This window comes from Carassius carassius, chromosome 34 (assembly GCF_963082965.1).
Source record: "Carassius carassius chromosome 34, fCarCar2.1, whole genome shotgun sequence".
NCBI lineage: Eukaryota > Metazoa > Chordata > Actinopteri > Cypriniformes > Cyprinidae > Carassius > Carassius carassius.
The window spans coordinates 19,871,388-19,929,703 of record NC_081788.1 but is presented as its reverse complement, the minus strand read 5'-3'; the positions used below and the strand labels follow the sequence as shown (position 1 = coordinate 19,929,703).

General features: G+C 36.2%; 8 protein-coding genes across 13 annotated transcripts; 4 read left to right on the top strand and 4 right to left on the bottom strand.

Annotated features, from left to right (window-relative positions):
• Window positions 1-1,044: 1,044 nt before the first annotated feature.
• LOC132114671 (4-trimethylaminobutyraldehyde dehydrogenase A) lies at window positions 1,045-5,887 on the bottom strand. 2 transcript variants are annotated; one of them, XM_059522920.1, is made up of 12 exons: window positions 5,736-5,887; window positions 5,299-5,459; window positions 4,521-4,666; window positions 4,090-4,219; window positions 3,856-3,990; window positions 3,537-3,733; window positions 3,118-3,258; window positions 2,602-2,790; window positions 2,022-2,109; window positions 1,739-1,880; window positions 1,382-1,494; window positions 1,045-1,225 (listed from the first exon to the last, which is right to left on the bottom strand). In XM_059522920.1, the coding sequence occupies exons 2-12, from the start codon at window positions 5,447-5,449 to the stop codon at window positions 1,131-1,133; spliced, it is 1,527 nt and encodes a 508-aa protein (XP_059378903.1). In that variant the 5' UTR covers window positions 5,450-5,459; window positions 5,736-5,887; the 3' UTR covers window positions 1,045-1,130. The 2 variants fall into 2 exon arrangements, with proteins under 2 accessions (XP_059378903.1, XP_059378902.1); XM_059522919.1 differs by lacking the exon at window positions 5,736-5,887 and having other exon boundaries at window positions 5,299-5,479.
• A 1,733-nt stretch (window positions 5,888-7,620) lies between these two features.
• On the bottom strand, window positions 7,621-17,808 carry LOC132115202 (calcium load-activated calcium channel). Its single transcript, XM_059523597.1, has 7 exons — window positions 17,590-17,808; window positions 17,363-17,440; window positions 17,217-17,276; window positions 16,970-17,016; window positions 16,779-16,846; window positions 16,482-16,626; window positions 7,621-8,094 (listed from the first exon to the last, which is right to left on the bottom strand). The coding sequence occupies exons 1-7, from the start codon at window positions 17,657-17,659 to the stop codon at window positions 7,996-7,998; spliced, it is 567 nt and encodes a 188-aa protein (XP_059379580.1). The 5' UTR covers window positions 17,660-17,808; the 3' UTR covers window positions 7,621-7,995.
• Window positions 17,809-18,639: 831 nt separating this feature from the next.
• LOC132114672 (uridine-cytidine kinase 2-A-like) lies at window positions 18,640-27,339 on the top strand. 2 transcript variants are annotated; one of them, XM_059522921.1, is made up of 7 exons: window positions 18,640-18,796; window positions 24,204-24,363; window positions 24,766-24,862; window positions 25,377-25,519; window positions 25,626-25,723; window positions 26,553-26,601; window positions 26,859-27,339. In XM_059522921.1, the coding sequence occupies exons 1-7, from the start codon at window positions 18,692-18,694 to the stop codon at window positions 26,993-26,995; spliced, it is 789 nt and encodes a 262-aa protein (XP_059378904.1). In that variant the 5' UTR covers window positions 18,640-18,691; the 3' UTR covers window positions 26,996-27,339. The 2 variants fall into 2 exon arrangements, with proteins under 2 accessions (XP_059378904.1, XP_059378905.1); XM_059522922.1 differs by lacking the exon at window positions 18,640-18,796 and adding an exon at window positions 20,722-21,008.
• Window positions 27,340-29,914: 2,575 nt separating this feature from the next.
• Window positions 29,915-31,600, top strand: LOC132115201 (protein mago nashi homolog). The gene is made up of 5 exons (XM_059523596.1): window positions 29,915-30,188; window positions 30,539-30,597; window positions 30,694-30,804; window positions 30,911-30,993; window positions 31,370-31,600. The coding sequence occupies exons 1-5, from the start codon at window positions 30,098-30,100 to the stop codon at window positions 31,467-31,469; spliced, it is 444 nt and encodes a 147-aa protein (XP_059379579.1). The 5' UTR covers window positions 29,915-30,097; the 3' UTR covers window positions 31,470-31,600.
• Window positions 31,601-32,147: 547 nt separating this feature from the next.
• LOC132114670 (carnitine O-palmitoyltransferase 2, mitochondrial) lies at window positions 32,148-36,145 on the bottom strand. Its single transcript, XM_059522918.1, has 5 exons — window positions 35,937-36,145; window positions 34,958-35,038; window positions 34,748-34,854; window positions 33,355-34,659; window positions 32,148-32,915 (listed from the first exon to the last, which is right to left on the bottom strand). The coding sequence occupies exons 1-5, from the start codon at window positions 36,122-36,124 to the stop codon at window positions 32,587-32,589; spliced, it is 2,010 nt and encodes a 669-aa protein (XP_059378901.1). The 5' UTR covers window positions 36,125-36,145; the 3' UTR covers window positions 32,148-32,586.
• A 949-nt stretch (window positions 36,146-37,094) lies between these two features.
• LOC132114669 (protein-serine O-palmitoleoyltransferase porcupine-like) lies at window positions 37,095-41,591 on the top strand. 4 transcript variants are annotated; one of them, XM_059522913.1, is made up of 13 exons: window positions 37,095-37,307; window positions 37,479-37,522; window positions 37,646-37,827; window positions 37,922-38,052; window positions 38,234-38,251; window positions 38,614-38,628; window positions 38,723-38,848; window positions 39,044-39,144; window positions 39,447-39,523; window positions 39,608-39,671; window positions 39,885-39,970; window positions 40,176-40,286; window positions 40,387-41,591. In XM_059522913.1, exons 1-13 carry the CDS (start codon window positions 37,192-37,194, stop codon window positions 40,486-40,488), a joined length of 1,173 nt encoding a protein of 390 aa, XP_059378896.1. In that variant the 5' UTR covers window positions 37,095-37,191; the 3' UTR covers window positions 40,489-41,591. The 4 variants fall into 4 exon arrangements, with proteins under 4 accessions (XP_059378896.1, XP_059378897.1, XP_059378900.1 ...); XM_059522917.1 differs by having other exon boundaries at window positions 37,212-37,307; window positions 37,654-37,827; XM_059522915.1 differs by having other exon boundaries at window positions 37,221-37,307; window positions 37,629-37,827.
• A 99-nt stretch (window positions 41,592-41,690) lies between these two features.
• LOC132114668 (SPRY domain-containing protein 4-like) lies at window positions 41,691-45,792 on the top strand. The gene is made up of 2 exons (XM_059522912.1): window positions 41,691-41,931; window positions 44,971-45,792. The coding sequence occupies exons 1-2, from the start codon at window positions 41,802-41,804 to the stop codon at window positions 45,507-45,509; spliced, it is 669 nt and encodes a 222-aa protein (XP_059378895.1). The 5' UTR covers window positions 41,691-41,801; the 3' UTR covers window positions 45,510-45,792.
• A 1,635-nt stretch (window positions 45,793-47,427) lies between these two features.
• LOC132114667 (glutaminase kidney isoform, mitochondrial-like) lies at window positions 47,428-56,207 on the bottom strand. Its single transcript, XM_059522911.1, has 18 exons — window positions 55,813-56,207; window positions 55,616-55,703; window positions 54,449-54,570; window positions 53,790-53,919; window positions 53,619-53,698; window positions 52,424-52,587; window positions 51,927-51,985; window positions 49,919-49,951; window positions 49,767-49,825; window positions 49,592-49,658; window positions 49,462-49,512; window positions 49,173-49,349; window positions 48,846-48,977; window positions 48,666-48,758; window positions 48,475-48,536; window positions 48,321-48,397; window positions 47,875-47,938; window positions 47,428-47,802 (listed from the first exon to the last, which is right to left on the bottom strand). Exons 1-18 carry the CDS (start codon window positions 56,004-56,006, stop codon window positions 47,613-47,615), a joined length of 1,842 nt encoding a protein of 613 aa, XP_059378894.1. The 5' UTR covers window positions 56,007-56,207; the 3' UTR covers window positions 47,428-47,612.
• Window positions 56,208-58,316: the final 2,109 nt, after the last annotated feature.

Sequence of the window (58,316 nt, the reverse complement as noted above, 5' to 3'; positions counted from 1 at the left end):
ACAAAAAACGATTAAACTTAAAACATATCTGGAACCAACTAGGTCTATATAAATGTACGTTAATTAGTCTTATGTAAAAATAATTATTCTATGTAAATATTCAATTTACAGTACAGTTTACAATCTCATTTTCTCAATTACCCATGATGAGCACTCTCAGCGAAAGTTATAATTTACTCCATATAATCCAATCCAAAAGGATGTTTTATAAATTTTAATTATATTTAAGTCTTTTTTTTTTTTTTACCTTTGAGGAGATAATATCCCTTTGAAAAACATCATCTGTGTCAAAAATAAACTTGGTAGAGACAGACATTTTCTGGGACTAATCAAATTTGTTTAAAAAAAAAAAGGATTTAACATTTAAAGTAGTAATATTCCCACTGATGTTCTTCATTTCAAGCGCATGTATTATGCATACATGTTGCAGCAATTTGATTCAAGTGACATTGTTTTCATCTTATCTTAATTTAGCTGAGGAATAAACAGAATTTAATAAATTATAGAAAACACTTCCAGATATTATTACACATCTTAAGTATTCAGGTTTTCATTCACAATAGCTCCTATCATTGTCTGCAAGGACAAATGTGTGGAAGTTCTCACACCACAGACAAAAGCTACAAAAAAGTGTGAAGACAATTTTTTGCATTTGAAATCCAGGTGTTTTTATTTGAAATACTACAAAATTGTCAACCACCAGACTAATACAAATTCATAGCATTGAGTGGTAGAGATATAGTGATGAAAAAAACAATTCTAACACCAGACGACTACAATAATTTGTGAAATATAACTGCAGTAGAAAACATAAGGCACATGGCTTTTAATGAGCATTTTCAACAATTAGCATTTTGAAAATTGTGAATTCTGTTTGTCAAACATGTCACAGAACTGAAACCGTTAAACCTGTTCTAGTGTTCTTAAATGCTGGTAATATCATACCATCACAATCTGGAATTCTGAGACTGACATTGACTATTAAAGTAACAGTGTAGCTCTTGGCTGCACTGAAGTAAAGGACTGTTAGTTATAAAATGAATTTTAAACGTCGTATAGCTATAGATCTGAGAAGTATACAGAAAAATCACATTAATGTCAGGAATGTGTATGTATAACTTCACAATAGCCTAAAAGAGGCTTTCCACATCTCCCATTTCCACCACAACGGTCTTGAGCTGAGAGTAGTACTCCATGGTCACTTGTCCATTCTCCCTTCCAAACCCTAAAAGAAATGGAGGATATGAATATGTTAGATCTCTATAGCTTTTACTAAATATACTTATGTGTACTCAAACTCTTGGCTGAACAGATTTAGGTTTAGTTTTTCCTGTATATGACACCATCAATAATCAGCCATGAAACGATAAGTTTGGAGTACCTGACATCTTGTAGCCCCCAAAAGGAACTTCCACAGGGCCAACATTGTAGTTGTTGATGTAGCACGTTCCTGCCTGAAGGTTTGCAGCAACTCTGTGGGCACGTGCTATATCCCTACAAAAACAGAGCACAGGAGGATGTTAAATCTAATATTAAGATAGCTAGTTTACTTTGTCGATAACTGATTTGGTTACAAGAAAACTAAATGATAGTGATTCCTACAAAACAACTGAATAATCATACTAAACAAATTTTAAATGCAAATGCTAAAATATCAGCTTAGTATAAAAACAACAGGCATCACCAGGAAGTATATTATATTATATTATATTATGGTAATGCTGGATGGTGGAGTCACCTGGTAAAGACTCCAGATGCCAATCCAAAGGTTGTGTTGTTGGCTCTTTGAAGAACTTCGTCCTCTGTGTCAAAAGGCAGAACAGACATCACAGGGCCAAAGATCTCCTCCTTCACACAGGTCATATCATCCCTGCAGTTGTCTGTGTGTGTATTGTAATAAAGTCCAAGTAAGTACAGATTAAGAAAACGTGGCTCAAAATTAAGCTGGTTTTTAGATAAAGTTAAAGCATTTGTTATATAACATACAAATTAATATGAAGTTAATAATATGGCTTTCTCACCCAGCACACATGGGGACACAAAGTAACCATCTTTCAGTTTGGGATCACTGGGAACAAATCGTTCTCCCCCACATAAAACCTTTGCACCCTAAAGCAAAAACAATAAAAGTTTTTTTTTACCTACATGAACAATATTTGAACAAACATTGGAATACAGTAGTGATAGTTGTGATAAAACGGAAGAAGTGAAAGACCTTGTCTTTCATACCGTGAGGTATATTTGAGTCAGACTTTCAGAAAAGAAAAAGAAAATAGGACAGGGACTTGGTTCAATGCATCAGTTGTAGATTGGACTTTGAGATATGGGTGTTGTAAAAAAAAAAGAAGAAAAGAAAAAAGATGCAAGCTTGCAGTAAATTGTGGAGGGATGGGGTTTATGCGGAGGAGATGACTGGATATGTCTGGAGAGAAATTTTTAATTTTCAGCGGAAGATTGAGTTGACTTTTAAATTAAACATACACTGAGGTAAAAAAAAAAGGTTTAAAAACATATTCAGACAAATAATTCACAAAATCTATAACATGCATTTGCTAAATAAATTAATTTTATGTCGACTTTAAAATCACTGTAGTGCAGTACCTGTTCTTTTGCTTGCTTGATGAAGCCCAGCACTTTTTCCATGTGGGGTTTACTGATGAGGGCACCCATGCGTGTCTCTTCACACAGGGGATCCCCAACAGGGATGGCCTTGGTCCTCTTCACCACTTCCTCCAAGAACTGTGGCATGATCTCCCTCTGCACAAACACCCGTGTTCCATTGCAGCACACCTGGAAAAAAATAAAATACAATCAGCAGTGACCATACTGTAATCCTTTGCAGGTTTGGTTTATTTATTAGGGATCTCTGTCTTCTAGAAGTGTGTTCAAATTTACATACATTAAAGTCCTACATTAGTGCATCAGGACACTAAAGAAGCTGTAAATGTTGTAGCTAATGAAGCTGTAAAAAGCTGAGGATTTGGTGTTTGAGCCCCATCTGGGCCATCTAAAAGCATCTAGGAAAATCAGTGATATGCAATGCACTTGCCTTCATTGACACAAAACAACAAATTATAAAATTGTCTTTCTGTCTATAAAAAATGTGTTTCAACACACCTCTCCCTGGGTGAGGAAGTTGGCCATGAGTGCTCCTTTGATCGCATTCTCCAGTTCACAGTCCTTAAAGATAATCAGTGGTGACTTTCCTCCAAGCTCCAGAGTCACCTGCTTCACACCTTTGGCTGCCATTTCCATAACCTTTATAGGGTAAATTACATTAAAAATGCATTTTAAACACATTTGCATATGTCCCCAATATATAGTAGGAGAAAACCAGTATGTGAATCTAACCATCTAAACTAAATGCTAAAAAAAAAAAAAAAAAAAACATACAATTTTAATAACTAGAATTATATAATATATTTGTTGAGGCTTTGAAAACTGATGAGGGTTCGAAATGTTTCTATTTACAGCTTACATTACCTTGCATTAATGCTAATAATTTTCTTAGGGTTTATTTTGTTTTCATGCTATACCTTCTTTCCAGTGGGAACACTGCCAGTGAAGGACACTTTGGCCACCATGGGATGGTGACACAGCAGTGCTCCAGTCTCGGCTCCTCCTTGTACCACATTAAAGAGTCCATCTGGGACACCTGCCTCTTTGTAGATCTCTGCCAACATGACCGCGGTCACTGGGGTCATGGGAGATGGTTTAAACACCATGGCATTGCCTAAGAGGAGAATATGTTTCCATAAGAGAGAGAGAATATGACATAGGGTGGGGGGACATGAAAAGTATAGAGCACCTAAATCCGGCCACAAATTACAGATACATAGAGCTATCTTCTCATACCACAGGCCATAGCTGGGGCTGACTTCCAGGCAGCTATCTGGAATGGGTAGTTCCAAGCTCCAATGCCAACACACACTCCCAGTGGCTCTCTTCTGGTATAGGCAAAAGAACCTCCTGGAAGCTGTATGTGCTGGCCTGAGTATATAAAGACCATTGTTAGATATGATGTATACATATTTACATTTTTTGAGACCAGCCACCTTGTTGAGTTGATTAATCAGTATCCAAGCATACCTGACAAAGTGGGGGCAATGCCAGCAAAGTATTCAATACACTGCCAAGCAACGTCAATATCCACCTGAGCCTCAGTGATGGACTTGCCATTATTGGCCACTTCTGCTCTCGCAATTTCATCTCTGCGCTCCTGCATGTAAGAAGAGAAGTTTTTTAATTGGTAGAATCATACAACTAATAATCAACATCAAAACATAATTTCCCTGCAGAATCATATGTTCGTTTTCACCTGCAATTTTGCTGTTGAACTTTTAAATACAAGATCAGCATATACCATCGTTCCACAAGCTTGGTTTGTACAGTACGACAATTTATCATTAAAAAGCCATTCCCCTATGAAATAAACAAATAGGATTTGTCATTCCGGACTGTTGCACTCTATTGACTACCATGTTCACGGGATCATCTTTAGAAGCATTACATGCACTTACTCTAATAATTCTGGCAGCCTCCAGCATGATCCGGGCCCTCTCCATTCCTGATAATTTGCTCCATTTTAAGAATGCAGAATGAGCACTTTTAATGGCCTCATCTACCTCCTCCTCTCCACAGGGAATCATATTACACAGCACACGACCTGGGAATAGAAGTACATGCATTGAGCATGTTACAGGAGGGAAGGGCTGTTTGTGAGCACATATTTTTTGTTATGCTCCTACATTAAATTCAAATAGTTAGATTTTCAGATTTAGACTTCACATACTGGTTTCAAAGTATTGTTCCTATAATTGACTACTGAGATCTAAGGGCAACAGACTGCAGGGTAATTATAGTAAATCAATAACTCACACATGCACAGCCTGTATATATATATATATATATATATATATATATATACACACACACACATACATATATTTTTTTATAAACTCAAACATGACGGTTCAGTATCGAAGCCTGAAATAAAATAATTATTTATTGTTCTCATTATATACTTTATCTGCAACAAAATTGTGAACTTTTATAAAAATGCAACAGCAACAAATATAGTAATTAAATGGCCTTCGACTGGCCAATCAATGTGCTCCTTTTCTGTACACTAGGACTAATTGAGTACTGTATGCGGAGTGTACGTTAGTTGAGGACTGTGATCATGATTGACGGACAGTTTACAGTGACATGCACGTAAATATACAACAGAACTGTAATCTAGAAAATATAATGGACGGAACCTAAAACTAAAATTTACTACGGTTTAAAAAATCATACCAGTTGCAGGTTCGTATACTGGTTCAGAGTTCTTTGTGTCCTTCGGCTTCACTCTTGCTCCTCCCCAGAAATTCAGCTGCTCCTTCACCACCAAAGCACCGGTGGAAACGTTGTGAAACTCGGGCCGCGACAGAAGCGGTTGCTGAGCCATTCTGGTCTGTCTGGGAACCATGTAAAAAATGCTCGTTTTAATCGACAACATGCAATGGTTATGCAGAGAGTGCAACGTTAAAGTTTTAAGCATGCACAGATTTCGATTCGAATAATAACTAGTCTATAGTGCATTTTTGTTCATCCTCATCACTGCCACAACAGAGAATAACAATTACAGGTCCCATTACAGGTCACTGAAACAAGAACGCTTCCGACTGATTCCGACAACAGAATGTTAACAGAAATGCATGCGATGCACTAAACAGTTATTCAAATCATCTTGCCTTTTTAACACAAGCTGTTTACTACACAAAAGCAGATCGTTCGCCTTCTATGGTCGTGGAGCAAAAGTCGGACGTCCCCACAATTTTTTTTCGACTTTAAAGCATGTGATTGCTCAAGATCGGTGTTGCCAGATTGGATGGACGATTTCCAGCCCAACAGCTCACAAAAACCCGCCCTCTCCAACAAAACCGCCCAAAACTTGTAACTGTCAAAATAATACGATAGAGTCAGTCAGGATTGTTAAAAGACATTTTAACTCCTTAAAACAAAATAATGAAGACAAAATATAATAACGTATAGATTTCTCATAGATCAAATCGGGGCAAACATACCAAATATGATTAAAATATGCAAGCGGTCACCATTAAAACTTCAATCAAGTAATTTACTGATACCCTCGAAAAACACATGCATAATTTTCACTGTCAACAGTCTTGAAATGCAAAAAAAAAAAAAGCAACGTAATTAGGTATTGCACAAACTGTCTCGTCATTAATTTTTTTATCAGTTTGATCAATGAGGTGATATGTAGGCCTTCGTTTATTTTTACAGAGGTCCCCATAAGAAACAATTACCGTCCGAATCGGGCTTATGTATTTCGTGAAGTTCATTTTGTGAAACATTTCTTTGCACAGTCAAAACTAAGAAGTCCAGCTGCTTTCAATGATATATTAATCTGTACTGTTTGAAAGATAGGATCGTATATGTATATAGTTTAGATATAAATAGATTTTGATTAAATAATTCCACTGTGCTCTAATTTCGGAGTTGCAGTGATATTAGAGCCTTTCGTGTCATCTCTCCCTAAACAGCTGTAAAATTAGATCCGTTATCGTGATAAAAACCAGTCACTCATGAATCATCAGGTCTGTCTGCAGATCCCTGGTGATTGGCTAAAAGTAGTCCACGGCCGCGACGTTCACATCAGCACCTGTGTTTATAACGTTGTAATGATTGTTTGGGTGCAGAATTGGGCTTGTTTGTTAGCCAGTTATCCTAAACAATTTGCAGGTTTGTAAACCGCCAAACTGACCCCAAACCAGCTCAAATTTTGTCCACTCGCCCTAGCCAATTTTTACCCGCACAATCAAATTCAAAACCGCCCAATCTGGCAACACTGTCAAGATAAGGTGACCCTGGATTCCATGAATTGATTACACAAAGGCTGGGTGTAAATTATATATCAATGTTACCTTAAGCACTGCCTTTAGACCACATTTTTGTGCCAAGTTTCAAAAGGCAATAATTGCGCAAAACATCCAGATATTCGTCTTTCGCTTGATGTGCACGATTGTAGAGTTGTTGTATTGCCATGAACCTAAAACAATACAAACAATACACAAAAGTGTATTCCAACAAAGTCAACTCTTTCCAGCTTGAAATAGAATTTAACGGGGACATAAAAACTTTATAACATGGAGGACGTCTTCACAGCTTCATATGACTTTTTGTTCATGTAGCACACAACTGTTTTCTGTCCCTCCCTCTCACTAGTTATGTACTCGTCAGCACATATATTTTAGTCTTCTGCACTACTAAATTTGGCAATGAAATGTTGAACGTCAATTCTATAGCATATGTAAAATGTAAGCTCTTTGCATATTTACCTAAACAAGCAACTATCCAGACATTATTACTGGTAGGTATTGTATTGGTAGGGGACAATTGCAGAAGGCTAAAACTTTACTCTGAATTGCAAAACAATGACTCTGGTCTATGCCTTATTATGCATACCATTTTACTATTATTTATTTATTTTTAAATTAGAACTTTAAAACTCCTTTCTTATTCGTTTTTAAAAAAATCCAGTGCAAGTGCAATTTGAATATGAAATAGTGAAATAATAATCATAATAAAAACTACAGAGGAACAAATGCACAAAGGTTTAATGTCTAAACAAAATCCTTTATTTAACTTAAATAAAACCTTTTATACAGACAATAAAAACAAGAGAGATAAATGTTCTTATAATCTACGGGTCAAACTATTCTCTCAAACTCTAAATATGAACGTTATATTAATTAATATTGCTTGTAGGTAATCATAAAATTATAGAAATGTGACTACACAAATTATAAATTTACCAGATTAAAAAAACAACAAACAAAAAAAGACACCATGCACATGACTTCTGTGGTCACCATAAGGTATCGGTATCTGCACAACCTGACTATTAATCTTTCACATTGAGTGCTGTTTAAACAATGTACAGCTGAGTGTCTGATCTTTTTATGTAGGTATCTCACTGTCTACAAATGTTCATGAAAACTTGGCAGCTTGTGGAGGAGGTCCTAAAAACCCTCCGGCCTGTTTGGTGGCAGCACGGGAGGGGGCGAGACCCAACATCTTCTGGATATTCTGAAAGAACACAAGTATTCAGTGGAAAAGGTTAGGGCATGCATTACACGAATGAACAGTGTCAAAGCCATGTTGACATATTGACTAATTTTAACAGAAGTCATGTAACAGAGGCGTTGGAAGCTAAAGTGTTACCTAATACCTTTATGTAAGCATTGATAACACTAATGCCTAAAAAGGATAGGTATTAAAGGGGTCATATGATGCGATTTCAATTGTTCCTTTCTCTTTGGAGTTTTACAAGCTCTTGGTGCATGAAGAAGATCTGTAAAGTTGCAAAGACCAAAGTCTCAAATCCAAAGAGATATTTTTTATCAAAGTTAAGATTTCGCCATGCCCCCCTAAAATAGCTCATTCAAACACGCCCCCACATGTTTACGTCATTACGTGGAAATATTTGCGTAATGCCGCCCAAATGTTCACGCAAAGAAAGACACACATTTTTTTCAAATCATCAGCACATTAGTAGAGACTGCAAGACCTGATTTGGGTGTGTCTAATAAGGGAGACATACAAATGAGCAGCGCAGGGGTGCTTCCAGGACAGGTTTGAAAACCACTGATCTAGGTGAAAGCAAAAGCACTTTGTTTGGCCCCCTGAAAGTAGATGCATTTAGGAGTGTTTAAGATTACTTACAACAGAACAGCAACACATTTTATGGATGACCATTTCATGAACCTAAGACAGGAGGTATTTCTGACTTTGCTACTACAATCTGGCGCTCTGAATCAGCTACTGGAAGTATGTTTTGTTATCAGTTTAAGTATTTGCTACTGAATGTTCAAATGCGGAGTTTATCTGCGATAGTATCTGAGCGTCGTGTGTGTGTGAGAAAGAGAGAGAGTGAGAGAGATAGAGAGAGAGAGAGAGAGATGGTCAAACAGTGGAGTCAGCGGTCTTAACCATCTGTGGCTTGTGTACTGCAAACACATAGGAGCTTCATCACTGTGTCTGTCACGCAACTCTGTTCCCCTTTTGGGCTTGAACTGATGGTAAAACTAAGGACATTATTACACGTCTTTACATTTATTTTGAAAGAAGCTCGCAATTATGGAAAGGGGAGTTACATTTCCAACGAGTGCTTGCGGTGATCAGCCAATCACTTAGATCACGTAGAAAACGACGTGTTTGAGAGAGGCAGGGGATAGAGGACCAACAATAATATACAGTATTTGAAAAAGAAGGTGTTTTTTTTTTTACATTAAAGCATGTCAACATATTCTGTTACACAAAATAATGATCTTTAAAAAAAGCATCATATGACCCCTTTAACTGATCCTGCTCATTTTAGACCATTAAACCTTACTGATGTGGAATGTAAGGTGTTGGCAAAAATTTTGGCTTCACGGTTGGAGAAGGTTCTACTAAGTAGGCTATAATTCATATGGACCAAGTGGGCTGCTTCTGTGTTACAAATTAATGCCAAGTGTAACTTGCAATACTTGAAATAACCTGAAAACAATATGGCAGAAGGATTTAGGGATTCATATTCATGATAATGACTGGCTGGATATCCTATTTAATGTGGGTAAGAACATAAGGGAAGCAAGAGGGAAATGAATTCATTACAAAATATTAGAGATCGACCGAAATTGGATTTTGACTATACCGATAGCAAGGTTGGACCACACTGGCCGATAGCAATTAATTAACCGAAAGCAATTAATTAACTTTCTAAAAAAAGAAAAGAAAAAAGAAAAAGTGCTTTATTTACAAAAAAAATAAAATAAAATAAAACCGTACTGAACCAAACCTATAGTAGTAGTAGTAGTAGTAATAATAATAATACTAATAATAATAACAGTAATAGTAAATGTTGAAATCACCACACTCTAATAGGGCCCTATCGGTTAAATTTTTTCGTAAATTCCATTTTATTTCAAATTTCTGTTATTTAATTTTCCTGGATTCATTTTTTTCCATTTTAAATTTTACTCCACTCCTTTTTAATAGTTAAATTAAAGTTTATTAATCATAAAATAAGTCTAATTAAAAAAAATCATGAAACTTGTACATTTTCAAATCAATTTAATAAGTTTAAAAGGGTGGTTCGGGATTTTTGACATCGGACCTCATTTTTAGGTCAGCCTGGTTGTTATTCATCAGTGGAGACATTTTTTTTTTTTTTTAATTATCCAGTCCTTATATTTGGATAGTTGGCCGATGCTAGGCTAGCGCGAGTCAATGGGTATATGTTAGCCAGCCATTAAAAACCGTTTTACCCACTCCACAGTGCACCAAACGCAAATCAATTATAACACTAGACTATCGATGCAAATGTCCGTTGATAGAATAATGTTAGAAATCAAACTTAACTTTCATCTCAATGATCCTAAAGGAACTAGTTTCTCAGCCGCTGCGGAAATTTACTTTGCTCGCCATAGTCTTTATAGATAACGTTACTCTGCTTATGTGATGTTAGTGATAATCAGTGTGCCAGCGGCAGGTAAATGCACTTGCGTCATGTGTGGACCGGCTCACTCGGTTGCCTAGGTAATCAATATCACTCCGCTGCTGCTGTCGACAAGGCTTAGGATTACAGGGAACAAATTATAACTAATGCAATGTGATGAAAGGTAAGTTTGATTTCTAACATTATTCTATTAACGGACATTTGCATCGATAGTCTAGTGTTATAATTGATTTGCGTTTGGTGCACTGTGGAGCGGGTAAAACGGTTTTTAATGGCTGGCTAACATATACCCATTGACTCGCGCTAGCCTAGCATCGGCTATCTATCCAAATATAAAGACTGGATAATTAAAAAAAAAAAAAAAAAAGTCTCCACTGATGAATAACAACCAGGCTGACTTAAAAATGAGGTCCGATGTCAAAAATCCCGAACCACCCCCTTAACAAAAGTTATATAATTAGGGCTCCATGAAATGTTTTATTTTTTCCTCACCATATTTTTTTATTGTTACCAAATTCTGTTTTAGCATGTCTAATTATTTGAACGCATAAAACATCTTAATTTTTTCTTAAAGAAGCCTAATGTTTTTTGCCCATCAAAAATTCTGTTTATTTACATTTTTATTGTTATCAAATCAAGGCATGAAACATTAATTTTATTTGTCTTTTAATTACTTAAAATTAAACAACCTTTTTCTTTTTGCAAACAAAGGGATTTACTATTGAAATATTGAATAAATGTTGTGTGATTATTCCTTAAAAAAAACAGTTTGTTTCATTTTAGCAGTAGGCTATGTACACATGTACATTTCACATGTACATTCTACTGAACAAAATTCAAAATCGGACTTTTATTTTGATGGGTTGCCTTTACAGTTCTTTGCATGTGATGAGATGCTTTTGCTCAAATCAAACGGTCAAATGCTCATGAATTGACTCTCAGAGCAGTTCTGGAGATGTTGTCCATGTGTTTTTGTCCTCATTTTGTGAGACGGCAGACGATGAAATGACCACGAGCGTCACGCGGGCTAAACTGTGAATATCAGCACGATGTATACTCTCACATTCGAACTGCTTATATTATTGAGCACTTAATGATTGTCTAATCAAAATAAAAGAGCAGCGCTGAGTCTATGAGAACTCACGGGTATCACACACACTCCAGACGCGACGCGTTCAACTCGAGCAGCGGTCTAAAACACAAATTGACTTCAAGAATTTGAAGTTCGTGTTTAAAAAAGGAGCAAACGGAAAGAGTGATCTATATTATAGCTCTATAAATGAAGCATACAGACTTTAGTAGAGACAAACATTTCGATGGAAATGCTCAATGCTCAACCCATTCTTTCATAATCACTTCTTGGAGTTTGTCAGAATTAGTGGGTTTTTGTTTGTCCACCCGCCTCTTGAGGATTGACCACAAGTTCTCAATGGGATTAAGATCTGGGGAGTTTCCAGGCCATGGACCCAAAATTTCAACATTCTGGTCCCCGAGCCACTTAGTTCTCACTTTTGCCTTATGGCACGGTGCTCCATCGTGCTGGAAAATGCATTGTTCTTCACCAAACTGTTGTTGGATTGTTGGAAGAAGTTGCTGTTGGAGGGTGTTTTGGTACCATTCTTTATTCATGGCTGTGTTTTTGGGCAGAATTGTGAGTGAGCCCACTCCCTTGGATGAGAAGTAACCCCACACATGAATGGTGTCAGGATGCTTTACTGTTGGCATGACACAGGACTGATGGTAGCGCTCACCTTTTCTTCTCCGGACAAGCCTTTTTCCAGATTCCCCAAACAATCGGAAAGGGGCTTCATCTGAGAATATGACTTTGCCCCAGTCCTCAGCAGTCCATTCTCTATACTTTCTGCAGAAGATCAATCTGTCCCTGATGTTTTTTTTGGAGAGAAGTGGCTTCTTTGCTGCCCTTCTTGACACCAGGCCATCTTCCAAAAGTCTTGGTTTCACTGTGCGTGAAGATGCGCTCACACCTGCCTGCTGCCATTCCTGAGCAAGCTCTGCACTGGTGGCACTCCGATCCCGCAGCTGAATCCTCTTTAGGAGACGATCCTGGCGCTTGCTGGACTTTCTTGGACGCCCTGAAGCCTTCTTTACAAGAATTGAACCTCTTTCCTTGAAGTTCTTGATGATCCTATAAATTGTTGATTTAGGTGCAATCTTAGTAGCCACAATATCCTTGCCTGTGAAGCCATTTTTATGCAATGCAATGATGGCTGCACGCGTTTCTTTGCAGGTCACCATGGTTAACAATGGAAGAACAATGATTTCAAGCATCACCCTCCTTTTAACATGTCAAGTCTGCCATTCTAACCCAATCAGCCTGACATAAAGATCTCCAGCCTTGTGCTCGTCAACATTCTCACCTGAGTTAACAAAACGATTACTGAAATGATCTCAGCAGGTCCTTTTAATGACTGCAATGAAATGCAGTGGAAAGGTTTTTTTGGGATTAAGTTCATTTTCATGGCAAAGAAGGACTATGCAATTCATCTGATCACTCTTCATTACATTCTGGAGTGTATGCAAATTGCTATTATAAAAACTTAAGCAGGAACTTTTCCAATATCCAATATTTATGTAATTCTCAAAACTTTTGGCCACGACTGTACAATTCATAATGTACATTAACAATGATTCAGGGTAAATATAATGTAATTTAATGGAAAACTATGTGAATGGCGCTGTTAGGCGGGGCAGGAGTTTCTGTCTGAAGTTTCTCTCTCTGTTCAGCGTGCAGCGTCACGTGTTTGAACCGAGCGGGAACCTCCCACTCTCTCTCGTGAAGCCAACAAGGAAGTGACTAAAACTGTAATTCATCGACTGACCGCTTGAGGCTGGCTGCGAAAGGGAGTCAGTCCGATAGACTCCCCATGTTAAAATGCCCAACTTTACAGCAGGAAATAGTTTACAGCCTGGTGCAAAAAATTATTTTGGTCTATATAGCAAATTTTGCCCTTCATGACAACTGTGAGGGAGGTGAATTTTTTTTATAACTCATCCTTTTTATTTATATTTAGCCTTAAAGTTCTGCATAATTAAGGCCGTGGCCACTAGAGTGACAGGTGGATTGGCGCTGCTGACACCGCAGTCGCGCTAGGTGGGTGTGGCTTCAGAAACCAACTCCTGCCTTTTTGCCCATTTTCGATTACCCAGGAGTGACACACTGCCAAGATGGCGACGGCCCGCTCCGCCCACTTTTGATTTCAAAAACTCTCTTCGGAAACCTATGGGTGACGTCACGGACACTACGTCCATGTTTTTATACAGTCTAGTGTTGTCACGGTTCCCAAAATTTCAGTATTCGGTACTGATACCAGTGAAAATCCACGGTTCTCGGTACCAAAACAAAACACAAAAATATGCTAATTAAAAAAATAAAAATAAAAAATAAAAATAAAACCAATGCCATTCTTTATACTTATTTACAATTGTGTTTAAAGTTCTTCTACAAGTAATATAATTATGAAAAACAGTAAACAAGTTTCACCCAAATTTAATTTGTCTTTTAATTTATGAAATTTAAACATTTTATTTTTTGGTAAATAAAGTGGATTTGCTATTAAAATTAAAACATGGAAGACATATTGTGTGATTAATTTTTAATTAACAGTAGTAGCAGAATCACATACATTTTACAAAATAATAGTAATATTTCTAGCACAATGCCTTTATGTAAAAATGAATTTGTAATGAATGCATATTTGTCATTTATCTGAACTTAAGACTGGTGGTGATGCTTAAGTCATTTTTGTTCATTGAGGGTTTCTGTAAAAAAAAATAGTAATGGATCATAATAATTATTATTAAAAGATAATAATACTACTAATTCTACTACCATACTAACAATATACAATGCACTATGGATTGATGAGCTGCTGGGTTCATGAATATTAATCACGTTGTCTGCGTTCGGTCGAACTGATTTGCTGAAATCAAAACAGGGACGGTAAGAGATGAGCTCCAGCCAATGAAATTGCCATTTGCGCATTAGCTCCGCCCACTACCGGAGAAACCGGCATATCTTCTGCTTGTTCGAAAACATGAATAATTCAAAATGAACTACATTATTTTGACAGGAGAAGACAACAAAGAATATAGTTTACATGTAGCATGTCGATTCAGCGTGGTAAGACTCTCGCTCTCTCTCTTTGCATGTGTGAGAAACAGAGCTATCAGCAAAGCGACGGCGAGTCGTGCCTCTTCACACAAAGTTTACAGTTCGGCAAATACCATAGACAGTAAAAGAGGCAAATACAGGTGTACTGTGCGTCCATTGAGATGAATTGAAAAGTACAGATCGCTTGATGGAGAGAGAACTCTGAAGCGCTCAGTCAGTGTTCAGCGAGTGAAAATATATCTGCGCCAATCTTATAATAGCCTCGAACACACACACTGGCGAGTAAAATCTAAGAATTTATTAGCCAATGGCTAACAATAGACATAATTTACTCGCCCTGAGTAAAATATATTCACATATGCGAGTGATTTACTCGCAATGTAGAGGTTGTTTTGACTGTTTTCCGTGAATACCTTTAAATTGACACTGGTTTTACTCAAATGAAACAGTAAAATGCTTGTGAAGTGACTCAGAACAGTTCTGGTGATGTTGTATGTCCTCATTACTGCAAGCGTCATGCGCTTCAGTCTATGTAGTAAACAAACCATTCATTCATTCATTCACACAGAGACGCGCAGAACATGCAGGATGCAGATTTCAACCAACTTTTGCGGCTTAACATTTACAGATACTGGTCCATATGGAGATTTGATTTGATTAATTTATGCTAACCTTGACAAATTCCGTGACTGTCCATATTAAAATGTAAGTTTCATTTTCATGACTGGATTTTGAGATTCCATCTGCGTGTTCTGCTTCATAGCGCTGTATGCATCAAGAACCGGGTTTGAATGGGTCCTCGGTACTACCGGTACTTAAAGAAACCTGGTACCGTCACATTTTCATTTTTTTAGTACCGACTTGGTACCGAAGTACCGGGTCTTTTGATAACACTAATACAGTCTATGGCAGGGATAGGCGACTCCAGTCCTGGAGGGCCACTATCCTGCAGAGTTTAGCTTCAGTCCTAATAAAAACTTGCCTGTATCTATCTAGTAATCCCGAAAACACTGATTGCCTTGTTCAGGTGTGTTTAATTAGGGTTGCAGCTAAACTCTGCAGGACAGTGGCCCTCCAGGACCGAAGTTGCCTATACCTGGTCTATGGTCTGAACAGACAGCACGTGCTGTCAGTGATTTCAGCCACTAGAGACCGCTCTCGCACTATATAATGAAAACAGTGCCTTCTCAGCCACTCTAGCAACGGACCAAACCCGGGAAACTATCAGCTGCTCCAGCAAAGGATGAAAAGCAGACAACAATCGGCATGGATTTTTGCCGATAACCAATTGTTCCAGCAATCAACTATCGGTACCGATTAATCGGTAAAACCTATAATTAGGTCGACCTCTACAAAATAGTACACAGATATTATTATAAACCATCTATAATTTACAGGATAAGGATAGCTGGAAATAATCTATTCTGGAAATGTAAAGAAGAAGAGGGCACTTATTTTCATATGATCTGTGTTCAGCCATTCTGGCGTAAAATTTTGAGATTACTTGAAGAGTGGCTGGGCTTTAATTTACCTATGGAACCACAATTATGCCTTCTTGGAGATAAATCAGTGCTACCCAACATACATAGCACAAAATGCATTTACCATTAAGATAAACTCTTCCCTCAAAACTGCCATTACATTATTACAACTTGGATCGTGCTCCATTCACTGAAGTAATATATATATATATATATATATATATATATATATATATATATATATAAAATGTATAGATAAACATTACCTGTCGAATTGACATGGTGCACAGGATGTAGAGGAAGATGAAGGAACAGTCAGTGTAATCTTCACATATATATAAAATTTATAGATAAACATTACCTGTCGAATTGACATGGTGCACAGGATGTAGAGGAAGATGAAGGAACAGTCAGTGTAATCTTCACCAAGAAGGTTGCGGTGTGAGAGGCCTTGGATATATGACAACGGGACAAATGGAAGTTTGGCCACAACACGACCATCAAAGCTGAAATGAAAAACAAAAAAAATGTAAACACAGAAGTGAAGTACTGATTTCAGGTAACTTTACCAAATCATACTACTATTAACCTACAATATTATTATTGAACATTTATAACAAAGCATCTCTGTGATGAAGCACTGAATGGGTCAACATACATGGAATTGAACATGCCCATCAAAGCAGTGAAGCAAAAGCCAATGGCAAACATCGATTTCATCCGGACCTGCAATTAAAATATCTTTAACACAATTGCAAAACAAAGTGTAAACTATGTTAACTTTGAGAATGAATAAGAAATAACTATGAAAAATAAATTTGAGAAGTGCAATGGAAAATATTAGAATACCATTGACAGGTCTCTGTTATTGTTCTTGAGTTTCTCTTCTTGTCTCTCTGTTGAATACAACATTATAGTTTACAATGCTCCATTTATTTTGCACAATAATAACAATTGCATTTTTACTAATTGTTAATAATAAAAGAATTTTTTTTTAACTAATTGTCTGTAATACATATTATTTTACTATTTGTTAGTAATAATCATCATCATTTACATAAATAATAATTAGCAAAAATCATTAGAATGATCTCACCTATTTTTTTCTTCTGTTGACGCCCAGCTGATTCTGTAATTGTCTCTTTCTTTTTCTCCACTGTAACATTTTACAGAATTGTAATCATTGGTCACATGTATTAAAACCCAATCAAAGGACAAACATGTCTCGTTCATACAACTTACGTTTTTTACTTTGTTTTTCGACCTCGGCCTTTAGTCTTTTGTATTTGTCTGTGCGGTATACCAGAACCCATGTTATTCCTGTAGAAACAGAGCAAGGCGAGCTGTTATTCAGTACTACAAGAGCTCATGCGTTTGTCCTGTATTTGCTGAGCTTCGGACATTTTCCTGGCCATTCGCTGACTGATTTCTGACATGCAAAACTCAATTCTAAGGTAGCGTGTACATACCTTCCGCTAATAATGCTGTGCATATAGATATAAACACAATCAGGATCGTATCTGCAAACATTGTGCTCATTTTGGAAAAACGTTTAAGATGCTGATAACACTTTAGGTCAGCCACAAGCTCTACTGCAGCAGCGTCAGCATTACTGTGATGATATCATCAATGTGCGCCTCGCTTCCTCGTGGGTGCTGAATGTGGTTGCACTATGAACTCATGACTCCACTCCTCCTAATAGTGGCAGTGACCCGGCATTATATTTCTGCAGGAAAGGTAAATGATGACGAATTGATTACAACCTATTTTTAAAAAACGTTTTAAATTATAGTAATGAACATTTATTCGTGGATTTCAATTGTTTAAGGGTGCGATTTAAAAAAAAAAGGCATTTAAGATTGCTTTGCAATGTAGTGCACTATATAAATGTAATATTATTAACTGAAAAATGTAATGTTACATGACGAATTTCATATCCACTGAAATTAAGCAGGTAGGGACTATGAATCTGTGCTCTCCTTCAAAATTATTTTTGTAATATGAAGATACTTTATATCATTATGCATCATATATATGATATCATATATCATTATATTGTGTTATATGTGTAATATAATAAACTAAAATATTATATATATATATATATATATATATATATACAGACAGACATTAAGTATAAAGGCAAGACTCTAGTATACTATGTAATTGTTTAAAAGTTTGAAGATTTGATTTAAAAAAAATCCAAACATCCAACCAACTCTAAAATGATTTCATTTTGCTTATAAATAATAGTATTCAACAGCCAATACTCCATGATCACACCATCAATTTCAAGAGCTGGAGAAACAGTATTGTAAAAAATATTGTGGGAAGTAAATTGTACATTTTATATATACATGGAAAAGTAATCACATGTATATAACACTTTTATAAAGTGTTTGAATGAGTGTACTTTGAGTGGAGAGAGCTCTGCTAATTCCTACTAACAAATGTAACATCACACAAACGCTCCAAAGGAAAAGGTTAGAGACATCTGAAGGGAAGAGGGAGGAGGAGCGCCGCTGCTTGTGTGGTAAAAGCAGTCCGAGCCTCAGTGTGCGCACTGACAGCATGGCAGGAGACAGAGACGTGTCGTTGGACAATCAAGCCGAAAATGAGCATGTTGTCAGGCAGCCTTTCCTCATCGGGGTAGCCGGAGGCACTGCCAGCGGCAAGGTTGGCATTCTGCTTTACCTCACATACAAATATTAATTATCGTTTGTTTTGTGTTTGTCAGAGAGAGAGAGCACACCGACTGCCGCGTGGCTCATGGACTCATCAATGAGCACGTTTATTTTATTACCAGAGATGGTTTGACATGTCCGATGTAAAAACTGACATATAGACTTTTTGAATTTATGGCGTTAACTAATTGACTAGATTATTGATTTGTAAATCAAGTTTAATCATTTAGATAAAAAAACAAACAAATGAATGAATAGGGATAGTATTTTTAAAACCGTTATACAGAATATTATAAATCGCTGGTATGTGTCCCTCAAAAACAAGGATGTTGGTCATTTTCCTGATGTAGACAGCTTCCAGCGCTATGCACTATGGCGATAGTGAACTTACTAACTTATTAATAAGCATTTAATCAATGTTATTATTTTCACCTAAAATGCTCTAAATCCATTTTAATTCATTTGAGAAAAGTATCAGGATTGTAATGGATCAGGCGCTGTTGTGTCGATGCAAATTCCGACTGTCTTTTGTTGTTAGGAAACAGCATGACACTTGCGCCGGGTAAATCTCCACAATCCCCTGACATTCCATCAGATTCATTAAAATATAATTAGTTGTCGAACACCCTAATTACAGCTTTACCTAAGATAATATACAATGTGTTGTGAGGAAAGTCTAACTTTACGGTTAAGCTATATGTGGATAAAACCCTGTCCGCGCCGGAGGATGTCTTGCTAGGCGTGACAGTTATGATACACGCACAAAGACACACGGTCTCTTTGTTTCATGAGCTAACGGTGCGTGATGATACAAGAGAGCGAGATAAGTTTATATATGTGTGTGTTTAGCGTTAAACCTAAATAACTACTGATTTTGGACGATATAGAGGAGTAATTACGGAGCTTTTGTTGGATAACGATATTTGGGTCAGCGACACAGCGAATGTGTCACATCTTACCTCATTTACGTGCGTAAAGGCGGCGTGCGTGAGTACGCAGTGATGCGTCAAGCGGCTCCTTCAGTGAAGCGTGTTTGTTTTTTATTAAAAAAATGTTTTTGATGTGCTTCATTGAAATATTTGTAGATAATATCTTCGTGTTGTATACTTCGAGTAGGTAAATAAATAATATAGTTAAAAATAAACGGAAAACCAAAAACTTTTTATTACATCTATCTATCTATCTATCTATCTATCTATCTATCTATCTATCTATCTATCTATCTATCTATCTATCTATATGAAAAAAATTTAATGAATACTTTCAGTCTAGGTATATTAATATATTATATATATTATTAACTTTGTTTTGTTTTATTTTTAGCATATATTTATAGCATTATTGTTTGTGTTTGTGCAATATTATTTATGATTTATCTATATGATTTCTGTTTACTCTACTATTGGCCATGCTGGATATGCCAATTATGATGAAGTTTAAGTCATTATGTGGAATACTATAGCAAAATTTATTTTAATTAATTTTTTTTTATTTTTTTTTACATTTTATGTTTTACTGACCTCTGTTTAGTCGTTATTTAAAATGTCTCTGTACATAATGTGTCTGTTCCTTTCTGTTACCGTTTGATTATCTTGTTTGGTTATGTCGTGACTCCTGTATCTCCCAGCTGTCAGGTGTGCAAGTTTCTCTTACCACACTGCATGGGAGCAATGTGTTATCTAATTTCTCAGTGAAAATGCTTTGACTAGACTTTCTCAAGCAGTACGTTATAATGTCTGTGGATGTGCTTGTTAGCACTCAGTGTTCTGTCTGGAGCTAATATATTATGCTCTTGGTGTGCTGTTTAAGGAAACCAGTTTGTTTACATCCTGAAACTGCTCAACCAGAAGCAAGTTTCCTTTCTATGTTTAATGCAGCTAGAAATGTCTCTGCGTTGATAGAATAAATCACAACCCAGCCCACTAGGTGCACTTTAGGTAGCACACGCATTACATTTCTAAATGCCAGCTTTGCTTGTTGGGTGAACAAAAATACTTGGGAATTAATCAGGGAAATGTTTAGTCAGCAACTGAAGCAGCTGTTTTTTGGCTGTCCTGCAAGGTTAGTTTAGGGGCCAGTGAAAGGATAGGAGAGATGCCCACCTCAGTGCAGACATACTCACTTCTGGGGACTATGGCTTCTTTCTCCTTCTTTCTAGGTTATGAGTTTTACAACTTGCACAGTATCCACCTGATGAATCAAAGGTAAAGGATTTTCTTTATTTGCCTGTAGGCCATTTAGCATGTGTGCAGGATTAAAGGTTACTTTGGCTGGAGGTTGATGGATCTTGGGCACAGTGTACCAACAAATGTCAAAGAAGTCTTTGAGCTCTTTTTTTCTTCTTTCGTCAAGGGTTTAACCCAGTGGAAGAATTTGTAATTATTACATAATACACTGCAAAAAATGCTTTTCTAGCTTAGATTTTTTTTGTCTTGTTTCTATTCAAAATATTTTACAATTCTTAATCTGCCAATGGGGTAAGCATAATATTCTTGTTTTCTGTTTGAAATAATATTATTGTACTTACCCCACTGGATTTTTCCGAAAACAAGACAATTATTTTTACTTCTGTAGAAAATCTAGAAAATCCTTCTTGGATTAAGAATTTTTGGATATTTTGGCTGGAAACACGACAAAAAAATCTAAGATAGAAAAGTGGTTTAGTTTGTGGTGGTGGAGCCAGTGTGATTGGACCTAGCTGAAAAATCCACTTCAGTTATTAGCATGCACTCCTGCATGAATAAATTGGTAAAGCTTTACAATAATGTCCAATTAGTCAGAACATTAAACAAAATTAACTAAAATTAACTAACAATGAGCAATTTTCTTTTTACAGTATTTATTAAATTTAGTTAACATTACTTAAAATAAATACAGCTGTTCATGTCAGCACAAGTCCATTAAATAATATTAATATATTTACTAATAAATGCTTTAGAATTATTGCTAGTTCATGTTAACTAATGAAGTTTGTGTTCTATCTAATGTTAATAAATGGAATTTATTGTAAAGCGTTACAAGTAAATCATACAACTGTTTTACTGTCCATTGTTCAACATGCTAAGTGTCTAATTGACATGCACATCAGTTAGTGTTAACTAAAAGTGCACCATTATATTTAAATGTTCGAGTGTCATTGTGGTTTAAGGACACAGCATGTCAAACTGGTGTAACTTTGTGTAGAACCTGGTGCAGGTATTATAAAAACCTTGTTTTCTTGGCTATTATATATGTTATTGTGAGGCAAGAAACTTCATGCAGTTCTTGTGTTTGTGCTCGGATTATTTTGCATTGTGCATTGTGAAATGCATTGTGTTTGAAAGATAATACAGGCCTTAAAGCAGATCACTAGCTGTTTTTGCTAAATGTATGCTTGGTGTATATGTTTGTTGTAGCTTCTTACACAGGGCCTGGGACAGCTTGGACTGTTTATGGATTATGCTTTAAATGGATTGAGGGACTGGCACTCAGCATTGCAGCTGGTGAAGGAAAGCTTTGTAAGACATTGGAGCACATACACATAGGTTAGATACTGCAGTTTCATCAGACTCTGCAGGATTCAGTTGCGTATCCCTGCACTGCCTCCACCTGTCTTGTGCTCGGCTTTTTATTGACGTGCGGTTGGTTTTTTGGACTTTGTATGTGAATGCATTTTGTATTAAAGTTGTGCTAAAGTATTAATATTTCTCATATCATTATGGTTAGGTCAGCCTTTAAAGGTGCACCTTGTACATTTTGCTGTTTCTCTCTCTTTTCTGCTTGGCTCATCAGAGTGTATCTCCGTCCTCCATATTTGTCAGATATTACAGGATATTGAGCCCATTAGTAGGCTGTCTTTGGAAAATATATCAGTTTTTATGAGGAGAGTCGGTATAGCAGAAATTGTCAAGCTGTGGCGAGGTGCAGAAATCTCTCAGTAAAAGTGTGAGCAAGCACCTGCTTATGTTTTTCATAACCGCTCATGGTTTGTGCTTTTTTTTTTACCGGATGTCTCACCTGTGAGTCTGGGTTATACTCCTTGTTCTTTGTTTTGTTTTCTTAATAGGCATATTTTTTTGTATCTGCGAAACGAGAGTGTTTAGGAATTTAGAAACGCAGAAGACGGTATCTAAGTCCTGTTGTACAATCACAGAGCCAGTTCTGTTATGTAAAGATCTGTGTTTATGCCTTGAATGGGGGTTGTGTAATTTTGATTTTGACGATAAGGGCACTTTCAGTAATTTTTTTGTGACATTTGAATTTAATGTATGCCATTGTTTTATGTCAAAACACCACTGACAATACTACTCATAACATAACCCTGTGAGTTGTAATAGCCTACTAGTACAGTTCAGCATAAAACTGCATTAATTTTTGGTTTGACATGATAAAATGAATGATGTGCACATCAGTAAGTGTGTTAGATTAATACAAATGATTTACTGAAAACTAAATTTCTTAAATTTTATAAATAACTTTACATACACATTTAGTAACAAACTAAAAATAAAAAGTACTGAATGCATGTAATGTTTTTAAAGTATGGCCTACTAAAATATATGTTACGTTTGTAGCATCTAATGTTGTAAATAATGTGATAGAATATCATATTGTGGTATTTAATAAAAAAACAAAACTACAACACTTGAGTCATTGACTGTCGTTTTAATATGTATTATTCTGTCATTTAGCCCATGTGATTCATTCAGTTTCTTCATGCTGGTGGTGGAGGGAAATAGTTCCAAAATAGTAAAAAAAAAAAAAAAAAAAAAAGGAATCTGATAACACAACCATGAGTTTTTTATTTTATTTTTTTTAGCATGTAATCAATAATTAAAATGTCAGTCTTTAGTGAAAAAGGTCAACATTAGGGAATATGTGTCACAAAATATGCTTCCAATAGCAAAGATAAGATGCAATTTAGCCATATGGTGTCAAATGCTAATGGTTTAAATTCATTTGATTCATAATTCATAATTATATACTTTGAATTATGAACCAAATAAATTAAAATGGGTAAGGGGAACAAAAATGTGATTTAAAAAAATAATAATTCTGTTGTTTGCCATACAAGAAAATACAGGGCCATTTCTGGCATTGAATTTAGTTGCCACTTTGCTTGGCTGATAATCATAAAAATACTATTATAAATTTGAATGCAGCCCTCATGAAAACTTTTAAATGACTTCACTAGACATGCATGAGGCACATGAACAGAACCAAACATCATGAAAATAATCCAAATCTTTATTTATTTTCTTATGTATTTATTAAATAAGGACCTGCTTTTGGTTCCCTATCTGATTCTAGTGGCCTCTCACATTTTGTCATTTTTTTCCCCCGTTTGAATTAAGATTACTCACTGAAACTTGCTTAAGAGCACATATGTACTCAACCACAATCCTGTCTTTTTTTTTCAGTCATCAGTTTGTGGGAAGATTATGGAGCTTCTTGGTCAGAATAAGATCGACCATCATCAGAGACAGGTGGCCATCCTCAGTCAGGATAGTTTCTACAGGGTACTGACCCCTGAACAGAAGACCAAGGCTCTAAAAGGACAATTTAACTTTGACCACCCAGGTAAAAGACTTTGAAAAGCTTATGTTTATATTAACATCATTCATTTTCTATTTAGATTGATTTTTGTTGACCTGATTTATAGTCCTTTGTGCACTTTTGCATTGGCAAATACTGTGTTATTGTGAGCAGAATACAGCTCAGACGACCATTGATGCAGTCTGTATACTTTGGCAGCTCTCTCTCTCTCTCATTCTCTGCGTGCGTGTGTGTGTGTGTGTGCGTGCATGTGTCGGAGTGAGTGTTTGCTTGACTCAGCCACCTACACACACTCACTCATTCTGCAGCAGCATAAGTGACTTTTCACTTTTTTGCTTGTTCTTTTTATCCCATTTCCTGTGGGTCAAGAAACCTTAGAACATATTGTGTGCTGTCTGTCTGATCCTCTTTTCCTCTGTCCCACAGATGCGTTTGATAATGAGTTGATAGTCAAAACCCTTTGTGATATCATGGAGGGAAGAACTGTCCAAATTCCTGTCTACGACTTTGTTACCCACTCAAGGTCCGTTCAGACCACATTTTGGATAACCTAAAGGGATAGTTTGTGACATTTCTGACAATAATTATTCACCATCATGTCGTTCTAAACCCTTAAGACAGACTAAATTAAATCAGTTCATCATATAAAGCATTTGTATTTTTTCAAGACATTGATTAGACCAATTTATTGAGTTCATTTTACAACCTTTTTGAATCTTCTACATGACGACAGTCTGGGTGAAGGATCCATTTAACTTATTAGCATTGCATTGTTTCTATGTGTGGATATTTGTGTTTTTATTTGAGTTTCAAACCACACACAAAAGCAGCATATATTTATTTCGGTGCACATATTCAGCTGTTACAGGAAGTAGCAGAAACACAGACCAGAATGTAGCTGCTGTTGATATTCTTACTTGCTACAGTACTTGAGCATTGTGTTTCAAACAGGCCTTATCTTGATTTCTGTTATGTAATCTGTTTGTTCAGGTATTTCCTGCATCCTGATACACTTTTGTTTTGCTTACCTTTTGCAGGAAAGAAGAGACAGTAACTGTTTATCCAGCAGATGTAGTTTTATTTGAAGGCATTCTTATGTTTTATTCGCAAGAAATCCGAGATCTGTTTCAAATGAAGCTGTTTGTGGATACGGATGCAGATACACGTCTGTCACGCAGAGGTGTGTGAGGACTTGACGATTATTCATAGTGTGGTAGTGATAGGATGATGTATTTCAGTGCCGTTTGATTCTCTCTTACTCTTATCTCATTCCCCTCTGCTCGCAGTCCTGAGAGACATCAGTGAAAGAGGTCGTGACCTAGAGAAAGTGCTTAGCCAATACATAACATTTGTTAAGCCTGCCTTCGAGGAGTTCTGTCTGCCAGTGAGTTTGACACTTTTCTACCATATATGATCTGTGTTTGGTTTTGTATTTATTTTGTAATTATTTTATATAACCTTCACACTCAAACACACATTCCTGTGATGGCAAACGCAGAGTATTATTTATTATTACATTTTTTAAAAATGCACACTGTCACACACACATTCCTGTGATGGCAAAGCCATTACTCCAGTCTTCATATGATTCTTATTTGCAGATTCATTGATGAATAAAAATGAAAGAACAACATTTATTAGAAATAGAAATCTAATATCTTAAATGGATTTAATGTCATTTTAATTCAGTGCATCCTTGCTAAAAAAAATTTTTTTAAGAAAATCTTACTGACCTTAGACTTTTGAACTTGTGCAAATTCTTACACTTTCAATATTATGAACAACACTGAAACAATTTTGCTTATTTTTACAACACAATTTTTGTAGGCTACTAAAAGTACTAAATACTAAAAAAGTTGTAAAACAGCTGGACGTGGTTTTTGTTTTTCCATGTTAATTTCTCTGTTGTGCTGTGTGGCAAATATATTATAAATGGACTTTTTTATGCAAATTGTAATATTTATTATATATATATATATATATAAGGAGCATTTATTGACTTCATGCATTTTCTATTAATTTTTTTTCAAACACTGTTATGCAGAAGCAGAGCCAATACTAGTCTTTCAGTTCAAAAGAGAACATGTTTCTGGCATTTTGTCTAGTGGGTGGTGAAATATTTGCCCAATGGAAATGTTGTTGCTGATCACCATCTTGACTTGAGAATTTTTTTCTCAGGGCTTCTCTCTCTCTCTTTTTTTTTCTTCTTTCAGACAAAAAAGTATGCTGATGTGATCATTCCAAGGGGAGCTGATAATCTGGGTGAGACTTTAAATGTGTTTATCCAAACTTTAACATGGAAGAGAGGAGACACAAATATTTTGATATGGAAATGTTTTGGAACAGTGTATGATATAACTTTTATTGTTTTGAAAATAGGAATGTTGTGAAAATGCCAAGCAAGGCCACACTTCTAGTATAGCAAAAAAAAAAACACTGACACTGTTTCATTAAGCAATGCCTTGCAAGGGCAACTTTAATTGATGTTTGTTCTTCCATGTTAATGTCTCTCTCTCTAGTTGCCATAAATTTGATAGTGCAACACATTCAGGATATTCTGAATGGTGGTTTGAACAAACGCTTGAACGGATACCTCAATGGCCACAACACACCTCGTAAACGGCATCCCTCAGAGTCCAGCAGCAGGCCACACTGACCAGCCCTCCGTCAGGATGTCCGGAATGCAGGAGAGAATGAATATATGATCGATGGATGCAAGAGGAAAGAAGGATTGCTTGTGCATTCTATTAATTAGCCAACACTTTATAAGACAAAAAGAATCATGCAAGATTTCAAGAATTTCAAAGTCTGCCTTTTTATTTCATTCTGCTTCCACCTTGTTCTTCTACTTTTTTTGGGTTTACTTTTAGACTGGCTACACTTGATGTTTTAGGAATTAGAAAGATAAATAAAATGTTAGTTCTGGGATTGTCAAAAAAGGTCAAAATGGATATTTCCTATATTTATTTCCTTGTTTATTTTAAAAAAATATATAATTTTTTTTGTACCTGTTTATTGTCTACAATTTGGTATTTTTTTTTTTTTTTTATCTTTTATCCTTTTATTTAAATAACGTCTTCACTGGGAAATGCTTTAGAGGATAAAAACAGTTGTTTTAAAATCATCCCTTCTTTTTGGTTGACAGTGATGGAATAAGTCTGTAGTATTCTGGGATTATTTATAAGATGTCCATCTATGATCAGAAGGATAAATGGCAGAAGAATAAACGTTCATTCCTCTTATTTCACTTAAACAATTCAGGCAGTGTTGCTACATCACAACAGGCCTCTCAGGGTGTAGTTACTACAAATAAAAACAATAACTCACTTTTTGTCCTAAAGAGAAAAGACCGTAAACTGCATTTAAATTGAGTCTATACAGAAGAGACCATACCTATAAAAAAAGGGCTCTAATCTTGCTAATTAGAGCAGAACTAAATGTATTGCATGTATTCATACTTGGTTCTGAATTACAAACATGGTACTTCTAGAATATTTACAGAGATGCTAGATGATCATCATTAAACATGGTCATGTACTTTAAAACGAAGCCCAGTGGTTGATTGTGCAGCATTGCTGTGGAGTGTTAGCATGAATAGTGATCTCTTTGTTAAGAGATTTATGTTCATATACTATGCACTGTACCCTTGACTCTAATAATGCAATTTGACATAGTTTATGATTCTCTTGTGCAAGGCATTTAGAAAAATGGAGGTGCTTACTTGAAATGCAATCTCAGTTTATTTATCCCTTGCAATTTACTCAGTCTTTGACAAAACTCACCAAAGAGTTAATTTACTGTTAATTTAGTAAATGTTTTTACATTTCAGGCAGTGTTTCCCCTGTAGCTCAGTTTTCCTGCATCTTAGAGCCAGATGGAAGCCATTTTAAGGCACTCTGAAACCATTCAGGGATGTGAAACTGAACAATCTAACCTTTAAACTTGACCCTGACTGTGAAAATACCCCATATACCTTCCCTTTTGATCTTGAAACTTGAAACTTTAAAAAAAAATTGGTTAATCGTTGATATTCTTATTTAACATTGTTTTCATTTTGCTATATTTTCTGGTTAGCTTCATTCGCATTGCTGCTATGATACAGGGTTAATTATTTACTATTCTTATGTAAAAATTCTAAATAATCACTTATTGAATGATGTGAATATTTATTTGATCGAGTATGAACATTTTGCACATAATGCCATTTAATTGTCAGATTATTAGATTTCATCAAAGTCGTCATTATTCATAGCTGAGCCAGATGCAAAAATTTAAAAAAAATTGCATAAATTATTATAAATATTTTGTTGACGCCTGGTCCTCGGTTTTGTTTGGGCATTATATGTGTGATTCAGTCAATATGTTCATAGATTAATAAGACAATTCTTGAAAAAAGAGCCAGTTTGAAACCACTGAAAAACATTTTGTGCCAACATAAAGTTTTTGTATGTGAAATTACAGACTGTTCATTTTATTTTCATGCCATTACGTTAGCTAAATATTGTAATATTACTTTTCTAAACAACACTTGGTTACTCAAACATCGTGGCTGTCAAACAGTGATATTCATACCTCTCATTAAAAGGTTTTAATATATTAGCACAGATTTGAACACCAGCTTTTAAAATAGAGTACATATTACTATTTTGTTCCCTACACAACCACAGTTCAGCAGTGAATAAAATCATGATTTCATGTTATCATCTCTATTTTACCAGCTTGCACACCCAGTGTGTAATCCTACTTGACAGAAAGTGATGCAAACATAGTACTGTTTTTCAGAAATTTGAGGGATTCCAAAGATTTAAGATGATGACGTTGTTTAACGTGCAGTCAGTTAATTTGGTTCCCTCACTAATGTCTGTAATTATTGCAAATACTGATTTTACCAGAATATGTGACAACCTTTATGCATTATTGTTGATTTTAGAAAGAAATCCCAGTCTGTAACAGATTGTCTTGTTGCAAAGTGGGGTGACTTCGGAGGGGATTTCAAAAGTATGGTGTTCTGCATGATGTATCATTATATGTTTAATTATTGTTGCCTTTGAGTTTTGGTGCTTGCAAAACGGGAACAAAATGCAAAAAAGCCAAAACTATTAAAAAATCAGAAAAGGTTGCATGCTTGTGTTGCTGGACCAAACAAACTACAGTTGCAAGGCTTTAAAACAGCATTCCTGTGACACTGCAATGAATATTAATAACACTTTATCTTGAAATGTTACTCTGTAATCGGTGGACTGGCTTTTTTCTTTTTAAGTGTTTCTGTGGTTAAACAAATCCATGATAACTGTATTATCATTTACATGTGTAAAGAATTGCAGGAATTTGTAAAACAAAGTGATTGACAGCAAAGCTGCATTAAATAAAGGTTTTTCTACTCGTGTTCTTTGCCTCAGTTGAACACATGGCTGTAATCACATTTGCTTGCATCAGAAACAAAAAAATACTTTAAAGAGTAAATCCCTCTCTTTTAGAAACTTTATTTCAAGCTGGACAGAATTGCATAATGGTTTAGATTAGAACAAAGATAACATGAAAGCATACATACAACAACCCAAAACAGGCTCGGGGAGGTCGCACTGGGCCTACTTGCAGCATCATCATCATTGTGCGACCGGTGTCTGACGTCACACAGCGACCTGCAGTAGTACGCATGCGATTCCGTATCGGTCGTTCCTCAAGCCATTTATTGAAGGAAAAGTGTGCGTGCGGTAATTTAGGTATATTGTACCTTTCTTAAATACTTTGCACAGATATGTCCACGAGTGACTTTTATTTGAGGTACTATGTGGGCCATAAAGGTAAATTCGGCCACGAATTTCTGGAATTTGAATTCAGACCAGACGGTAAGTCAGGCGCCAACTTAGCTTGCTAATATGCTAACAGCCTTTCCTATTGAAATCTGTGTTTGCTTTTTTTACTAGGCCGAAAACGTTTTTCTAAAGCTTTTTGAACTTTTATTACTGGTTAATTTGTGTAGAAACAGAAAAGTAGAGGGACTGTTTGTGTAGAAAAACAATTTAATATGTTAGCTAACGTTTGAGAAAACTGCCAGTTGTCCTTTATAATGTAGTTTCTGCTAAGAATTTATTCTTTTTATGCTATAATATTTCAGTGACGGTTAAATATTCTCATAAGAAGCTTTCATATAACATATGAGTTTATATAATATGATATGCATTTTGTTTTCATTTAGGCAAACTGAGATATGCAAACAACAGTAACTACAAGAACGATGTCATGATCCGAAAAGAGGTAAAGTCAGCTGCGTGATGACGCCGAATACAACCAACGTTAGTTCATTTTTGTTGAATAGTAGGCTTTGTAACTTCTATTTTTCCTCTCTTTCAGGCATATGTTCATAAAAGCGTGATGGAAGAGTTAAAGAGAATCATTGATGACAGTGAGATCACAAAAGAAGACGATGCCTTGTGGCCTCCTCCGGACAGAGTCGGACGACAGGTTTGGAGGAATATATATTTTTGCTTTCATTTATTTGACCTTTGCTCTGGTCTCCATGTGTGGTGTAATACTCTGCATCTTAATTGCTCTTCTTTTTGCTTTACAGGAACTGGAGATTGTCATCGGTGATGAACACATTTCATTCACAACTTCCAAAATTGGATCTTTAATTGATGTCAACCAGTCCAAGTAAGCATATTTCATAGATGGATTTTTTTTCTTCTTTTTTTTTCATAAACAACCTCCTCTTGCTTACACTGCTTTACTGCATTTTCACATCTGCCCTATTGTGTCAATCTTGAAACCTGGCATTGCAGTAAAACAAGCATAATTGGCTTTTGAATGATAAATTGCTTTTGATGCATCTTATTTGCAAATTATTTAAGATAAAAAGCATCTGCTAAATGATTTACTGTAATGTAGTTCTTTTCTGCTTAATTTGTCCTGTATTGTCATGCAATCTATTGCTTTCCCTTTTCTACTCTCAAGCAATGCAGCACTCTGTAGTTTCACTGTTTCTTCTCTGTATTATAAGACTAGTAATATTTGTGATCTTGATCATCAGGGACCCAGAAGGACTCAGAGTTTTCTACTACCTGGTCCAGGATCTCAAATGCCTTGTATTCAGTCTCATCGGCCTCCACTTCAAAATCAAGCCCATCTAACTACCTGGTTGCTTTTATTCTGGATGAAAGTCACTTTTTAGTTCTTGTTTGAGCTATTTTCAACATTTGTATATTGCTTGGTGGTTTCGTTTAGTTTTCTTTTTTTCTAAATAAATACTTGTTCAACTGTTGATATGATTTACATTTCATTTCAGAACCTTTTAAAGTTCAAAATATATTTTCAACACCTTAATGTCGATATCAATATTTGCACAGTACAAATACGTGCCTTCAAATAGAAGGTACAATATGTACACTACAGGTTTATAGTTTGGGGTTGGTGAATTTTTTTTTTTTTTATGCTTTTGAATGTCTCTTATGCTCACCAAGGCTGATTTATTTTGTTTTTAATAAAAAATAGTTATTAATATTATTTTAAATGTATTTAATATATTTTAAAACACAATTTATTCCTTTAATGGCACAATTAAATTTAAAGTCTTGCGTGTTAAATGAAGCATATCTTTTTCCAGGATTTTGTGATCAATATAAAGAAAAAAAAACGGCATTTACTTGAAATATATATATTTTTGGTAAAGATTCTTAAAAGTAACATCTTGTACTGTTAAATATTAAAATATATATACATTATTTCTATAATCTTACCCCAAACTTTTGAAAAGTTGTGTATGTGAACCTTATAAATGTACATATTTGGCTGAAAATATGAATTTTTTTTATTAATCTTGTTTCAAATATTTACAATCAGAGTATTCATAATCATCTATGTTGTTACATCTTATAAGGCACTGGACAGGTCTTTAAATTATATTAATTACACAAAGCTGCCCATTGAACTTGAGGGGAAATACACTGCAAATATTTCAAATACAATACATTTAAGGACATTAGCTTTTCACACAATTACCTATACCCCATTACAATGACTAATTTTGCTTCTGGATCAGTCATTTAAGCATGAGTTCAATATCAAGCAGTCACAGTTGTCTTTCCACACAGTGCAAAACATCAGTTCTACCATCAACTTTAAAAGATAATCGTGTCTTTAACTGTTATATTGAGTCCTTATCTAATAAAAGTAAAATATAAATGCTCTAAATTTAGACTACTCCACCCACTAAGTGCTTCAATTAACTTCAACACATTAAGTGCACTTTCAATGAATGGGGTTTCCATCAAGGACTGTAAAAATGTCTTCCAAAGACTTGTGAACACACTTAAGGAACTCATGAACATTTCTGGCAGGATAGCTGGACACGTTACACCCGATCCATTCATCGTGGACTCCATATCCCACTCCGAAACCATCAAGCACTACAGGAGCAAATCCGCCCAGACTGACCGCGGGGCTGGTGAGAGTACTGGTGGACAGAACGTTGTGGTTTATGGCGGCATATGCTGGATCCTGGTAGAAACTGGGCAGGGCCATTCCTTTTGAATTAGCCAGGTAGCGCATGGCAAAGAGATGGCGATCAAAGCCTTGACCTAGATCGAAAAAGATGATGATGAAATATATACGTTGAGAGTGGAAAAAAAGATCTAATTTGATACCCACCCTCCTCCCATGAGGATGGAAGGATGGTCATCATTTACTCACTCTCAAGTCATTCCAAACCTTTATGACTGCACATCCTTTTTTTCCATACAATGAAAATCAGTGGGGTCTACAGTAGTGCTGTTTTGGACCACATTAACTCATTATATGAAAAAAAAAAAACCTTTACAAATATCTTTTGTGAACCACAGAAGAAAGTCAGTCATATGGTTTGAAACAACGTGTCAATGAGTAAATAATGGCAATTTTTATTTTTAGGCAAATTTTAATAAAAAAATAAGTCTGGCTTAGATAAACATCAGTTTTGTCCTCCTAGAATCATAAGACAGCTCATAAATACAACTGACAGGTTGTCAGTGCTGCACTAACCCATTGCCGCCTCTTTAGTGAGTTGCCCGTGATATTTAGAGCATTCATTCAACAGGCCCTGTAACTGCCCTACAGTGTGCTGTCCGGGCTGCTCGACGAATGCCTTGGCACAGCGCTTTGTGTGGATGCTAGCGGGACGGATGGTTTCTGTGCGCCCATGTTTAAAGGCTGCGGTGCTACAGGACTCATATGTGGCGACCGTCTGACCGTACTGCCGTAAGAAGCCCATCTGGAAAGCCAACTGTGCGATGGCATCCGGGCTGAGCTTCTTCTTTTTAAGTTGCTCTTTTCCACCTTTCTTGAACTCCATGGCGTCAATGGTGAGCTTTGACACGGCGGCCTGGAAGTTCTCTTTTGCTTTTGTGATTCCAGCTTTTAACTCTTCATTGAGTTTAAACTCTATTCGGCGTACTGCAGAGGAAGAGTCCACCGCTGCAGCCTGGGATCCAGGCCCCACCAAAGGCTTCTCCGTGGTGTCCTTGAAGACCTCATTCTGGAAGCGGAGAATGGCCACGCCATCACCCCAAGAGTGCTCAAAATTAATGGCTGCCTGTCCGTCTTTAGCCAATATGATACTGAAGGACTTGTCATACCAGCGGTTGCAGCCGTCTCCGTGAAGCATGTTGTGGGAAATGTGAATATGGTCTCTCATCACCTCCTCATCCAGGCAGAGACAAAACAAAGCAGTGTCTACTAAATGTAGAGCTTCGCCATTTCCAGTATCCAGTATTTTCTGTCGTAACCCTGCCCAGGTGTCTCTATTCTCACTGGTTAGAACGCCCAAGGGGAACGCAGGAGCTTGTGTGGGATCTGTTAGGATGTATTTCAAGTGAGCTTGAACCTCAGCAGGCTTTATCAGGTTGCCGTCCTGATCCAGCACATCAAACACATATAGGTTGCCCCGCCTTATTATGAGCAGGTGGCGGCCCTTGTCGCCTGTGAGGAGCTCGTCGCACTTGTACTTGGGTATACGTGTGGAATTAAAGAGGCGGAAGTACTGTGACATATCCAGAGGATAGGCATTCACCATGTAGGCTCCAAACCATGAGATGGAGGGGGGCACCCATCGGATCAACCTCTTGAAACTGTCTGTGTCACTCTTGGCAGGGTTAAGGTGAAACACCTCTGGTTCGAGTAGACCTGCACGAAGGGTCTTCATGAACCGGATGGCTGAGCACACCATGTTGGTGGCTCGCACAAGCTGGTCGTTGTACTCGGGTTTGGGGTCAGGGTTAAAGGACATGAAGGGGTTAAAGTTGAGCACAATAGACTCCCGAGCTGACAAATACATGTCAAACCATGGAGCTGCAAGAAAAAAAAAGGCAGAAATGTATTCATGTTGTAACAATTAAAACAGTACTCAATTGTTATTATTTGTTACTACATCTCCCACCTGATATATAGCTGGTGTGCTTGTTCTTCTTGTCTAAGGCCACAATTTCTTCGTGTAACTGCTTACCTACAACACTCTGGAAATCCTGTGCTACTTTCTCTGTATTACTGATGGATTTCAGGGAAGCAGAAGTCAACAGAAAAATGTTAAAACATTAAAATTTCATCTGAATATGAAATGTAAAAAATGATATAGACACTTTTGGCTTGCCTGTACTGTTCATCGTTCAGCAGGGGTCTTTGAGCGGCCAGATACCTTCGTATTGTGTCTTCCAATTTTGGGACTGGTAATCTGTAAACAAGAAGTTAAATGTTTATATTTTGGGAAACATATCCATTAAAAGTGATTACATTAAAAGTATACAAATATCATATAATGATTTGTAACGTACACAATTATTTGAATATTTTGTTATGTTTCATTATTTTTTATAAATTTTATTGGGAGACATTTTACTTTGTATAATTATTTACTGCTCTTATTTAAATAGTGATTTTAAACATGTTTTGTGTATACACACTAGCATTCAAAGCTTGTGTATATATATATATATATACACGTTTTCACAAATATATTAAGCAGCACAACTGTTTTCAAAATTGATGATAGAACGAAATGATTCCTAAGCACCTCGTCAGCATATTAAGGTGATTTCTAAAGCATCATGTGACACTGAAGACTGGAGTAATGGCTGTTTTGGTTTCACCATATTATTATGTATAAAAAATTTAACTGTAAATATATTTCACAATATTACTGTTTTCTGAATTTCTGACATAGGCGACTTTTTTTCTAAAACATTTAAAATAGTTTTAGGTAGTAGTATATACAGCCTCACCATAAAAAGGCCAAGACGATGTGAGTACATTTTATTTTATTTCTTTATTTTGGTTCTACCTCTACAATTTACCACGGACCAGTACTGAGGGAACTAAAATTTAAGCAAGGGGGCATATTTACATGTAACACCATGTCCCCATCTCCTGCCCTTTGCAACCAAAACGTAGACTTTGCACTTTCACCTACATTCTCTATTATGACCTAAAACTTTCGTAGAATAAAAAATGTAATTAAAATAATAATCCTATTTCCAGTTAAAATAAAATTCAACATTAAAGATTAACTATCAAATCACGGCAAAATGAATTATATGTTGTGGTTCTTATGTGTGATTCTTTGTAATTCTTACCTTGGTAAACTCTTCTGGTAGTGCATTGTCGGGACTACACTTCTGTGTAAATACTCAATCCCAGCTCCATCCCTACTGCTGTATTTACGGTGGGTGCTCGTTAGAACTGACAGGGCAGGCTTATTCCTGAACAGTTTTAACTTGCTCAGTGCTGAATTATATTGCGTGGGGAGCAAACCTGCCATCATACAACTTGGAATGTAAGAAGTTATGAACCTGCTTATTTTTCTTAAAACTAAACAGTGAATGCAGTCATTCAGATCCTGTCGCAAAAGAAATAGCAACAAACGTAAAAAAGCGATTTTCAAGAAAATCCACAGCAAATATTTAAACTATATTAATATTTGATTCATTACTTCCGCCTCATCACCTATCACCTTTTTCAAAATAAAAGTCCAATCTATATAAACAGGCCATTTATATACAAAACACATGTAGGCTGATAAGTTGAGCATTTAATGATTCAGTTGCATTTGTCATTGTGTTAATTAAATTGAAACAACAAAACTAAACAACACAAAATTCATATTTTATATGTACATTTTATATGTACATTTAATTATATAAATTTATACAAATAATCTTAGTCTTATATTTCGAGTATTTATTACATTTTCATATTCAACATGCACCCAGGCTATCAAAGGGTGAGACCACAAGCTCCGCCTTTTTGTTCTGATCCTTTCATTTGATTGGTTCAGACACAAATGCGCAGGAAGATGATTGGTCATTGAATGTCTCTTTGGGATGCTGTAAATTCATGAACGACAGACAGCCTCGATGGGTATCATCCATCAGTTGCATAGCCAGCATCACCTGGCCCGACTGTGCTGGAAGCGCGACACAATTCTCCATATTTAGATTAGAACCTAGTCGAAAGTTATATAGCTTTATTTTATGATACAGTAGCTTTGTGTGAGGAACATCTTGCTTGACAGCTGCGATCACCATACACTTTCATTGTGTGATAAAACACTTTGGACATTCTGCTATAAATAACTTATTTTGTGCTGCATGGAAAGAAGAAAATGAAAAAGAAAAAAAAAACATGACTGTGAGAAAACTGATAGAATTGTCATATTTGTAAGAACTATTAATCCTACTAATAAAATATAAAAAAAAAGTAATTAAATTATCTTATGTTACATATTATATTTAAGCTGTATTTCCTCTCTCAGGTCTGCCCTCTTTCCTGAAACACCTGAGTACAGTAGCAGGTGGTTTTTATAGTCTTTACCTGTTCTTCGAGCTGCACATGGTTTGGGTGGTGCTTCTCAGCCTCCTCTGCTACCTCATCCTCTTCCTGTGTCGCCACTCGAGCAGCCGTGGACCCTTCCTGTCCATCACAATCCTTATCTACCTCCTTCTGGGGTATACAGATACATCCTCTCTGTTTCTTCATTTCTGTTTAATACAGGATGTACAGTAGTCAATTTGAGTACAATGGGTATATATACACACATATACAGTGTACTTTTTGATAGTATGCAGGACGTGGTGAGTCAGAGATTCGGTGTTATGATTCTGTTCTTTCTGTTTCAGAGAGTTGCACATGATGGATACAACAACCTGGCATAAAATGAGAGGTCAGTCTTTGATTGTTTGTTTTATTACATGACATCAGTGACCATTAGACCAGGACTGTATGTTTGTTTCTTATACTACATTGTGAGTAAATTTAAAAAGAAGTAGTTGTTGTGGTCATGTAGGTTCCCAGATGGTAGTGGCCATGAAGGCGGTTTCTCTTGCCTTTGACTTGGACAAAGGCATAGTGGAGAATTTTCCCTCTCCAGTGGAGTTTATGGGCTACATTTACTTTGTGGGGACAGTCATCTTTGGGCCTTGGATCAGCTTTAATAGCTACATAGATGCGGTAGAGAGTCAAAAACTTGTGAGTCTCAAATTGACCGACTTTCGTTCTAATCTAGCATTAGGTTCTATATGATGTATCTATATTACATTATCTACATGATCTTTTTTCATAGAGCGTCTCCTGGTTTTTGAAGTCAGTCTTCAGCTGTGTGAAGAGCCAGCTCTGTCTGGTAATTTCCAATTGTATTGCACCCTATCTCTTTCCCTATTTCATCCCGGTCTTTGGAGACAAGCTGCTCCGCAAGTGAGTATAAGTTTAAGTTGAGTAAAATTATGTCATTTTTCAGTGAGCAATGAGGTGTAAAGTATGGACTGATTCTTCTATACTTCTAATATCAAATCTGTTAATGTTAATTGTTGTGTTGCTGTCTATGACTTAGTTTTTTTTTATATTTGACTTTTCCGTTTTTATATTCTTTCCTCAGTAAGAAGCGAAAGATGAGGTATTGTCCTATTTATATTATTCATACATTTATACATTTCAATCATGTAGAATAAAGACTCATTTTCATACAAATTCATACAAACATAAAACAATTTTATTTTCAGTGTCACATGATCTTTCAGAAATCATTCCGATATGCTGATTTGGTATTCAAGAAACATTTGTTGTTGTTGTTATCAATGTTAAAAACACTTGGCTTCTTATACGTCTGCTAAACTTACTTTATTTTTAAAACAATGAATACTGCTAGATTTGAGAATTCTGTAGAAACTGACGTTTATTTTGATCTGCTTCTGTCCGTTTATAAAATACATTTTGGATTGAGTTTAATAATGCTTTTCATTTTGTATTTCAATGCAGGGGCTCTATTAAAAGGTAGGCAATGCACAAGTCTTTAAACAGTTTTAATGTCTCTTCGTATCTATCTCTGATCTGTGTTTACCTTCAGTTTTGTGATTCTCCTCATCAGGTGGCTACAGGCGTATGAGAACACCCTGTCCTTCCATTTCAGTAATTACTTTGTGAGTTACCTTGGTGAGATGACCACCACACTGGCAGGTGCAGGCTTCACAGAGGAAAAGGACAATCTTAAGTGGTTTGTATTAACTATACAGATTCACATACTATAAGCATCAGAAATTAAATAAAGGACATATCTGTAGCAAAAATGACAGTGAACGTGACAAACATGCCCTAATTACAAATGGCTGGCAAACCCAGAATTGATCAATCCTTCATGACCATCCATCATTTCTTTCCTCAGTTTTTAATGCAATTTCTGTTTTTTCAGGGACTTGACAATCGCTAAGCCTCTAAACGTGGAGTTTCCCAGGTCTATGGTTGAAGTGGTCACTTCCTGGAACCTGCCCATGTCCCGCTGGCTCAACACCTGTACGTGTTTTTTTTTATTAATTAACTAATTATGTATGCATTTCTTAATTTATTTTTATTATTTAACTTCTTTGTACTTTACTCAAGTATGCTTTTGTATAGGTTTTAATATACTGTTCTAATGCACATACATGCTTATTGGTTTTAATTAACTCTGAAATAAATTAAATATGTAATATGTATTTTACCTCTTAAAAGACTTGAATGACATCATTTTATTTAGAGCAGGCTTTTGTGTCTTTTCTTTTACCTCCATGTAAATGGGTAAGCCACATTTCTCCTTGTTTTTTTTTTTTTTTTAGATGTGTTTAGGAAGGCTCTCATCTATGGGAGCTTCACAGCCATTATCTTGACATACACAGCGAGTGCCCTGCTACATGTGAGTGCATTTTGGCTCAGTTCATTTGAATTGATTGCATTCTTTCTCAGGTGTAAGTACAATATTGTATTTATGTGCCTACAGGGTCTAAGCTTCCACTTCGGGGCAGTATTATTTACACTAGGGTTCATAACATATATTGAACACGGTGAGTATCAGTTCAGGTGTATTTGTTTAGGCATAAACATGTATTATTTCTGAATTCACTGTGTTTTCAGTTTTCACATTATCTAATACTTCTGTCATATGTTTTAATCAGTTCAAATGCATTATGTTTAGCAGTTCTGCTGACAAACACATCTTTTCAAAGTATTGATCTCAGTTGTGTGTTTAATGGTCTGTGCCTTTATCTGTGTTTTAGTGCTTAGGAAAAGATTGTCAGTCATTTTAAATGCATGTGTCCTATCCAAGAGATGCCCATCAGACTGCAAACACCGACATAAAAAGGTGTTGTATATGTCATTATGGCTATAGAACCACGTGTGCTTGTGAATATCTTAAAAAAATGAAAAAAGTCAAAATAAATTATTAAGCCTTTACTAAAATAGATTTTATTTTGCCATTTTTTTTTAACCATTTTATCTTAATATTCAAAAGATACAAAATCTTCAAATATGTAAAAAAAAAAATTTACCTCTTTTTTTTCCTCTAGGAATTTTGGGTATATTTAATTAATGGGGCCTTTAGCATGTTAGCAGTACTACATTTAACATACCTGGGCTCAATTTTTGGCTCCAGCACAGATGACACGGATTCTGATGAGGTACAACTTACTTCTCCTGAAATGTTATGACCCCTGCCTTCTGCGCAAGTTATTTTTAATGATTTGTTACATGACATAAATGATTTTCTTTTGTTCACAGGACAGCATGGCCAGCCACACCATTGAGAAATGGACACAGCTGAGCTGGACAAGCCATTGGTTGACCTTTGGCCTTTGGGTCCTGTATCGCCTTATTCTTTGAATACTGATAACAACATAGACAAGGAGAGATTATGAGAGAATAGCAATAACTGTGATTGTATATTTTTGATATGGCTTTCCTGTAGAGGAATTATGGCCGTTTATGGCATCACTGTGATCTCTGGATGAACGTGACTGCAGATCAGAGTCCTCAAATCCAGGAAAAAGTGATGTACAGGTAATATTGATCCACTCCGCCAAAGCATGATTAAAAAAGTACCAGGATATTCTAAAGTTTTCTAAACTACCTTGAATACAAAGAAGCATCAAGACGTTTTTAAAAACCACAGCAATCCTCAAGTGTGAAAATTTACTTATAGCCATTGCTAATGAATTGATCAAGATTTTGATAAGACATCATGTAGTTGTAGCTTGTTTTGTTTGATGGTTTCAGATGATTACTTTTTAGGTTGAAAAGAAGATAAATATTCTTAATGCTTGTTACAGAAGCTCTAAAGTAAAAAAGCACAAATCAAGTTTGGTTTGGTGCATTTGTGCTGGTTTGTTTTTTTCCGGCCCACAAATGGAGTAATGACTTTGTTCATTACAGTTGTCATGTGTGACAAACATGCCATAAAACTTATTTTATAGTCATAAGTTCATCCTCATAGGCCTCTGAATGAACATATGACATAGTTCACATTCTCACTTTTGTATGAATTGTTGTATGAAGTGGTGACTGCAAGTCTCTAGGAGACTTTGAAACCCTTTGAGACACTCAAATGAGAAGTATTGGTAGTATTTGCTAGTTTCTTATATTAGATTTTTTTATGTATTAACAGAAACAAGAAATGGGAAAAGGATAAATTTACAGATAGTGTGTATTTGTTTTCAGTGTGTTTATTTTAATCTTTTTTATTTTATTACTGCTATTTGGTAGTAAACAGTATTTATCATCATCATCATCACATTGAATTAGATGGATTGTTTTTTAGTGCCAAACAGAACAACAATCAATCATCAACAGCTGATTAATTTCAGGTATGTTTTTATATTACTTTTAAATGGATTTATTTTGTTTAGACATTCAACACACAACACATTTTCCCCTGAATCACCCTGCTGTTAATCCATCCCTATACTTTTATTATCCTAGTGGATATTAAATAAAGAGTTCAAATTATACGGATGATTTTGACTGCATTTTGTATGTCTTACTGCCAAACTCTTGATAATAAAACATTTTTTCATATACACAGCTGTCATGTATGTGCGTAGCGCTGTGTTTTTTACAGTAGAGGGCAGCAGTGCGCAAGCATTTAGACAGCGCAACCCTGCGACAGAAACCGAAGCAAAACCCACAAGTTGGACAACATGGCGATGTTCTCGTGCATGTCTCTTCTTTGCCGTTTGACAGGCAGATCTTTAGGGTCCGTACTCGGTCACGGCCGCGGAAAAACTCTCACTGCTCGGAGATGGTATATTAGTGCCAGTGCAGGAAACAGTGAGTAAACGCATGCTCTCCACGCACCTCAATGTTGACTCCAGTCAAACCGGGAGGTCAGAGGAATTGAAATAATATTTCAAGCTATAATTTCACGCCAAACATCTCCTTTTTTATCAAAGGGTTAGTTCACCCAATAATCAAAATTATGTAATTAATAATTCACCCTCATGTCGTTCCAAACCAGTGAGACCGCCATTTATCTTCGGAGCACAGTTTAAGATATTTTAGATTTAGTCCGAAAGCTCTCAGTCCCTCCATTGAAACTGTGTGTGAACGAGTCAATGTTTTGTTCATTATCTGGCTCACCTCTGTGTTCATCTTCAGTTCTGTCTTCACAGCAGTTCAGTCAGTGTACTGTTTGAGTGCATGCATTACTCCGGGATATTGGTTTGTTTGAACTCGGAGGTAGTGTCAGCCACAATAAAAAAGTTAACAGCTTAAGTCATTTGTGGATTAATGCTTATTGGAGACGCGAACCGTTTAAAACGATTCAGTTCGATTTGGTGAACTGTTTCAAAAAGATCCGGTTACATCGAATGATTCGTTTGCAAACCGGATATCACAAACTGCTTTGTTTTGAACTCTCTCACAACAGACACAGAAGAGAAGACAATGCTGAATAAAGTCGTAGTTTTTGCAATTTTTGGACCAAAATGTATTTTCTATGCTTCAAAAAATTCTAACTGACCCTCTGATGTCACATGGACTACTTTGATGATGTTTTTCTTACCTTTCTGGAAATGGACAGTAGACCGTACACACTAGTGATGCGTGGGTCGGCTTTTTTTCCAACCCGCGGGTCCCGCTTTTCTGAAATTATTTGGCCCGCCCCAGCCCGCCCAGCAAATAAAGTAAGATTTCTTTACCCGCACCGGGGTCCGGGGACATCACGAAAGTTACGTTGCTACTTAGACATTCGTATTGTTACCTTATCAAAGAACCCAATAAAATATCAAAATATTGCAAATATTTAATATAGGCTATAAGGAATTGTACTAGTGATGTTTCGTTCTTGAACTAATATTTTAGGTGAACGAATCATTCTCGTTCATGTAATCCACTGACTCATGTTTCTCATTCCCTGAAGTTCCTCCCTCCACAGCAGCGTGCGAGCTCGGCGCTATTTGCAGCGCATGCGCAGCTCTTGAACAGCTCTGTGAACTGTTTCATCCTAGCCCCTTTCACACTGCCATTCCGGCAAATACATGGTTAAAGTGTTCCGGCAATTGTTCCCTGGTCACTGGATTTAGCACTTTCACACTGCCAGTGATTACCCGGCATATGTGCGTGCGTTCACACACAACCCGTAAAGGTCCCGTAACAACACGTGACATCAGTGTGTGACGTGAAATGTACGAGTCGAAAACGTTAGGCACGTTATACTTTCACTGAAGCTGGTGAACGATCTCGGCGTCAGCGCGGAAAGTGAGGAACTAACTGATCTCTGCTTCATTACAGTTTGCACATATTTTTTTCGGCGCGAACGTTGATCTTCCTTCAAAACAGCAGGTAAAGAGTCGCGCGGTAACGCGCGTCATCACTTCGACACGGCATTAGATCTGGCTTTTGTTCACACAGCGCTCGTCCCGGGATGAACCCGGCAATGTTACTAGGTCCCCGACCCGGGTTCAATGCCGGAATCAACCCCGGGGCGTGTTTGCTTTCAAACAGAAGGTGACCCGGCAATGTTCCGGCAATATGCCGGGTCCGATGTGCAATGTGAAAGGGGCTCCTGTCAAAGAGTTACTTAAGATGTGACGGAGCATGTGATTTGTTGAATGTAGTGAACAAATACGATATTCCCGTTTGTGAATGAGTTGAATGAACTGATACATAGCTCGTTCGTGAATGAAATGAATGAGTATACCGGGTCAGTGAGCCAAGCATGTAAATCTCGATCAACAATCAGCAGATACAAAGCGCAGTTATATTTACCATACAGAACATAACTCCACCTTTAATCCACGATTTATTAATGTGAATATATTATATATGAACAGTCTGACCAAACAATTAAAATGTTTAATTATGCAAGATAACCTTGTGCTTTGTTCATCTGAACAACTTATTTAGACTATTTATTTAATGCGAACATGCACACACTTTAATAAAGCCAAATCAGTTTTTGTCACAAGTAAATACGTTCGTCTACTTAAGCCATAACACATAAGACACTCTTTTTCGCCACCTGCTGTGGCGTATTTGTGTATAATATGAAGAAATGGTCACTGAACAAATCAGTGAAAGAATCTGAACGAATCATTTTGTTGAACGAACTGAAAATCAACGAATCTCTTGAAATAATTACAATTTCCACCACTAAATTCCACGCACCATAAATTGATTTTTTACATTTTTCTTAACCCGCCCCAACCCGACCCGCTGGTTATGAGAAGACCCGCGCATCACTAGTACACACAGTTTCAATGGAGGGACTGAGAGCTCTCGGACTAAATCTAAAATATCTTAAACTGTGTTACGAAGATAAACGGAGGTCTCATTGGTTTGGAACGACTTGAGGGTGAGTTATTAATTACATAATTTTGATTATTGGGTGAACAAACCCTTTAATTCTCACCTGATGTTGCACGGAAGCTCAGTAATGTAACATGCAGAACACAAGATATATAAAATCTGTTGTAGATAGCATTTAATAGGACATTGTTATCATGTAACATTATGTTCTCTCACATCAATACTTCTTTTATCCGTTCCCATATTACAGTTCTTCTTGATGCCAGCAAAATATCACATACAGCTATTGCTATTACTAATTGTGGCAGGGATTATTAATTAATATGGTATCTTCTTCATGCAATTACATGCTTTCAGAGTATCTCAATTTTTTTTCTAACTTTTACAAAAAAAACAAAAACAAAAAAAAGCACTACTGTAGCTTAGAGGTGTTGCACTTTGGTACTAGGTAACAACCTAACCATAAAGCTGATCTCCGATTCAGAGCAGCGGAAGTCCCCAAGTCCCCAACCATCCTTATTCATTCATTCATTAATTCATTTGTTTATTTATTTATAACAGATCTGCAGTTTAAGCTTGATGAGCAGACCGCTCACAGCTGCCTGGAGCTTTTTAAGAAGGACACGGGTGTGATTTATCAAATGCTTGGTGTGGACCCCACTCTCGTGCAGGACACCCCTCTCCGATTCCAGGACTGGGCTGTGGTTCTCGCTGACACCCAGATTGACTCTGGACGGCACTACTGGGAGGTCACGGTGAAAAAGTCCCATGAATTCCGGGTGGGTGTGGCCGAGGTGATGACATCACGTGATGAATGCGTGGGCACCAATTCCAGTTCCTGGGTGTTTGCGTGTGTCCAGGGGAAATGGTTTGCTATGACCACTGGCAAGCAGGTCCCGGTGCCATTGGTGGGGAATCCCGATCGGGTCGGGCTCTTGCTGGACTACGAGGCTGGACAGCTCAGTCTGGTGGACATCCAGAAAGCTGAAGTGCTGTACACAATAAAAACACAGTTCTGCTCGCCCATCTGTCCTGCGTTTGCACTCTGGGATGGGGAGATACTCACACACTCAGGACTGGAGATCCCACCAGGGCTTTAGTGACTCTTGTTCATTCACACATGGATGCTACATGCCTCTTAATTGATAGAGAAGGAGATGTAGGGGCTGACTGTGGAAGTCAGTGGGAACATAGATGTTTTTTTACTGCCATTAAACCAGATTTGAGCAAGATTTGTCTGTTCAGCTGGTGAATACATCCTCACAGTCTACTATTTGTGATATGCAGATGAACTAATAAATCCATATATGCACATATAAACACTTGATATGCTTAAAAGTCATTTCTCATTTTGCATCAGTTTTTCACTAAAAAGACATTCTTCACCAGTGATTTTATTTATTTACAGTTTATACATCCATTTTTTTCATGCCTCATTTCATGTAATTCTGTCCACCTTACACTTTTTCACTTTCATATGGAACAAATACACTCCTTTAACTATCTGAACTTTTATTTTAATTTTATTTTTTTTCAAAACTTTCAATTTTGTGTCCACCAATAAAGTGAGTCCACGTACCAAGTTTTAAATACATTAATTTCTGGCAAAATACACACAAGATGCTTCACAAGCGGGTACAGTTAAAGCTTTTGTGCCCTACATTAAAATAATGTCTTTTAAATTATACAATACCATACAAAAAAAAGCCTATTAACAATATTAGGAAATTCAAACATCTTAAAAATAGTACAAATATACAAATACTTGCTCATAATGTTTAGCTGAAGATTATTAGTAATCTAAATGACATGGAAAGCTTTGTCATAGGGACAACTGGGCCAAAGTTCACATTATGAAGAATACTGGTTTGCTACACTTTCTTGAGGTAATATGACCATGACATTACCAGTATGGTTTCCTCATAAATAAACTACTTTTTAATGTGCATGCATGCTTTTCTTAAAAAATAGCCTGCTTAATTTACATTAGTAGTGTACTTCGTAAACTAGGCAGAGTCACAAAATCTTCCTATGAAAGAAGTCAAGAAAGTTTTTAAGATAAATTCCAAAAGATTTAGATTATTTTTGAGTAATTATATTTACATTTTTTGCAATTTTTGAATTTGAGTTCTCAAACATTTTCTTAGGAACATCTTCAAGGACAGCATTTCTTAAAATGTCAGGCTTTTATGTTTTATAATTGTATACTACTGTAGTTTGCTTGTGATTGCCTTGTATAAAATAACAATTTCAATGATATATCTTTTTTTTATGGTATATCTTAATATGCATTTATCCATCTATTAACATTTTAGATAGAAAGCCATTCACAATCATTTTTTAAATAAAAGCAATTATGTAAATGTAATCTTATAACAATTTAAAATAACTGTTTTGTATTTGAATATACCGTATTTTTCGGACTATAAGTCGCACCTAATTATAAGTCGCATCAGTCCAAAAAGACGTCACGATGAGGATAAAAACATATAAGTCGCACTGGACTATAAGTCGCTTTTATTTAGAACCAGGACCAGCCAAACTATGAAAAAAAGTGCGACTTATAGTCCGGAAAATACGGTATTTTATATTGCAAAAAGCTACATTTTAAAAATGCTTATTTTTTTAAACATCCCCAAAAATTAATTAAACATCTCATCTTTAGGGGTTTAAGAATTTAAACAACATTCTTAAGAATTTGAATACTTACATTTAGTCTTAAGAATGCTTAAGATTCTCTTTTCTTAAGATTGTTCTGAAGTATTTTGGGAATACAGAATACAGTCAGTAACTAAGAAGAAAATGGCAGTTAAGAAAGAATTTTAATCTGAAGAAAGTTTTGTGAATCTGGCATCTAGTTATGAAGGTTACTGGCTAAGTTAAGTGCTTTATGTAAAAATACTTATGCAGTGATAAATGTGAAGGGAAAGGAAGCTTCTGCATTTCTAAATTGGTCCAATCACAAACCAAACTATCCTTGAGGAGCTGTACCAGAAATGACCTGTACACTTGATCTTAAACCATCAACAGAAGCTAGCTGAGGTCTACATACAGCAGAGCTTTGGTTTGAAGCACTATCTCTGTAACACCTGCGCGCACCTGCTCAGCATGTCCTTACACAGGCTTTGTCATAAATCTCACACCCACATGCTCCCCTGAAGTCATGAGAGACTGAAGTTTGGGATGTTCATGGTAGTTCTTGCTCATAATAGACCCTCCAGAGTCTCCATGCTCTTCAGTTCGTCTGCGTCCATGGTGGAATCGGGACACGTGTCTGCGCTGAGCTCCTCTGGCATCAGTGTGTGTGTATAAATGCTCTGGTACTCTTGTAGTACCTTGACCACGGCGTTGTGCCCAAACTGCATAGCGTCATCAAGAGGTGTGTTCCCCCATCTGAAGAACAGATGCTTTTTAATAAAGGAAACAAAAACAGAAAAAGTGCAACAGAGGGGAGTTCTGCCGTACCTGTCCTTTGCATTGGGGTTGACTTTGCAGGTATGTGTTAAAAACTTGACTGTATCCAAATGCCCTGAAATCAGAATTTTAGAGACCTATTAATAAATGACTTGTTAATTTCAATATATATAACAATTTAAAATGGCAGTTTTGTATTTTAATAAATTTTAAAATGTATTTTATTCCTCTGATGGCAAAGCTACATTTTGAAAAGCCATTACTCCAGTCTTCAGTGTCGCATTATCCTTCAGAAATCATTCTAATTTTATTTAAAAAAAAAAAACTGGAAACTGGAAATAATTTTTTCAGGATTCTTCGGTGAATGAAAAAGTCAAAAGTCATCACTTTTGATCGATTTAATACATCCTCACTAAATAAAAGTATTCATTTCTGACCCTAAACATTTAAACGGTAGCGTAAATACACCAAAAACCAAAACCAAATGGCCTTATTACCTTCTGCTGAGGCCACATGTAGGGCAGTACGGGTGTCATAGTCAGTCAACCCCATGTTAACCGCAGAGAGAGCGATTCTATGAAACAAATGAATATCTTCTCGTGAAAATGTTTGAATGTATTTTTTTTTCAATAAAAGAAAGAAAATGTTTACCTCCTGAGAGCTGAAACATCACCAGTGTAAGCAGCAAACATCAGGTCCACCACAGACTTGTTCTGTAATATAAATATAATGATTGATCACAACTCTGAGCTAGCTCTTATCTTTCAGTTTTTGTCTTTCATCTTTCTCTTATTTTTTTCAGTTTCATTGTGTGAAATGGAAAATGTGGTCAAGGGTCTCACCCTCTCGTGGCCTGTCTGTCTGCGAGGGTCTAACTTCTTCGTAAAGTGTCTCAGGTTGTCATAGTTGTGGAAGTTAAAGAGGGACACTAGCTCCTAAAGGAGAAACAAATTCAGTTAATGGCCCTGGAGAAAAATAAAGAAATAGAAAGAGACACAAAAGCGAAGATCACGAAAAAGTACCTGGCAGAAGTGGATGCCTCGAATGCTATTGCCAACACGGTCAAGAGCTGGAGACCAGCACATAACCCCCATGATATTAGGAACCACGAGCAGCACGGCACCAGACACCCCAGATTTAGCAGGCAAACCCACCTGAGGAAGAAAAACACAAACAATAACACTGATTATATTTAAGTAATTAGCTGAGAATGAAAGAAAATGACTGAAATAGTTTCATCTAGCTGTAAAGTCCTCTTTTTCTGTGTACTTTACCACACTGAGGAATTCAGCAAGCAATTAGCTTGCTGTATATGTGTGTGTGTGTGTGTGTGTGTGTGTGAGACTCACGTGAAAGGCAAACTGGCCGGAGAAGTCGTACATGCCACAGGAGTGCATGAGACTGAGAGTGTTCCGGACGGCCTCGGCACTGAGCACACGCTCGCCTGTGATTGGACAGATGCCTCCATTAGCCAATGTGGCTGCCATGACGCTTCCAGACTCACATGTCACCTCAATAGAACACAGCTAGAAATGAAATAAAGTCATTAAAGAGAAACATTTTTGTGATTTAGTATGAGCAATAATAGCAAGTACCGTTATTAAAGACAATTATGTGTCAGAATGCCACCTGATTTACCTGAAAGTAGAAGTCAAGGGCTGCTATCATGTCAACTCCAATGGGAAAACACTACAGGAAAAAAAAGAAGAGTAGCAGGTGAGATAGCAATAAAAATCCTTTCAATATGCTTATGAAAAAAGACACTCACTTTTTTCTCTTTGAGATAATAGCCAATTGCATAGTTCCTGTCACCAGTCTCTTTCTCTGACTGGAAACTTTAAATATTTAAATATCGGTACATATATTAGTATGCAACAAATTGCAGGTTCAGCTCTTAAAGAGTGTAATTTGATATAAATAATGAGGTTATATTTAAAACTCACGTTGCATTACTGAACGCAACATATTCTCTGCCAGCCATTCTCTTCAGATAATCCATCATCTGCCCCACAAACAGAAAATCACTATTTATAACAAGCGAGACAATGACAAACACCTGAGATAGTTCACATGGTGGAGATGTTGCATTACTCACAAAGTCAAACTTCTCTGCCTTGTTGGAACCAGGCTGTAATAGAGACAAAGAAGGAGAAAGTGCGAGAAGCAGCAATACCATTCTGAAAAACACTTTAAAGTACACTTTACCATAGTTTTAAAAATGAACAGCATGTAATGTTTTCAGACACCTAATTGCTGATTTTAAATGATTGCTGAATGGTAAATTAAATTATTTTTAAATGTAATTTGTAATTTCAATATAGTGCATTTAAAATATATCCACTTCAAATAGAATATCTAATCAAGTAAAAATATGAAAATAATTTTACATCTTTAAAGTACCAAAATAGATTATTTAAACATGATTCCAAATGTACTTTAAAGTGTAAAGTTTAATTCAGCATTATTACAAAGTGCACATTTTAAGTATACTTAACTGTGCACAGAAACTAACCTGGAAGGCTGATTCATATGAAAGGCTAATTCACTGGTTTATGAGTAAATTAAGGTCTGTGTTTAAAATGACTTAAAAGGACTTTCAAATATTGTTTAACAATATAAATTCCACACAGTTATACATCAGATGTGAATTTTGAAACTGGTCTGTGCTTTAAGTTTCTAACATGTTATATCATTGTGGTATATGTAGTCTGTCTTTAGTGGCCTTATTCATATAAAACCAAAATTTCAAAAACCCATTAGAAATTTCTGATGGCTAATTCACGGCTAATGCTAATATTTTTTAAGACAACAAACTGAACAGCTCTAAAGACAGTCAAAAAGATTCAGAAGGAAAGAGTCAGATCTTAAACACATTGAACATTCACAACATTCCCACTTGTAATTTTTCACATTTAGTCAAATGTACTAAAAATGAACTCCATATAAATAAAATAAGTTATTTTGGCAAGCAAAAACATCTAACAGTGGATCCAGTGAGTGACACAGTTTACTTTGGAACTGATCCAAAGATAATTACAGTTCAGTATTCAGACACATGGTGGCAGTGTGCACAAACGTTTGCAGTAATGGACAGCACAGAAAAGAGTGGTATGATATGAAATCTAAACTGTCTTATCCTATAAAAATCCATAGAAATCTATAAAAGGTTGTGAGTTTGCTGAATATATATTATGCATGTAAAACTGTAAATAGCATCTTAAATGAGAATAGATCTTATTGTCAAAGAAAAGATTTTGCAAATGTGGACATGATCATGATCAGTCATAATTTTCATTGCACAGCTGCAGTAAACATGCAGTTAAATGACAGAACTCAAAGGGCGGATATAAAGCCAAATGATTCAACATGAACGGCTGGTCCCTAAATGGTACTGGGGACAAAGTTCCCCACATATTGAGTTTCATATGTCCTAAGGTTTGATGTTAAGGTGTGGACGATGTCCAAAGTGAGTTCCATGTGTAAAGGTCAGTGCTATGAGATCACAGCTGTGAGATGTCTTCATCTTAAAAAGTACTCCTGTGTGTGCTCAGTGATATTGTGTAACATAGTTCAAGACATAGGTCAAACTAGAAACATGGAGAAAAAAGTGGTCCCTTAACTATGCATGCAGTTCGGTATTGTTTTTTTTCATATCAGTTAATTTAAACCACTGAAAACTTGTAATCTTCCTTTGCAGTCTTTTAAACACGCTGAAAGGCATATTTCTCAGCACATCTTCTGATTGGCTGGTAAACCACACCTCTTGACCACTAGCTGCTCTTATTTTGCCATTTCTAAAAGGACAACCCACTCCCCATTACACACAAACACACACCTTATCAGCTATTTAAAACCAGGTCAAGTTGACAGAAATATTATTTTGTCCAATTAAAAGCACTTTGTCTGTCATAGCAATAATTTCTGATATCAATAACATCCAACACAGCAATGCTGTTAAATACAAAGTAACTATTCAAGGCTTGTGTTTGTGTAAAGGCCATGACAAATATATATATATATATATATATATATATATATATATATATATATATATATATATATATATTCAATAAAATAAACCTTAAACTTAAATTAAAAAGTACCTTTAGGAGAGAGCTGATTACAATGGCTCCTGCATTTACCATGGGATTGTGGGGCTTATCTGGGAAACAAACAAAAAAGTTTACAAATGGTAACAAAATTCAGTGTCAAAGAGGCATCATGCTGACGGATATGCTTCCGTATCAGATTCAGTACAAACTGCAGATGCAATGTTCCTCAGAGGTGAGGAAATCGATTGATAAGTTTCATACTGAAAGGACATCTGACAACTGACAACTGTTTTACAGCTTCCTCTTATACCCGGACATCATGTTGCAATAAAATGCTATAAGCCTGTGATGTCGCTAATTTTGAGTCAATGCCATTGGTTTGAACCTCTGCAGTTTTGTCCAGGGCAAATAAGAGAATGATTATAAAACATAAGTATACTGACATATATATGTGTCGTTTTAAGTATCCAAATACTATTCAAGACCACTTATTTCTATTGTAGCCAGCATCTAAAATAGAAATAAAACAGAATGTGATGGATTCTCACCCTCTTCATCTAAATAGAGTTTGTTGAATTTGAGGCCACTGGGTTCTTTCCCCACATATCTGTGCACTTGTTCAGTGCCAGCCTCGTGCACAGCCAGCGCATACTCCAGAGGCTTCACACATGACTGCAGACAGAATGGTGTATTGGTGTCTCCTATAGCATGCCTGTGTAAAGGGAAATATAACAAATGTAACATACAATGAGGGAAATGAGAGAGAAAAGCAAAAGAAAAACTAAATTATCATTCAGGGTCCAGGAAAATCAGAAAGCATTACATTCAAGTGAAATTTGGGTTAGGCAGGTTAATAAAACAATCATCTGAACAAAATAATTTATATAATATGATAATATGATAAATTTGATGTAAATGATATATCCATGATTTAAAGCCTGTCAAAGAATCGAATTCATTACAACACTTAAAAAAAAATGTTGTTGAGACTGAAAGACAAACATAACAATAAAATAACTATAATTATTAAATATTAATAATATTTATTTAAATATAATATATACATTATGAGAAACATATTGTCAAATATTGTTTTAATACATTATCATTCAAAGGTTTGTGGTTGGTAAAATTTTGAAAGATTTGTTAAAGAAATCTCTCGATCAAAAATACAGTAAACTGTAATATTGTGAAACATCATTACAATTTTAAATAACTGTATTTTTTTTTTTTAAATTTAATATATTTTAAAATGCAATTTATTACTGTGATGGAAAAGCCGAGATTTTAAAAAGCCATTCCCCCAGTTTTCAGTGTCACATGATGCTTCAGAAATCATTTTTATATGCTCATCTGGTGCTTAAGTAAAGAAAAAAAAAGTATTATTACCAACTTTAAATATGGTTGTGCTGCTTAATATTTTTGTGGAATTTTCATATTCTCATAATGATAAAAAAATAAATAAAACACAAACAGACATTTTTGTATCATTAAATATTACATGTATATTACATATAAATATATTATATATATTTCACTGTCACTTTAATCAATTTAATGCATCCTCGATGAACATTAATATTATTTAAACAAAAAAAACCTAAATGACCCCAACATTTTCAACTGTAATGTTTTTATGTTCATTTATTTTTTTTATGTACAGGTGGACCAAAAAGTTTATTCTGGACCCTTCTCTCATCACAATGATGTGAGTAAAGACAGTCTAAAGAAAGTATATTTTACCTTTGACCATCCACTGTGCACAGAGAAACTCCCCACAGGTCCGGACTGAACTTAGCTAACTGTGGGATGTAGTTTGCTACCTGCGCAAACACACACATAGACATAGAGGTGTTGACAAATGTGTCTGTAATTGTGCTTTAGAAACCGTGATAAGGAAAATCGATGTCTTACTTTCCCTCCTTTCTGAGCCTGTGCGTTATAATACAGATGGTTTATGAGAGACGTAAATGCTTCAAATTCTGGAATGATAAACTTCCTTTGGAAAGCTTGAGTCAGGAGGACTATGTTACTGCCAACACATCTAGAAACAGAAACACACATATGCCCATGTGACACAACTGTGACTTAACAGCCACCTGTGATCTGTAACAAGTTGTGCATGACCGAACATGATATTTGATCCATGTTTATTAACACCGACAGAGCTGATTTAAAAGCCATTTAAGTGGTGCCTCACACAATTAACAAACACATTATCGCTGCTTAACATTACTAAACTCCAGCCACACATGCTCCAGCAGAACGCATGTACACAAACATACAACTCAACAGGTGGCTTGTTGTATTTACCTCTGTTGGAGAACAGAAAGTCAGGTCAAGAATTTGTAAGTGATGATATGCGTGTATGTGTGAAAGATGAACTGACTGCTTGTATTTCCAGTCTTCCAAGAACAATGAGATATAATTTATCTGTAAGGGGCATGAGTATGTGTGTATATCATAACAGCTGCAGGTCATAAACAATAAGTGATGCCACAGCATATCACAAAAATCTCACACAAACACATACTCTCTCTAGCTTTGAATTGCTAAGTCAGTTTCACACTTACTGTCTGAACAGCTCCTGGTCCATCATTGCTGTTCCAACAGACTCCTGGACAGCTTGGTTGATCTGCCGCATGCAGTCTTTCAAACGGGGGTCAGAGGTCAGCAAGCCTGTGCTCCTGAGTGCCTAAGAAATACAAGAGCACATATTTCAATACTGGAACAATTAAATTATTAATTGTTAAATTGTTCAGTGGACAACTATTATTTGAACATTTTTGCACAAATTTAGGGATGAACTGAGTGATCATGTGACACTGTAAACTGGAGTCTCAATTGCTGAAAAATTCAGCTTTGCTTTCACATAAACAAATTACATTCTAAAATATATTAAAATAGAAAACTTGTTTTAAATTGTAAAAATATTTCATAACATAAGAGACTTCTTTCAAATACATAAAAAAAGAAAAATCCTGCTGAAACTAAACTTTTGGACGGTAGTGTACTTGCAAGTGTAACAGGATATTATTAAACAGGATAAGACAAGTTTTTTTTTAATAACATTGATTAATTGTTCACGAAAAGACTAGGAAAATATATTAAATCAGTAAATATATATATTTTTTATTTTATGTTTACTTCATCATAAACAGAAACTAAACATACTTAATAGAACTGTAATATACACTTGTAAGGTATAGTAAAATAAAAAAATGAAGAATTATGGCCTGTGCCTTATATATTTACAATAATTGTAACATATGAATTTCTTTAATCAAAGGCTAGAAATATCAAGTTTTTATGGTACAGTGCAACAGTGTTTACACAAGTCAAATGAAAGAGTTAACCATCAATCATTTGGTAGGAACAATGTTTTCCTTGGTCAGTGATATATAGCATTTGAGCTGTTAAATTGCAACTATGGTGGAGATGACCATCATATACAGACAAAACAACCCCATGCACATAAATTATAGCAACACACCTCTTAACACTTTAATGAGTGTTTATTTCTGGGTGGCATGTGTACTGAAGCACGCACACACACATGCACACAGAATTAATTTTATGTATTCCTCCCTGTAATATAAACTCATAATTTACTAAATGAAAAGCATGTGGGTACCTGATGTTTACAGCATGTATTTTATTCCCTTTCCCTCTGAAAAAGAGTCACTACAGTACATGCTGACCAAATCACACACATGCACAATGTAATCAGTGCAACTCACAGCCAGGAATCGTCCCACTGAGATTTTCTCTTCTCCATGAGTGATAGTGTAGAACAACATGTCCTCCAACCCATAAACCTTCTTCTTACTGTCCAAAACACAAAACAATACAGAAAGCGATGTATATTTTTTTATAATGCCTTTATATTATCTCTATGGCAAAAGAGCCAGCAGGTAACGCCTCTCTGAGGATTTACCTGTACGTCGCGGCGTCCGTCTCTGTGATCACGTGCTGATGGCGTGGATGCTGTCTTGGAGATGCGCTCGTGTGCAACAGCCAAGCAGGTGAGTGTTCTCTGTCCAAATTTCCCGCAACTCTCTCCCATTTTCTAGTGTTCCTAATGAGCAGAATGCCAGTTCTGGACGCCCGTAGTGTTTTAACACAATGCATAATCAATCCAGAAAGTTTGTACTTCTAAAACAGCGACCTTTAAGAGCTCTAACACAGTCTGAATAAACAGCGCGTGTCTTCTGCTTATAAATTCCTTCCTAGTGGTTCAGATTGCCTGATCGTCCCACGAGGCACAGGAGTGACTTCTGTTGACAAATTTAGCCGGTAACCGAGGAATCATAGGCAGGTGAGGACAAGATAATAGGGGCGTGGCGGTGGGAGAAAAAATGAGATGGGTCATTGGTGGATCCCAGAACAGACGAATATGTAAATTATGTCAATAGTGGAAACTATCTATGTATGCAACTTAGGGCAGACTTACTGAGCCTGGGCATTTTGCTGCTTAAAATATTTGACACAAAATCAGAGATAAACATTAACGTTACCAGAAATAAATTGTGACCAACATTTAGGCCTACTTTTGAACTTGAAGGGTAAAAGAATTAAAGGTAAAAGAAAAGGCAGATATATCATAATACGTATATTATGTAAAACTTACCATGCAAATGAAATGTAAAAATTCTCTAAATTACTTATGATAATTCACAAACTAAATAGCGGCGATTGGCCAATCAGAACTCGGTACTGTAACAAGCTGCTCACAAGCGGAAGCAAGTTTTCGTCATTGTTCGCGCAGAATGGTTCAAGTGCAACTTTTGAAGTTCTTTAAAAAGAAGACAACAGATTTTTCATTGATTACAATGTAAAGAAATTCCCCGACATTATGTTAATGTGGTGTATGTGTGACGGATTGAAAGACGATAGTAGAGCTGACATATCTTTGCAAAAAACAAACAAAAACATGTCTTGAGAGTCCAAAAGCATTCACTGCGTGATGAAGACTGATAGAATACAGTTAGAATGCACTTATATTTCAAGAAATGAAAGAAAAAAATGCTCATGTATGAGTTTTTACGTTTTTATATTCCTTGCAAAAACACATGTCGCAAAATATTGACCAAAAACTCAATTCCAGCCACCAGAAGGAAAAAAACTTATAAATAACAGTTCATTTTAATTTAGATTAATTGAATTAATATAAATATAGGTACAAATAAATATAGGCATATATAAATGTAGCTACTATACTTTTTATGTCTATTGCTGTAACAATAAACACTGCAAGGATGAACTATGGGAAATACAGGAATACAATGAATACACAGCGATAAAGAATCTTAGGTCAGAAAATAAAATAAAGTTTTATAAGGATTGCACATATAGAAAATGAACAATTAAAAATAAAAAAACAATGCTTCCACTTTGAGGGGGTTGTGAGGTCAGTGGGGTCTCCCTGGAAGCTGTGCAGTTTTGAGTGGCAGAGAATCTATGGTGGGGAGTGACAGAGGAAACCAGACTGATCCTGTTACCGCTCAAAGATCTCATCTGAGGTCATGTTATGCATTCACGAAACACTCCTTACCTGTAAAGTTTTATTAATGTTGATGCTTCCATTTTCACAATTAATTTCACAAGTAATTTCAGAGTCTAGGGGCAGCATGACTCATGGCTTGCTGTCAACCTTGGGTTTGGGTCAAAGGTACCATATCCAATGGCCCCGTTACACTGGCCACATCAAACCGGGTATCAGTATATCCAATTAACTTAACCTTGCTCATAGTTTTTGCACATTTGAGCCTTTGCAAAAACTCATAACCATTTCATGTGCTGATATAGTCTGTAAGTGATAGGCTATGTATCTGCATCCAAAAGATTTGACTAAATCGGCTTATTCGATTAGAGCTCCCCCTGCTGGACATTGGCTGAGCTACACAGTTCATAAATCTGAGACTGATAACTGATGCACAAGTGTCCGTTTAACTTTTCTGTCTAAAACAGAAACAGAACAGTTTAAATTTACACTTTTTAATGTATTTGTTTAAGTTTAATTAATCCGACTATAGACTAAAACGAGGATTGTGTGGCATTTGACAGCAGGCAGTACCCACCTTTGCGTTCCGTGTCCAGCCTTTTTGCCTGTAGAGGGCAGACCGTACCAACTCACCTCTGTAAACGGAGACTTCAGCTCCAGCATACCGACTAACCTCACCTTTCCACAGCCGAATGTCAGTTGAGACTTATCCTTTTAGTTACACTTGAGGTTTATGTACAGTCTAAATTTTTTCAGTTTGTGAAAGAGTGTAAAAATAAGTAAGGTTTGTCCTTTTTTGAGCTCTACACTGACATAAGTGAACTCTGAATGAATGCATTCCAGAGAGGCTGTGTGGGGCATTGTACTGTTGTCTTTGGGGACCTGTCACATACATATGCTCACATTAAGGAATTGAACCTTTTACTTTTTAATGCTGT

Coding starts and splice junctions, on each gene's coding strand:
- LOC132114671 (XM_059522919.1), bottom strand. CDS start 5,470: ATGGTTCCCAGACAGACCAGAATGGCTCAGCAACCGCTTCTGTCGCGG. Junction 4,220..4,520: donor AGGCTGCCAGAATTATTAGA/GTAAGTGCATGT, acceptor TCTTACATGCAG/GAGCGCAGAGATGAAATTGC. Junction 3,991..4,089: donor CATTGCCCCCACTTTGTCAG/GTATGCTTGGAT, acceptor TTATATACTCAG/GCCAGCACATACAGCTTCCA.
- LOC132114672 (XM_059522921.1), top strand. CDS start 18,692: ATGGCAGGAGACAGAGACGTGTCGTTGGACAATCAAGCCGAAAATGAG. Junction 18,797..24,203: donor GAGGCACTGCCAGCGGCAAG/GTTGGCATTCTG, acceptor TTTTTTTTTCAG/TCATCAGTTTGTGGGAAGAT. Junction 24,863..25,376: donor GACTTTGTTACCCACTCAAG/GTCCGTTCAGAC, acceptor TACCTTTTGCAG/GAAAGAAGAGACAGTAACTG.
- LOC132115202 (XM_059523597.1), bottom strand. CDS start 17,659: ATGAGCACAATGTTTGCAGATACGATCCTGATTGTGTTTATATCTATA. Junction 17,441..17,589: donor CACAGCATTATTAGCGGAAG/GTATGTACACGC, acceptor CTGTTTCTACAG/GAATAACATGGGTTCTGGTA. Junction 8,095..16,481: donor GCACCATGTCAATTCGACAG/GTAATGTTTATC, acceptor GTGTTCTTTCAG/AATATCCAGAAGATGTTGGG.
- LOC132114670 (XM_059522918.1), bottom strand. CDS start 36,124: ATGATGGCAGGTTTGCTCCCCACGCAATATAATTCAGCACTGAGCAAG. Junction 34,855..34,957: donor CTGAACGATGAACAGTACAG/GCAAGCCAAAAG, acceptor GAAATCCATCAG/TAATACAGAGAAAGTAGCAC. Junction 32,916..33,354: donor CACTAAAGAGGCGGCAATGG/GTTAGTGCAGCA, acceptor TTTTCGATCTAG/GTCAAGGCTTTGATCGCCAT.
- LOC132114667 (XM_059522911.1), bottom strand. CDS start 56,006: ATGCATTGTGTTAAAACACTACGGGCGTCCAGAACTGGCATTCTGCTC. Junction 49,659..49,766: donor GTTGCGTTCAGTAATGCAAC/GTGAGTTTTAAA, acceptor AAATATTTAAAG/TTTCCAGTCAGAGAAAGAGA. Junction 47,803..47,874: donor AACCCCAATGCAAAGGACAG/GTACGGCAGAAC, acceptor TCTGTTCTTCAG/ATGGGGGAACACACCTCTTG.
- LOC132114669 (XM_059522913.1), top strand. CDS start 37,192: ATGGTTTGGGTGGTGCTTCTCAGCCTCCTCTGCTACCTCATCCTCTTC. Junction 37,308..37,478: donor CTTATCTACCTCCTTCTGGG/GTATACAGATAC, acceptor TTTCTGTTTCAG/AGAGTTGCACATGATGGATA. Junction 39,672..39,884: donor CATAACATATATTGAACACG/GTGAGTATCAGT, acceptor TCTGTGTTTTAG/TGCTTAGGAAAAGATTGTCA.
- LOC132114668 (XM_059522912.1), top strand. CDS start 41,802: ATGGCGATGTTCTCGTGCATGTCTCTTCTTTGCCGTTTGACAGGCAGA. Junction 41,932..44,970: donor TAGTGCCAGTGCAGGAAACA/GTGAGTAAACGC, acceptor TATTTATAACAG/ATCTGCAGTTTAAGCTTGAT.
- LOC132115201 (XM_059523596.1), top strand. CDS start 30,098: ATGTCCACGAGTGACTTTTATTTGAGGTACTATGTGGGCCATAAAGGT. Junction 30,598..30,693: donor ATGTCATGATCCGAAAAGAG/GTAAAGTCAGCT, acceptor CCTCTCTTTCAG/GCATATGTTCATAAAAGCGT. Junction 30,805..30,910: donor CGGACAGAGTCGGACGACAG/GTTTGGAGGAAT, acceptor TTTGCTTTACAG/GAACTGGAGATTGTCATCGG.